Source organism: Lissotriton vulgaris, unplaced genomic scaffold, assembly GCF_964263255.1.
Source record: "Lissotriton vulgaris unplaced genomic scaffold, aLisVul1.2 SCAFFOLD_516, whole genome shotgun sequence".
Classification (NCBI taxonomy): Eukaryota; Metazoa; Chordata; class Amphibia; order Caudata; family Salamandridae; genus Lissotriton; species Lissotriton vulgaris.
The window spans coordinates 1,033,719-1,105,807 of NW_028249857.1; the positions used below are offsets into that span (position 1 = coordinate 1,033,719).

At 44.8% G+C, this 72,089-nt stretch overlaps 1 protein-coding gene across 1 annotated transcript; it reads left to right on the forward strand.

The window, feature by feature from the left end:
• The first annotated feature begins 14,898 nt into the window (after positions 1–14,898).
• Positions 14,899–60,081, forward strand: LOC147663472 (uncharacterized). Its single transcript, XM_086950424.1, has 4 exons — positions 14,899–15,211; positions 56,702–56,809; positions 58,032–58,157; positions 59,669–60,081. Exons 1-4 carry the CDS (start codon positions 14,899–14,901, stop codon positions 60,079–60,081), a joined length of 960 nt encoding a protein of 319 aa, XP_086806550.1.
• Positions 60,082–72,089: the final 12,008 nt, after the last annotated feature.

Here is a 72,089-nt window from a genome sequence, read left to right on the forward strand (position 1 = left end):
CACACCTCACTTGTAATAATAGAAGGAGCGGTTTTCTTTTGTTCGTTGTTTTAATTTTTGACAGAATGCCATGTCACACTTTCACTTTCATAGTAACGTGCGGACCACGCTTGGGGGGTCATTAGGATCGCGGACGGACTTGAGTCCGTCCGCGACCCCAGAGCATGAGGGAACGTCCGCATGTGCTGCGGCGTTCCCTCTGTGCAGATTAGGATGTGACCGCCAGGGTGGCGGTCACATCCTCTATTTTTAACATTGCTGCGGGTGGAGCTTCAAGCTGCACCCGCGGCAATGTTAAAAATGCAAGCACCGCATTTGCGTGCACAAAGCAGCAGGCACCGCGCGGTGCCTGCTGCATTGTGCACGCAAATGCAGGGGGGTACCATAGGTACCCCCATGTGCACCCCCACCCCCCACTACACCTAGGGGGCCCGGAATGGGCCCCTGCAGTGCAGTTACACATGCTTTTCCACGGCGGAAAAGCCGCCGCGGAAAAGCATGTTCCCAAGCGCATCCTAATCTGGCTGACGGTGTCTAAGAGACACCTTCACCATTTTAGGGCTTTTCCGCCGCGGTTGTAAGCCAGCCGCGGCGGAAAAGCTGCGGACCTAAACCAGGACCCACCAGCCATCCTAATTTGGCGGTGGGTTCTGGTGGGTCCACAGAGGATTTTCCGCATCCTCCGGGCCGGCGGTGGCTTCCGCCGGCCCGGAGGATGCGGAAAATCCTCCATCCTAATGACCCCCTTAATATGTAAAATGGTGGCAGTGCTTTCGTTTTCTTATGCGCTGCTGGCCAAAAAACAACTTTACAAATATTGATTTCTTACTTTATTGACAGCGTGCCATACCGCGCTTTCTCTTCCATAGTAGCGGACACGCTGTCCCTGGACTTATATCGCACCCCTCTCCCAGCCGCCACTACTTAGCAGCAGAAGCCAGGAGCAGCAGTGCCACCCAGTCACAAACACCATCTGGCAGGAAGAAGAGCGGGTGGCAACAGCAAGATAACTGGCATGGGATAATCTAAATGACCTTTAATTGCAGTGTATGCTCGTGAATCAGGTTTCTTCAGCTTACTGTAGATATGTTGGTTTTCACTCTAGTTCCACCACTCTTCCATAGGTTCATCCTGCCATTGAAACTGTTATTTCTTTTTGTTTTGTTTTGATGGCCCCATATTTTGAGGCACTAATAAAAGCCAGTGTCCAAAGAAGAATCCAGATTGGGCTTTATTTAAATACAACCACCGACACAAAGCAGGTCTCAGCTGCAGCACCTCCATAGTCAGAATGCTGCATGACAGATCATAAAGTAATGAGATTCTAATTACATTACCAAGACATGCAAGTGTATTATGAATTCTATGGTTAAGCATGCAAGTAAATTACAACACATCCCCTTTAAAAAAATCATGGCAATAACAGAACAGAAAACGTCTCAATGTAATGACCAAGACATAAGAAAAACAAAGAGCAAAAGATCAATGAGAAAATTCAACATAGCAGTATATATAAAAAAAATAAGAAAAATTGGAAGACACTAAATTCTAATATATAACACAATCCTTGAATTTCACAGGTACATGCCTGAGTCTAGTTGAACTATCATTGTTTGCACCTCTATCCATAGAAGCACAACTATGGTCACTAGGTGTACGATGAGTTGTCTCAACAAATTTAACCAACCTAGACATACTCCAGGGGGTAACTATTGTCCAAAGTTACAACAGTTTTCTTAATTGCAGTGATGAAAAAAGGGCCAAGAAAATTAGACAAACCTTAGTGACCATGCTTCGGTTTTCTTACCAAACACGATCACCCAGAATCCATTTCTTTTCCCTCACAGACATTTTGTCATCATACAGCAATTTGTATTTCTGCTGGTACTCAGCAAGTTTACTTCTCCTCAACTCTTCAGTCACAACATTGTACTTCCAAACAGGAAGCCATACTGGATTTAACTTAGAATTCGCTATCCTCCCTCTCAAAGCTTGAAAAGGCGATTTCTAAGAAATAGCATTAAGAAATGTGCAGAACCACCCTATCACCTCTCATCAGATTTCCCTGGCAAAAGGTTAGATCATCCCTTAAAGTCTAGAAAGGATTCAAAACAAAATCAAGATTTTTGTAATTTGGCCAACCCTTAGAAATAATCTGGCACATGCATCAACATAGGCTTTTGCGACTCCTTAATTGCGATTATTAAGGAATCACAAAAGTCTCTGCATGTAGGAATCGCTATAAAAATAGCAATTCCTACACATTCCTTAATTGCGACTCGCAAATTGCTAGTCGCAATTAAAGAATGCTGTTCCATTCATTCCTATGGGCCTTCAGTTCCCCTTTTTCAGACAAAAACGCTGGAGGTTGAGACATGCTGGTAGAATTGGCCATATCTGCGGCTTTTCACACAATAGTCTAAAATAGAAATACTTCAAAAGTAAAATTCTCACAGTAAATAAAACTGTCAAAAGTGTGATGACTGTGAAAATTGTAAGAATGGTGATTTTCCCCCGTAGACCGAATCGCGCTGTCTTCACAATGTAAAAAACAATGTTGCACTCCAATCCATCTCTTGTTATGAGATTTACCCGGTAAATCTGAGTACAGCCCAATCCAAAATGGCTGCCACATTACGCAACGTGACCCGTGCAGCAACGTGAGCGTCACCGTCAACGTCAAACTTCAGAATTCAGGCACTCGGGGTGGAACGTGGAAAGCAAGCAACATGCAGGGTGCGCAAAAGCACACAATGGCAAGGGTTTGAAAGTAAGCAAGTAACTGCTACTAACTTTCCCTTTATGTATAGGTCCAGATGAAAAAAAAACAAGGAAGTCCAGATTTAAAAGATGCGCCCCAGCAATGATTGTGGTGTTGGGGATCATGTAATCCGAATTACCATCAAAATCCAAATTCTTTATGTCCTTAAAATCCAAATCCTTATGTAGATTAAATCGTTTATCCAGTATTTGAAATGTGGGTTCACAGGGGAACCGGTGGTTGAAGCTTGTCACCAATCAAGAGCTCCTTGTCGCCAGTAATAAAAGCAAGTGTCCAAAGAAGAATACAGGTTCGGCTTTATTTAAATACAACCACCGACACTAAACAGGTCTCAGCTGCAGCACCTCCAAAGTCAGAATGCCGCATTACAGATCATGAAGTAATGAGATTCTAATTCCATTAAAAAGACATGCAAGTGTTCTATGAATTCTATGGTTAAGCATGCAAGTAAATTACAACTGGCACCGTCCTGTCGCTGCACTTCTGCATGTGTAAACTTAGTTCTTTACATTGTTTAAAGTTAACCATGCTTTCAGCCCCACACACACAGATGTGCAGTGCTATTCCCAACAAATTATCTGAAACTTAAATATGTTGGCATTTTCCCTCACCAGAATCATGGAAAAAAGTTACACATTGCAAAAACATCTGCTCAGCGCGGTTCCTTTATTGAAGGGAGAGGGGGTCTTGGGCAGTGGTGCACATGCTTGAAGTCTCTGTGTGCAACCACCTAGAAGGTGCAGGCTACACACTCATCTTCTAGTGCATGTGTAAACTTAGTGGGGCCTCTACCCCTTTTACATTGTTTAAAGTTGACCATGTTTTCAGTCACCCACATACAGACCTTCGGTGCTATTCATAATTTATCTCAAACATAAATATGTTGCTATTTTCCCTCACAGCAATCGTGCTAAAAGTTACACATCCGACTAAAATTCTGAGTTCAGAAACACATTCAGCGTTTCATTGCAAAAACGTTGCCTTTCCTGTGTTTCTCCACACACATGAACTTCTCCCACTGTCTATAGGAGGGCACGCATGACATGTTTCACGTTCTCACTTCTAAAGTGCTGCGTCTGTTTGTATAGCCCTACTCTTTTGAACATGACACACAGCATGAGGAGCACAGTGGAATCCAAACTGTAGTCCACAACGAACAGTTGTGCCACTGAACTTGTGTTCCTTCTGTTCAGGGGCTCGGCTACCAATAGTGCAGCAGGTGCAGTGGTACAGAGGCCCTGAGGTATGAGGCTGGCCCCAAATCATGACTGTCCTTTGTAGGAGAGTAGGGTCTGCTTCCTATGGTTACCCCCACTTTTTGCTGTGATTCTCTGGTTTTTTTACTTTAGTGTGGCTGTGGACCTTCTAATCAGGCCCCCAGCCCAGCTGTTCTCTCTCTAAATTGATACCATGTACTTTAAGTACTTACCAGATTGGTTACTGGGTCACCCTTGTATAGTGTACCATAGGTACCGAGGGCATTGGTGCACCCTAGGCCTACAAGGGGCTGCAGCATGGATTTTTGCCACCCCTGGATTGCCTTCCAAACTGACACCACAGGTCTGTTCGTACAGCCTGGGTAAGGTGGTGTAATCACCCCTTACTTAGATATAGCATACCTATATCTATGTACCTATATAGACACATTGGAACCTGTAAGCCACTCCTATGGCAGACCTCGACAATCCTGGAGGTAGAGTGCTGGGATTTTTGTGAGAGGTGCCCTAGCATGAGCTGAGCCCCTCTGCAGCTTTTGGAACCTTCTCCTTATAGCTGTTCAATGATATAGCCATACCATATACTCATCATACGTGCATTACAATCCTCGCAGTTAATGCTAACTTTGGTTTGGCTTTATCAAAACATGTTGTGTAAGGTGTCAAACAATTTGGACTACTAACCCCCCCCCCCCCACCAGTTCTGGTGGCAGGGGTAGCATTCCACCCTTCTAGAGGGAGAAGACATGTAGTTACTGGTTTACCCGGTTAACGTTAAACAGAGCCTCAGCATCACAAAATGGATGCTGCTGCCACGGACACGATTCTGCCCTTTTGCTGCTGGATGAAACTCCAGCAGGGGAGGCCTGGACAATAGGTTTCCTGTCCAGGGAGGTGCTGGCACCTCCCCAAACAGGCTCTTAGTATATTGGGGCAGGGAGTGCTGCATTCAGAGAATGCTTTCCAGACACTGCCTGGGGCACACAAGGTGCACCATGCATTTCCCACTTCAAACCAGTTGCTGGGGCACTTAGCCCCAGCTCTGGCACAAAACTGGACGAAGGGGAACGAGTGTAACCACCCCCTCCTCAGGTCCACCCATAGGAGAAACCTTAGAGTTAGTCCAACCCCTAAGCTTACTGTAAGTATAGAACCCCAGTCCATAGGACTTTAGATTACCCTGGAATTACCCTGGACGAAACTCTGCAACCTATATCCTGGACCTTCAACATTCTATTTCGACTGGAAGACGGAAGAAATCTACCTTGTGGTCAAGGAGTGCCCACCCTGTTCAAACAGGCACCAACAGCATCTTTCCCAGTCTGCATTTTTGAGGCTCCGCCGTATCCCGAAGAATCTGTGACACAGGACATAGATTTCCAGACATCGCTGACGTTGACCTGCGTTCCCAGCAAAGCTGAGACCTGTGGCGGACACGAGAGACGTGGGACCGGAACTCCTGGACATACTGCATTTTTCTACTTGCATCGACTTCCTGAGGTATCCTGAAGTTGTGCATTGGGGTGCTTGAAGCTCCATCCCCGAGCACCTTTTGCACCGAAGCTCAGAGGCCCACACTTTACAAGTGTAACATGGGCCCGCTTTGTGCATTTCAGCTCAATGCGTATTTTCAGTTCTTACTCCATTGGCTAGTGAGCCCCCAAGAAGACCAACCTTTGATTTAACCTGCTTTACTGATTGCTCCAGGCTTGCTCCAACTTCCCTGCAAAGGAGAAGTTCCACAGACCTTGCTGGTCTGCCCGAAGCCAATCGCGTCATCCTGCTTGGGTTGCGTTTGCCATGGATTGTTGAGTCCAATCCGGATACCGACACAGCAGTCAACTAGATCCGTTGTGGGACAGCTCAAATCCAGCTCCTGGACCTTGTGGCTGCAGAGACAAACTTCACATTTTTACCTGAAATCACCCGACATCTAGTGGCATCTTTCTATCGCCGCTCTGGTCACTGGCTAGTGGCACAGACTCTGTCTCCTCTGCTTAGAGGTTCTTCACATCTCCTATCCACCCTTGGATCCACCCGGACACTTTTTCTCTGGTCGCCTGCAGCACTTCTTCGCAGCTCTCCATTGGAATCGACGAAGAAACCCAGCACGAAAAGACACCTATGCACCCGGCTTTCATGGGTGAGGTAACACGATTACTCCAGTGCTCCCGTGGGTATTGACTCTCCAAGTGTCCTACTCTAAAAGGGTTCCATTGCAGTTCACCTCCTTGTACTCTTAATCTTCAAAATTATAACTTGTTTGTTTCCCATAGAAAGTCAACGGTAACCCGCGGCTGTGTTTAGACACTGCACGCGTTTCCCATGGGCCTCTGAAATCCTAACCTTTGGTTGTTCTGAGTAGCCCCAGCGATTCCACAGTCCCTAGGCCTCTTTCTAACTCTCATGTGGTTCTTATACCACTATTTTAGTATATGGTTTGTGAGGCCCCTAGGGCAAAAAGTATACTGTGCAACTTATCGTTAAGTTTCTTGTATTGTACTTTTAACTCTGACCTCATAAAGAGTGCAGAGGGGTTGTGTTTAGAATAAATACATATATATTTGATATATACCTTGTGTGGTGTGCTTTCATTTGGCACTCAAGAGATTATATATGGCAAAATAACTTGTTTAACTCATCTCCAAGTCTTAGCCTGAAGACTGCTCTCCACAGCTACCACTAGAATAGCTTTCTATTAGGTTGACTTTATAACCTACCAGCAATAAGGGTCGATTAGACTGGTGCAAGGTACCCACTAGAATAGTGGACATCATATACCAGGCTAACTTCTCACATTGGTGTGCAGCGGATGGGATAAGAGCTTGCTTTTGTTTTACCAAATAATCTTGAGAATGTAATTTCGAAAAATCACATTGAGGTTCCTGTAGGTACATATAAATCAAGACTTATAATACATAGGTTCTACTGAACCTAGCGGTTGTAGGTGGTAAGGGATTAGCACACCCTGCCTACAACTTCTAGAGAGGTTCCAGTAGGTAACAAGTAGTGTAGGTAGGTGCACACACCGCACCTCACTAGTCATGGCTTTAAGGGCAGGAGCTAGTGACTCTCTGCCAGATGTCAGCAAACAGCAGACATCTAAATATGACACATTCACTTTCCAAGAATTGAGAGGACTGTGTGCCATAAGAAAATTAAAGCAAGGACAGAGTCTAACCACCCAACACCTCATTAATTTCCTGGTGAAAGATGGCGTATCCAAAGCATCAGATCCAGATACACTAGGTAGTGGGGAGGCGGGCTACCCCTCATCTGAGGAGGATCCAAGTGGGTCACTCCACCAGGACTCTGAGGGTGAGGAGGGTGCACACCAGGAAGTGGTTGATAAACCAGACCTGGGAGACACAGGACTACCTGCAGATAGAGATGGCCATAGTGGGCCTTCCTACATTCCCCCAGGTAAGCCTACTGGTGTCCCTAGAAGACAGAGATTTCACTAGGGTGAATCTCACCATTGTAGTACATCAATAGGGTCCTCTGCCTCATCCCACAGGAGGAGAACATCCCCTGAGAAAAGAGAGCATGAAGCTAGAATGAGAGAAGTCAAGCTTAGGATCAAGAGGCAAGAAGTTGCCCTTGAGAAAGAGACCCTAGATCTTGAAAGAGACAGAAAATTAGCAGGGCTAGAGCCCTCTGGTGGTAGCAGAATCCTGAGTGGTAGGGATAGGTCTTATGACCATATAAACCTAAGCAAGATTGTCCCGCCCTATCAGAGTGGGGATGATACCTCTCAAACCCCCTAAACATGACATTGTGGACTATGTACTTGGCCTCCGCTCCCGGATGGCTGAGTATATGAAAAAGGCATCCAAAAACCTTGAGGCTAGTCAGGAATTGCAAAAGGCCTGGCATGACCAAAAGGCTGTACTGACTGTTTACCAGCCAGGACAGAAAGTGCAAGTGTTGGAGCCTTTGGCCCCAGCAGCTCTCCAAGACAAGTGGAGTAGACCCCGCACTATTGTTGAGCAGAAGGGAGAAGTCACCTATTTGGTTGATCTTGGAACTCCCAGGAGCCCCCACAGGGTGCTTCATGTCAACAGACTGAATCGAAATGTTTACAGGGCAGACATGGGCTTGCTCATGGCTACTGATGAAGCACAGGAAGAAGTGAACAACCCTCTCCCAGATCTGCTCTCTCAGACCCCTGAGGATGGTTCAGTTGATGGTGTAGCCTTGGCAGGCAGCCTCACTGACCAGCCGCAGAGTGACCGCAGACAAGTTTTGCAGGCATACAGACATATGTTTTCACTGGCTCCAAGTCAGACTACCTGGTGCACTCATGAGGTGGACAATGGGGACAGTCTGCCTGTTAAAAGTAAGATTTACAGGCAACCTGATCATGTCAGGGACTGTATCAGGACAGAAGTCCAGAAGATGTTGGAATTGGGAGTTATTGAACCCTCAGATGGCCCTTGGGCTAGTCCAGTAGTCCTTGTGCTAAAACCTCACACCCAAGATGGTAAGAGAGAGATGAGGTTTTGTCCAGACTACAGAGGTCTCAATGCTGTCACGAATACAGGTGCCCATCCAATACCTAGAGCAGATGAGCTCATAGATAAGTTGGCCTCTGCCAAATATCTGAGCACATTTGATCTGGCAGCTGGCTACTGGCAAATAAGGTTAGCTGAGGATGCCAAGCCAGAGACAGCATTTTCAACTCCTAGTGGGCATTATCAGCTTGTGGTGGTGCCCTTTGGTCTGAAAAAATGCACCTGCCACATTTCAAAGGTTGGTGAACAAATTCCTCTCAGGTCTGGCTGACTACTCTTCAGCTTATCTTGATGATATTGCTGTCTTTAGCTCCACCTGGAATGATCCCCCGATCCCCCTGAAAAATGTTTTGGAGGCCCTGCAAAAAGCAGGCCTAACTATCAAGGCTACTAAGCGGCAGATAGGGCAGAGTCAGGTTGTGTACCTGGGCCACTTTGTAGGTGGAGGCCAGGTTCAACCATTGCAGAGCAAAATCCAGACCATAATGGACTGGGTTGCTCCAACCACCCAGACTCAGATGAGAGCTTTCTTGGGCCTGACTAGGTACTATAGGAGATTTGTCAAGGGGTATGGTTCCATTGTGACACTCCTGAATGACTTAACTTCTAAAAAAATGCATAAGAAGGTTCAGTGGACAGTCAGCTGTCAAAAGGCATTTGATGACATGAAGCAGGCCATGTGCACTGCACCCATTCCGCAAAGTCCTAACTACTCCACTACTGCACTTATCTGTCATCTCCTGATCATTTTAAAACAGAGAGGCTACTAAGCCAGATGACATATTTAAAATGTAATACGTGAAGAAAATAGCTAGTGCCAGTACAGTCAGGTAAACGAATGATAAAAAAGGGTTAAGGTCGAAGTCCAACAAATGCAATTCAAAGTGTTTAAATTACTTCAGCTGCACAGATATCCCAAAAAAGACTCTATACTGGGCACAGATACTGGTGTTATATATTTGTTAACAGATAGTTTCGCCAAACCATCAACTCCTATATGTTCGTCCTCCAGACCCTCTCTGTTTCCTGTTATCAACCCGTGTGGAAAGTTTATCACCCGCATCTCGGACCACCCTCTTTATTTCTGGGGAGCCTTCTAGGCTGAGAACTGCTGATATCAGCTAAAAATAATGAACCTGATCCATGCCAGGCTTCTGCGTGCACCAACCGGACCTCACCATAAATCAAGGATTCGTGACAAAATGGGCACCTCATAAAGGAGGGGGTTCTTATCAAATCCACACCCAGCATCTGTGCATGTCTCTGCCACATCACTCTTGTTTATTTACAGCTTGTTTCTAAGGTAGGTTGGGAAAGATTTCTTTGCATACTCCAGGATGTTCCTCAGAAGGGTGTGACTGTGCTGTAGTTACCTTTGGATCCTACCTTCCGTGCCGCCACTGAAAACAAATACATTTATTCCGAAGTTTTTCAGAAGTTATGTTCCCTCTAATCACATTTATTCTGTTCATTTCTTTCCTCCTCTTTATACAGAGATCCTACATTGGACCTTTAGCTTTTCCCTCGCTTACTGACTCATTTTCCCAAATAGCAGACTGGACCCTATTGAATACCATCCTGCAGCCCTTGGCTGTTTTTAAGTGTTGTTTCCTCACATTCCTGTGCTTACACCAGAAGTCTATGCCGCGCTGACACACTGCTGAATCAAGTCTGGGGCAGACTCTTGGATCTCACACAACACCAAAACTCAGCACTAGTGTATTTAACTACAGCTGAAATGACTATGTCCTCCATGCAGTGTAGCTGCAGTAATTACTTTCGAAAGTGTCAATATGAGGTGGGAAAAGGCTACAGAACTCCTACAATAAGCCACAATACTGGTGTTTCTGTATGTTAGGATTGGAGTTATTGATTGAAGGGATGCTCAGCTCAGGCAACAACCACAATCCTTGTCAAAGTGAACTTCAAAAGTCATTAAATTAACCTGCACTTAACCCTTTGTTAGCTGGCATAATTTAGAGGCAATGAGTAAAGTCTTTATGCAGCACACAAACAGTAATGAAGTGAACACATAACACAAGAAAAGTCAGATACCAATGTAGAACAAGCATTTGCAATACAATAGGTTTTGCATTACTGAAAGTTTGAGCTTTTTGCATTGCATTAATATTTGCAATGCCAATAGCTCAAACTTTACATAATGTGAGACCTATTGTATTGCAAATGCTTGTTTCATTTTCCAGTACTATATTCATCATGTAAAATAGTACAATTATTAGTACATCAATTGTGTATTATAGATGTTCCTTCCATGGTAAATTTGTTATGTGGAATATTCCGACCCAGTTCCTTCTGGCCAAATTCGGGTAGCGCTCTTACTTGGTAAGACCTTCCATGTTAAATACATCAAGAATTTTGAATGAACCGAACCAACAATTTTATTGTAGCAAAGGTAATGTCAACTATGCGACGTTTGCATTTTTTGCTGAAAGAAACTTCTGGTAAGAATAGAAAAAATTAATGTGATGCTTAAATGTGAGAGGACAGTGATTTTTTTTAAAAAATAATTTTTATTGAAAGTTCATAGACAATGAATAAGCAATACATGGCACTTCCAGCAGCAGAGTTAACAACGTGCAAAGTGCAGTATATATACAAAAACAAAAAAGAGACACAGACCAAAACAACTGACACTAACTTCATTTAAATATAAAAACATATTCAGAATCGGACAGTTTAAAAACTATTCATAAAGTGCAATGTGCATGGTGTATTTATCTTAACAATCAATCAGACTATCAAAAGAGGAAGTAGTTAAAGTCAATATCCAACAAAAGCAGTTTAACATTCGAACACCCTCCAGTATTTGTCATATTTCCTAAGAGCCCCTGATCTCAGTGCATATTTTCTTTCCTTTCCGTGAATCCTGGATAGTTTTGCCTTCCATGATTGTAAGATTGGTACTGTCTCTGATTTCCAACACTGCAAAATAAGTGATTTAGCTACCAGTGATGCTATAAAGTGGAACTTATCATGGGAAGTAGGGCTCGGGGAGCAGCCAAGGACAGAGGTTAATTTTTCGAATGAAATGTTAACTTTAATCATGTTACTGAGATATTTTCCTATTTCCTTTCAAAACTCCTGTATTTTAGGACACTCCCAAACTATATGTTTCCAAGTACCCTTTTCTTCACAACGGAAACACTTATCGTCAACTTGGGGATATATACTATGGAGAAACGATGGAGTTCAGTAAATTAACCAGTTACTGTAAAATTGCATTCGTTTAAAATTAGCCCCTCGAAAAATGGATTTGTTTAATTTATTAATTTTGTCCCACTTCAATTTATTAATTTCAATGTCTTCCCTCTTTTTCCACCTTTCTCTGACCTTATTATACAATTCAATTGAATTGTAATCTTTTAGTTTTTCAATCCAAATGCTGATCTTCTTTTGCATTGGGCTATTTAACGCTGCCGATATATCGCTTTTGTGAAATAAATTACTTATATATAGCTCTCTAAACTCAGCATTGAGCGTAATAAAGGACAATTTCAATATAGTATTGGAATGGGGGATCTGTCTAGGGATTTCCTCCCAGGATTTCCATCTATTCCCTAAAAGGAAATCCTCGATTTTTACAAAGCCATTCTCCTTCCAAAGTCTCGCAGTATGTTTGTCCAGGTGACCCCCCTCTCCAATACTGAAGTTGATTAAATCAGTTGAACTACTTGTTCTAAAAATACCATAATATTTCAGGAGTTGGGTTTTCTGCTTAAATAGTCACTGTAGGGACTTATAGCGGACTTTCTTTGGGTATTTCGTAATTCTTACGGGATCAGTAATTTTGGATTCCAACAACATCTTCCTCATAAAAAAATTGTCTGCTTCGTGATCGTCTAAAAAAAAATCTAAAACTGTGATGTGCAAAAGTAGTGTAGTAGTATTCTCTAATATTTGGGAGGGACAGCCCTCCTTGTACAGATGTGAGATACAAAGTGCTGAGTGCTAGTCTCTGAATTTTTTTTTGCCCATAGAAAAGAGGAAATCATGGCATCCACTTTATTAAAAAGGGATACCTGGATTGAGCAAGGGGCTGCACTAAAAAGAAAGTTAAAAAGAGGTATAATAGACATACGAATTAAGGCAGCCCGTCCCATTATTGATAACGGCAGTAGGTTCCAACGATCTAATTGCGAACCAACCCTTTTTAACAGAGGAATATAATTTAATGAATATAAATCTTCCAAATTTTCAGAGATAAATATTCCCAGATATCTCTTTGGGCGGGTGTTATAAATCTGCCTAAATTCCGGCAATTAGTGTCTACAGTGCAGTTGGCTAAGATGATTTCCATTTATTAACATTTATCTTATAACCGCCTTACTTTTGAAAGTCAGTGAAACATTTTTTAAATTTCTACTTGACTTGTAGGCTTTGAATTTAAGAAAGGGCAATGTCATCGGCATATAATGTTATATTTGTCATTCCGGCTACAGGTACTGTGTCGGTCATTATCCCCCTAATTGCAATCGCCAAAGGTTCAATAAATAGGGCAAATAAAATTGGCGATAGGGGGCAACCTTGATCCGTGCCTCTGTTAACTTGACATGTCCCTACATTTATATTATTAATAATAATCTGTGCCCTAGAATTCTCATAAAGTTGTTTCGGAGGGAAATAAAACCAAACGGAAAATCAAACTGTGCAAAATCGCAAATAGACAGTCCCATGATACCAGATCAAAAGCCTTTTCAGCATCTAAAAGCCAAACTTGCGCTTCCACCTTATTAATCTTAAAATAATCCAGTGCCTCCTATAAAAATGTTGTATTCGTGTGGAGATGCCTTCCTGCCATGAAGCCACACTGATCGGGGCCTATAAGAGACCCTACTATTTTATTCAATGGTTCGCTAGAAGTTTCGTAAAGATTTTATAATTTGTGTTTAGGAGACTTATGGGCCTATATAAATTCGTATTTTCCTTGTCCTTTCCTTTTTTTAGGATGGTAACGACTACTGCCATGTGAAAAGAGTCCGGAGAAGATCCTCCTTGTAATAAACATTTTGCTAATTGCAAAAACTCTTTACGGAAAGTGCCATCACATTTTTTAAAAAGCTCCACAGGAAGGCCATCTTTGCCATTAGCCTTGCCTCTGGAAAGAGAGTGAATTACCTCATCGAGTTCTGCCTTTGTGAAGTCCACAATCAGCAGTTTTTTCTCCTCATGTCCCTAAAAGTGAGAGGACAGTGATAATGGAGGGCAGGGGCAAGTATGATCCTTGGCCCAAGTGCTGTGGTCACATAAACAGGCAATGTCTGGAAATATCCTTAGTACATTCTTTTTGGAAACAATTATTTGAAACAGAACATGTGTTGTTAAATACGTTTTTAACAGTGGTTCTTAACTCACTTTGGTTTCAAAATGTTGTAAATAGTCAGTATCATTCTTACCCAATAAAATGATAACCAATTTACAAGAAAGTGAAAGTTGAATGCAACATTTGGTCTATTTGGGACTCAAACTTGTGGTCTGCAGCTCACAGCAGATGCCAATGATTGCCCACATTTCACAGGCGTTAATCCCGTAAGAACAAAACAAACGGCAAACTCCTTCTGCAAACACATCTGTGCACACAATACCCTACAGAAATGCATAACAGGATCTAGACAGCACTATTCAGGACAGTTCTTTCATTAAACAATGCATACTCCATACTGACCCGGCAGCTGGTATACAATCAAATGAAAATGACGGAGAGTAAGTAAATGCAAAATCAGAGAATAGTGAGCCTCCAAGCGAGCACCTCTGAACCGTAAAGCGGGCCCGGATTCCAAAAACACTTCTGCACTATACTGGTGGTTTTAATGGGCTGTACAAATGCAGGTAGCATGACATATTGAAGAGCAGACTTTTCTATACCCTTACAATCATTATTTGCGAATCAGATAGTACCTCAATTTCCTTAGATAGCGACACGGAACCTATCGAGTCGGCGCAAGAGACAGTCCAAAAAATTACAAAAACAAGACTAAAAACTGCTGCCATAGAGATGAACAAAATTGCGGTGAATACCAAACCCAAATACAAGAATAAAGTTAAAAACAATTCTAGACGTAAGAACCTGGCTAGAGTATCTCGCAGAGCCCCTGCGAAATCAGTTGTAAAGAAACTTGACTGGGACAATACATTGGAGAGCTGTGCACCATCTATGGGGGGGCTTGAGAGCGCAGATACAGGTACTCACGAGGCTATTTCTCAGGGATCTGAGGGGGGTGCCTCCAACTTTGAAGTCTTATTCTCTACCTTAAAGCAAATACAAGGTGAGGCTCGCGCTGAGAGTCAAAGGGCAAGCAGGAGGGCCAGACATGCAAATAAAAAAATACAATCTTGTTTGCATAAAGTTAATAAAATGTATGAAGAAATGGTTGGGAGAGTATCTGAGGTGGAGGTCAAAACGGGAAAACTGGAGGATGATTTTATCAAAATGCAGGATGCTAGGAGAGACCAGGACAAGACAACGGCGGACATGCTTTGGAAACTAGAGGATTTTGAAAACAGACAAAGGCGTAATAATGTCAGACTACTTGGGATTCAGGAGGGAAAGGAGGGGGGCGACGCACGGGGGTTTGTTGTTAAGCTATTAAAAGGTGCCTTCCCAGAGCTGTCTTCATGGGATTGGGAACATGAGGTACAAAGAGCACATCGATTCCCGATGACGCGGAAGGAGACACAGGGTAAGCCCCGCGCGATATTATTTTATTTCGGGAATTTCCTATTGCGTGAAGAGATAATCAGCAAGGCAAAACCCCCAGGCCAAGCGCACCTATAAGGATGTTGAATTCTTTGCCCGCCCTGACTTCTGCCACACCACCGTGGAAAGACGGTGGCGGTTGAGGCAGCTTATCACCCCCTTCCAGAACAATTTGTTTGCTCATTTGATCACTCAGCTGCTTTGCTGCTTTGCTGCTTTGTGCTGCGCCCGATTTGTCCACTCATTTAATTACATAGAGCTCCTTACTTTAGCAGAGCAGAGTAGCGCTAGTCCATATCGGACTAATTAACATACTAGCAAAGCGCGCTGCAACGCTGAGCTTCACCTGAAGTGCCTCGCTTTAACTATTGTGTCTCCCTGTGCCCTAATAGTAACTTTTAGCGTGTGATTGCAAGTGTGTGCCCGGACTGCCATTTTGTTTACTACCTTGTTGTTGTTAGTCTCCCCTCCCCGGATATCCACCCCGCCTCCCAGCTGCTCCGCCCCCCCACAGTGCATCAGGCTCGGTCTGTCCACACGACCTCTGTGACCATTCTGACTCGTCAGAGACGGCTGCTCCTCATCACGCTGCCTCCCCGACCCCACTGCGGTATCGTTCATTCATCTGCTGTGCTTTGCCCAATTTGTTTGCTCATTTGATCACTCAGCTGCTTTGCTGCTTTGCTGCTTTGTGCTGCGCCCGATTTGTCCACTCATTTAATTACATAGCGCTCCTTACTTTAGCAGAGCAGAGTAGCGCTAGTCCATATCGGACTAATTAACATACTAGCACAGCGTGCTGCAACGCTGAGCTTCACCTGAAGTGCCTCGCTTTAACTATTGTGTCTCCCTGTGCCCTAATAGTAACTTTTAGCGTGTGATTGCAAGTGTGTGCCCCGACTGCCATTTTGTTTACTACCTTGTTGTTGTTAGTCTCCCCTCCCCGGATATCCACCCCGCCTCCCAGCTGCTCCGCCCCCCCCACAGTGCATCAGGCTCGGTCTGTCCACACGACCTCTGTGACCATTCTGACTCGTCAGAGACAGCTGCTCCTCATCACGCTGCCTCCCCGACCCCACTGCGGTATCGTTCATTCATCTGCTGTGCTTTGCCCAATTTGTTTGCTCATTTGATCACTCAGCTGCTTTGCTGCTTTGTGCTGCGCCCGATTTGTCCACTCATTAAATTACATAGCGCTCCTTACTTTAGCAGAGCAGAGTAGCGCTAGTCCATATCGGACTAATTAACATACTAGCACAGCGCGCTGCAACGCTGAGCTTCACCTGAAGTGCCTCGCTTTAACTATTGTGTCTCCCTGTGCCCTAATAGTAACTTTTAGCGTGTGATTGCAAGTGTGTGCCCCGACTGCCATTTTGTTTACTACCTTGTTGTTGTTAGTCTCCCCTCCCCGGATATCCACCCCGCCTCCCAGCTGCTCCGCCCCCCCACAGTGCATCAGGCTCGGTCTGTCCACACGACCTCTGTGACCATTCTGACTTGTCAGAGACGGCCGCTCCTCATCACGCTGCCTCCCCGACCCCACTGCGGTATCGTTCATTCATCTGCTGTGCTTTGCCCAATTTGTTTGCTCATTTGATCACTCAGCTGCTTTGCTGATTTGCTGCTTTGTGCTGCGCCCGATTTGTCCACTCATTTAATTACATAGCGCTCCTTACTTTAGCAGAGCAGAGTAGCGCTAGTCCATATCGGACTAATTAACACACTAGCACAGCGCGCTGCAACGCTGAGCTTCACCTGAAGTGCCTCGCTTTAACTATTGTGTCTCCCTGTGCCCTAATAGTAACTTTTAGCGTGTGATTGCAAGTGTGTGCCCGACTGCCATTTTGTTTACTACCTTGTTGTTGTTAGTCTCCCCTCCCCGGATATCCACCCCGCCTCCCAGCTGCTCCGCCCTCGCCCCTCCCCCCAACTCCTTTATATGACTGATGTACTACCGCGCAGCGTTCACGCGCAGCGATCGCGCCCAATCCGCGCCAAAGGTGCGCCAAAGGTAAGCCCGTCTACGCCCGTCCGCGCCTGGACCGCGCCCAGTGCCAGACCCCCTGGTTTCCGTAATGCCCAGCCCACTCGCATCACTTACGATGCCACCACCCTCCTAGCCCTTAACCCCGGCCGTTCCCTCAACTGTGTCCAAGCCGCTCCTGGACATACCGATGGACCCTTCTCTTGCAACTCCTGCAAGTTCGACGGCGCCAAAACGAACTCCTCATCCACCAACACCATACAGAGACCTGACACCAACCACCTAAAATGCATCCTGCTCAACACCCGCTCGATCCACAGACACGCCATCGACCTCTGGAATCTACTAGACACCATCTCACTGGACGTCGCCTTCCTAACAGAAACATGGATGAATGCCTCTTCAGCCCCAGACATCACCATTGCCATCCCGGAAGGATACAAGATCATCCATAAGGACCGCATCAAGCAAACAGGAGGAGGCATCGCTATCGTCCATAAGAATTCCATCCGCATCTCAACCAGCTCTGACGCCAACCTTGCCAGCGCCGAACACCTCCACTTCCAGATCCACACCGACCCCAAGACCACACTCAGAGGCACCCTCCTCTACCGGCCTCCAGGACCCCGTGCACAATTCAGTGACAACATCACTGACTTTATCACCCCACACGCCCTCCCCTCCGAGGAATACATCCTATTGGGAGACCTCAATTTTCACCTGGAAAAGAGCAATGACAGCAGCACCACCACCCTTCTGGACAATCTCTCCAACCTCGGACTCAAACAACTTGTCACTACACCCACCCACATTGCAGGTCACACACTCGACCCTATCTTCACCTCCAGCAAACATGTCTCATTCAGTCACACCACAGCTCTTCATTGGACGGACCACAGCTGCGTTCACTTTATCTACGATAAGACCACTATCCACAACCATCCTCAACCCACCCTGCGAAGAAACTGGAACAAAATCACCATCAACCAGATCTCCTCATCGCTTCTTCTAAACCCCCCCGCCCACTCCTCAAACCCCGACCAAGCAGCCATTAACCTCACCCAATGGCTATCCAACAGCGCCGACATCCTAGCACCGTTGAAAAAGCGTCAAATCAAACTTGGCAGCAAAAACGCCTCCTGGTTCAACGATGATCTTAAGAAATCGAAGAAACTCTGTCGCTCCCTCGAGAAGGCCTGGAAAAAAGACCCACACACCAGCACCAGGGACGCCTTCAAAAACGCCACCCGCATACACCACCAACTAATCCGGTCTGCCAAAAAAGCCACATTCAAAGACCGACTAGATAACAACGCCCACAACAGCAAGGAATTATTCAACATCGTCAAAGGATTTACCAACCCATCAGCCAACTCCAACGACATCACCCCCTCCCAAGCCCTCTGCGACTCCCTAGCTTCCTTCTTCCACAACAAAATCGCAGACATCCAAAACAGCTTCGACAACCGACCCGAAGTCCAACCCACCCAACCTTCTGCAGGACCTTCACCCCCCTTGAACATCCTTAACGACTGGAATCCAATCTCCACTGAGGACACCATCCGCCTGATGAACTCCATCCACTCAGGATCCCCAACTGACCCATGCCCTCACCACATCTTCAACAAAGCAGACTCCATCATAGCACCACACCTCCGAGATGTCATCAACTGCTCCCTCAACTCCGCCACCTTCCCGGAAAGCTGGAAACACGCAGAACTCAGCGCCCTTCTGAAAAAACCCACAGCTGACCCCACCGAACTCAAAAACTACCGCCCCATCTCGCTTCTTCCATTCCCGGCCAAAGTCATCGAGAAAGCTGTCAACAATCAGCTCGCCGCCTTCCTCGAAACCAACAAATCCCTCGACTCATCACAGTCCGGCTTCCGAGCCAAACACAGCACTGAGACCGCACTTATCGCAGCAACAGACGACATTCGAACTCTACTGGACAATGGAGACACAGTCGCCCTCATCCTCCTTGACCTCTCCGCTGCCTTCGACACAGTCTGTCATAGCACCCTTCTACAGCGCCTCAGAGACGTCGGAATCCAATGAAAAGCACTGGAATGGATCACCTCGTTCCTCACCGGAAGAACCCAGAGAGTCCGCCTCCCTCCATTCAAGTCAGAGGCCTCTAAAGTCATCTGCGGCGTACCACAAGGATCGTCACTCAGCCCCACCCTCTTCAACGTATACATGAGCCCCCTTGCGGCCATCGCTCGCCAACACAATCTCAACATCATCTCCTACGCTGACGACACTCAACTAATCCTCTCACTCACCAAAGACCCTAACACCGCCAAAACCAACTTACACGAAGGAATGAAAGAAGTAGCCGAGTGGATGAAGCACAGCCGTCTGAAACTGAACTCAGACAAAACAGAAGTCCTCATCTTAGGCACCTCCCCCTCCGCCTGGGATGACTCTTGGTGGCCAGAGGCCCTTGGAAAAGCACCCATCCCGACGGACCACGCACGAAACCTGGGCGTCATCCTGGACTCCTCACTCTCGATGACCAGACAAGTCAACGCCGTTTCATCATCTTGCTTCAACATTCTTCGCATGCTCAAAAAAACATTTCGCTGGATCCCCACCGAAACTAGAAAAACGGTCACCCACGCACTGGTCACGAGCTGCCTGGACTACGGAAACACCCTATACGCCGGTACCACTGCAAAACTCCAGAAAAAACTCCAACGCATCCAGAACGCTTCAGCCAGGCTCGTACTAGACATCCCGCGTAAAGAACACATCTCTGGGCACCTGAAAAACCTCCACTGGCTCCCCGTAAATAAGAGGATTACTTTCCGCCTCCTAACCCACGCACACAAAGCACTTTACGAACTTGGACCCGAATGCCTCAACACACGACTGTCCTTCTACACCCCCTCCCGTCAGCTACGATCCTCCAACCAAGCCCTTGCCACTGTACCTCGCATCAACAAAACCACCATGGGAGGTAGATCCTTCTCCTACCTGGCAGCTAAGACCTGGAACTCACTTCCCACTCACCTTCGCCTTACTCAGAACCACCTAGCATTCAGAAAGCAACTTAAAACCTGGATATTCGACAAGTAATTCCCCACCCTTCCTCAAGCGCCTATGGGTATGTAGCGCGCTATATAAATCTTGACTTGACTTGACTTGACTGGAGGCTTATCTCATGTTTCCAGCACGACTGAAGGTTGGTTTAAATGGAAACTTTAAAGTTTTTTCTCATAATCATGGCACAAGAGTACCTCAGCTTTTTGCGTGAAACTAGAGGTCAACATAAGTCTCACCATAAGGAACTTGTGGAGTATGACGCACAAACTGTTGCTATTAGAGACATTCCCCATAAAAAGTAAAAAAAGAGAGAGACTAAGAATATTATGGAATAGTAGAATACCATTGTATGTTTAATTTCTTGGCTCCTGAGTTAAGAGTGTATATTTTTATTTCTGGGTCTCGGAGATATGTAGGCCTGTATCGGTGTTCTGGCAGGTATCATTAGTTATAGACTGGTGGTCGGGGTTTAACACTATTTTGGGGAGAGCACCTTGAGCAGCATTTATCGTTTAAGAGAATCATGGGAGGGAGGGCGTGACATCCTGTAGGCTACGTCGGCCAGACATAGGTCCTTTGGACCTATTTGCCTGTAGGGGGGGTGGGTTTCTGTGGGAGGGTTGTCTGGGGTGGGGGAGGGAGGGAACAAGGGCAGGGCACAAGGGCATTGGAATCTGTTGGGATTATGAAGAACACAATTTGAAACGGATGCATGAGTATGGTTATTGTATTGAAGGGATTGTGAACACGAAAATGGGAATCTGTGTAATCTGTGTAATCTGTGTAACAGATGCAGCGAAGAATGAATCTGATAGCTTGATAAATAAAAGTGAGCAGGCAGCCGATAGTCTCTTAAAAATTAGATATGTCTCTTAGATTTGTAACGTGGAACGTATGTGGCCTAAACGATGTCCAAAAGAGACAAAAGATAGGAGTTCGATTGCGACAGATGAACGTAGATTATGTATTCCTGCAAGAGACACATATAATGAGCACCCAAGAGTTCTGTCTCAATCAGTTGGGGTTTCACTTAATAGTAAGATCCAAGCAAGGGACAAAAAACAGAGGGGTAGCTATTCTTTCAAGGAGTAAAAATGTGGTAATCGGGAAAAAATTAGAAGATCAATGGGGTAGGTGGGCTATGGTTGAGATCTTGATAGAAGGAGTATGGACAACACTAGTGGCGGTGTACGGTTCAACCCAGGATGATCCAGAAATCCTACAGCTCTTAGATTCTGAGTTAGCAGCCTGGCCCCCTCAGGTTATTATAGGAGGTGACTTGAACATTAATGGGGTGGAGGGACTGGGAGTAGGCTTGACTAGAAGCTATAAAGGTAGGAAGAAAAGAGTACATAAAGCTCTGGTTGATCTTTTAGAAAATAATACCTTGCGAGATGTCTGGGGCACAATTAGATCGGAGCAAACAGGCTTCACATATTACTCTGCACCACACCATATTTGTGTCAGATTAGATTACTTCTTGATATCTAATGATCTAATGACTAGAGTAAAAATTGATAGGCTCCCACAAATTTTTTGTGATCACAATCCCCTAATATTAACGATGAAGCTAGAAGGGAGAACAAGATTAAGTAGGGTTTGGACATTTGAAAGAGGGCTCCTCTTGGACAATGACTATATATCATATATGTCCAAATGCATCAGTGAGTTTTTTGAAAATAATAGAGGGAGTGCCCCGGTGGGAGTTATATGGGATGCTTTTAAGGCGGGTGCTCGTGGAGAGACATGCAGCTATAGTGCTTATAAACGGAAAGTAGAACGACTCCGGCATAGTGATATAGAGAGAGCCGTATCAGAGGCAGAGGAGCAGCTTAAAAAGTGTGTCATAAGGGGTGAACCAACTGAACAATATATTATAGACTTAATGAAAGTAAAAAGTGAAGCTGAAGAGGACCTGGCAAAAAAGGCAGCACAATACTATACTATTAGAAGGGAGAGGTGCTACGAGTTTAGCGAAAAAGTTGGACATGTTCTTGCCATGCGCACCAGACAGATAGCGGCAGACGGGACTGTCAGGGAGATCAGGGATGAAAATGGAAGATTACACTCAGACTCTGAGGAAATTAGGGCAGTGTTTAGGAAATTCTACCAGACACTATATGACGCCCAACACCCCAGTAGTGCTGAAGAGATAAGTGAATACCTTCAGAATATTCCAGTTGAGAGGATCTCTACTGAAGATGCAGAAGGGTTAGAGAAATTGCTGGACCATACTGAGATTAAAGAAGCTATGGGCAATCTCCCCTCAGGAAAGGCCACTGGCCCGGACCAGCTACCTTTAGAGTTTTACAAGACTTTTTGGGGAAGTTTAGGGCAGGATTTAAGCAAAACGATCCAAGCTGCCCAGATGGGTGGGTCTATCCCAAAATCTTGGGGGGGGTGCCGATATTGTCCTAATATTAAAAAAAGGGAAGCCGGCGACTGAGCCAGGGTCCTATCGACCAATTACGTTGATGAACGACACCCAAATATACTCGAAAGCTCTGGCAACGAGATTCGCTGGAGTAATAAGTGCCCATGTCAGCAGTAACCAACACAGCTTTATCCCCGGGAGAGGGACGACTCACCACACCAGGAAAGTCATAACCTTGTTTGATGCCACTGAGGTCACAGAAGATCCGATGGCAGTAATGTTGCTGGATGCTGAAAAAGTATTTGATCGGATCTCCTGGGACCATTTGTGGCATACCCTAATAAGAGCTGGGTTTAAGGGTGGTTTCGTGAAAGCTCTACAGACCCTGTATAAGGAACCGGTCGCAGCCCTAAGAGTTAATGGGGCATCACGGGACAATTTACGATCAAAAGAGGTACACGGCAGGGGTGCCCATGCTCCCCGCTGCTATTTTCCATGTATATGGATCCATTAATTCGTAGGATAGAGTCATGTCCAGAAATCATCCCGTTACATACATCATTGGGACCTTGTAAGATACTTGCCTACGCTGATGATGAGGCGGTGATAACACCAAACCCCACGGAAGCGACCGAGCTGGTAGAGGCAGAGGCTCGCAGATTTGGGCAAGTTTCGGGCTATGCCCTGAATGCTTCAAAGACTCAGATTATTAAAAACTCAGTGACCTTTTGTGACGATAATCGAGTGGTCCAGGCAGGGATGTATTTAGGAATCAATATTTCAGCGGACTTAAATACTTTGGTAGAAAAAAATATTGCCCCAATAATAGATAAAGTAAAGAAAGACTTGGACCGATATGAGAATCTCCACCTGTCGCTAGTAGGATGAGTTAATATTATTAAAATGTTGGTCTTGCCAAAAGTTTTGTATATTTTTAGGGCAATACCACTTTTTGTTGATAACAAATTGTTCAAAATTTGTGAACAGATGATTAATCGTTTTATTTGGGCTAAAGGTAAGACACGGAGGGCATTGAGGTATATGTCGCTCCCGCGGGAAAGAGGGGGATGGTCACTACCGGATTTAAAGTTGTATTGTTGGGCTGCAGCACTGCAAGGCATGGTGGGATTGATTGGAGGGGCTGAGGTGGATGGTTGGGACAAGATTGGCTCGCTCGCTATCTATGGTTTGGTTTTGGGTATAAACGCTGAAAATGTATTTCTGAGATTCACGGAGGAAAGTTACTTCAAAAGAACACGATTCAAGACAGTAATGACTGCCTATAATATATGGAAAGGATTTTCCAAATAGGTTGGAATTGGGAAGTACAATGCATGCACTAGATTTAAAAACAACCCTTCTCTATCTAGTGCGGTTTTCTCAGGAGCTGTTTTTCAAGAATGGGAGAGGCGGGGGATAAGAAAGATCGGAGATATGTTTGGCAGTTACGGTATATTACAATTTACGGAACTGCAAAATAGACATACTTTGAACACAAAACATTTCTTCAAATACCTCCAAATAAGAAGTTGTATACTGAATAAAAAAGGGGGATCATTGGGCTTTGAAAGAACTATAATGATGGACCTTATAGAAGATGGCTCTGATTGTACTATAAAGAGGTTCTATTTAGAAATGACAAAACTAAAGAAAGATGATCTGGAGAAATGGATAGATAAATGGTCTGTAGATTTTGATATAGCTAGGGATATCTTTACTGAGTCACTAGAAATGGGAAGCAAAATGTTGTGTTCATCATCTCTTCAGGCCCAACATTATAAGATTTTATATCATTTATATTACACACCTGGGAAAATTGCTCAATGGGGGGGGGGGATATCCGGAACTACTTGTTTTAAGTGTGGCAGCACAGAGGCGGACCTGATACATATCTTTTCGGTCTGTCCACACCTAGATAAGTTGAAACAGGACATTGGGAATTTTTTTCAGAATGCACTATTAACAACAATAGAGCTAACCCCAGCTGTCATGTTATTGGGGGTCAGTCTTGATGGACACTCAAATTGTAAAAACTTTATATTTGTAGCAATGGCGATTCTTAGATTGTTAGTGGCCTCGGCTTGGGTTGACCCAAATCCTCCTTCATACTATCAATGGCTGGGTAAAGTATTATCAGTACAAACATTGGAAACTGCTATTTACGCTAGGAAGGGAAAAAGGGTAAGAAATTGGGTATGCAAATCTGGGGTCCTTTTATTCGGTGGAAGTTAGGAACCGAATGTTGAAAGATGAAGAATTTGTTTTACTGAATATTTGAGTATCTGAATATGAATGTATGATTTTGTGTTCTATGGCTTTGTATTTTGTATATGTGAATTTGTGTTCTATGATTGTGTATTTTATTGTGCCCTGCTCATGTCACAAAGAAAAAAGGGGAAAAAATTCTTTCAATATAAATATTTAAAAAAAAACAATCATTATTTGCTTTCTACAAACTTTACAGTGGTGAAGTCTATTAAACTTTCATCCTGCATGCTTAAGATGTTCTTTAGAGGTTATACCTGTATTTTAGAAAACAAAATGTATTCTGGATGTACAGTGAGATATACTTCCAAAATAAATAAAATCAGCAAAAATATATGACGCACATTAATATAAAAAAACACAATTGAGGCCATATTAGCAAGAATCTTGTTAAAATTATCGCTTTTTAAGCGGCAGGAAACTGCCACTAAAACGGTGATAATATGCCTGCTAATGTGCGCTATAGAATTCCAATAGAAGCCCAGGTGAGATGTACAGGACATCTAACTTGGGCTTCTATTGGAATTCTATAACGCATATTAGCAAGCACATTATTGCCGTTTTAGCTGCAGTTTTAAAACAGGGATCATTTTAATGAGCTTAAGCCTTGGCAAACGCAACCCACGCAGAATGTTGAGATTGGCTTTGGTGCATACCAGCAAGGTCTGTGGATATGGCTAATATGGCCCAAAGTGCGTCAACTGGCATATGCGTAGTTCTTTTAATGTGTTCTGTGGAGCCTACTGCAAACCGTGCTACTTACTGTCAGTGTTGAATTGTGGTTTTCCTGATTTTATATTCACTGGGGCTTTTGAGCACCGACAGGTAGGATTTGAAGGACTACCAACATGAAAACGATACCAGAAATGATTTCTTGAACTTCGCTGAACTGTACAAACAGCAATGCACCCCAACAGCCTGCTAAGACTAACAGTGAAGTAGCAAGGGAGCCATTGGCCTTCGCACAACCAAAGAAACTGTGACTGTTTATCGACAATATGGTAGAAAAAGGTGTGAGAAGTTAGCCTGGTGTATGATGTTCACTATTCTAGTGGGCACCTTGCACCTGTCTAATCCTTATTGATGGCAGGTTATAAAGTCAACCTTATAGAAAGCTATCCTAGTGGTAGCTGTGGAGAGCAGCCTTCAGGCTAAGACTTGGAGATGAGTTAAAGCAAGTTGTTTTACCATTTATAATCTCTTAAGTACCAAATGAAAGCACACCACAAAAGGTATATATCAAATATATATGTATTTATTCTAAACACAACCCATCTGCACTCTTTATGAGGTCAGAGGTAAAAGTACAATACAAGAAACTTAATTGGCTTATGAGAAGTTGCATAGTATACATTTTGCCCTGGGGGCCTCACAAACCATATACTAAAATAGTGGTATAAGAACCATGTGAGAGTTAGAAAGCAGGCCTGGGTCTGTGGAATCGCTGGGGCTACTCAGAACAACCAAAGGTTAGGCTTTAGGAGTCCCACGGGAGACGCGTGCAGTGTCTAAACACAGCCGCGGGTTACCATTGACTTTCTATGGGAAACGAACAAGTTATAATTTTGAAGATTAAGAGTACAAGGAGGTGAACTGCAATGGAACCCTTTTAGAGTAGGACACTTGGAGAGTCAATTCCCACGGGAGCACTGGAGTACTCATGTTATCTCACCCACGGAAGCCGGTGCCTAGGTGTCTTTTCGTGTCGGGTTTCGTGATTGATTCCAATGGAGAACTGCGAAGAAGTGCTGCAGGCGACCAGAGGAAAAGTGTTCGGGTGGATTCAAGGGTGGATCAGAGATGTGAAGAACCTGAAATCAGAGGAGACAGAGTCTGGGCCACTAGCCAGTGACCATGGCGGCGATAGAAAGATGTATAACAACGAAAGAGTGAATTTAGTGCAACCTCAAAATGGTTGACCAAGACAGCAAGAAGACAAAAAACAGTGTTTGTTAAAGGAACCCTCACTCACCGACCTGGTCAGTGAGGTGCTTCATCATAGGGTTCCACCAGAGAGGCCGAGTGCCTCCCTGGTGTGCTTCAACGTATGGTTTACAGTAGAGCAGGATGTTCAAAGGCGTATGTGCATGAGTGATAAGAGTGAAAAGGTGAGATTAAACGGTGATTGGTGCTAGCCTGTCAACTAATTTATTAAAGACTGTCCAAAAACTATTAAAAGGGTGAGATGAATGTGGGCTATTTCTGTAAAGTAACTAGTAACATCCGGTTTAGGTGGTTAAGAAACGGTCACCTTTTAATCTCACCTTTTCACTCTTATCACTCATGCACATACGCCTTTGAACATCCTGCTGCACTGTAAACCAGACGTTGAAGCACACCAGGGAGGCACTCGGCCTCTCTGGTGGAACCCTATGATGAAGCATGTCACTGACCAGGTCGGTGAGTGGGGGTTCTTTTTACAAACACTGTTTTTTGTCTTTTTGCTGTCTTGGTCAACCATTTTGAGGTTGCACTAATAGTCACTCTCTCGTTGTTATACATTGATTGACAGGGGGTTTAAGAGTGCTTTGCTCCCTCCCTCTCTTGTTGTTATTTATATGGCGATAGAAAGATGCCACAAGATGTCGGGTGATTTCAGGTAAAAAGGTGAAGATTGTCTCTTCAGCCACGAGGTCCAGGAGGCGTTGATGACAACCAGGAGCTGGATTTGAGCTGCCCCACGACAGATCTAGTTGACTGCAGTGAAGGTATCCGGATTGGACTCAACAAGCCTTGGTAAACGCAACCCACGCAGAATGTTGAGATTGGCTTTGGTGCATACCAGAAAGGTCTGTGGAACTTCTCCTTTGCAGGGAAGTTGGAGCAAACCTGGAGCATCCAGGAAAGCAGGTTAAATCAAAGGTTGGTCTTCGTGGGGGCTCACTAGCCAACAGACTAAGAACCGCGAAGACACATCGAGCTGAAATGCACAAAGCGGGGCCACAGGACACTCGTGGAGTGTGGGCCTCTGAGCTTCGGCGCAACAGGTGCTCGGGGCCAGGGCTTAAAGCACCCCAATGCAAAACTTCGGGATACCTCGGGATACAGGTAGCAAAATGCAGGATGTCCAGGAGTTCCGATCCCACGTCTCTCGTGTTCGCCACAGGTCTCAGCTTTGCTGGGTTTGCATGTCAGCGTCAGAGATGTCTGGAAGTCTATGTCCTATGTCGCAGATTCTTCGGGATCCGACGGGAGCCTCAAAAATGCAGACCGGCAAAGATGCTGTTGGTGCCTGTTTGAACAGGGTGGTCACTCCTTGACCTAGGGACGGGGGGTCTATACTAATAGTAAGTTTAGGGGTTGGACTAACTCTAAGGTCCCCCCCTATGGGTGGTCCTGGGGAGGGGGTGGTTAACCCCCTCTCCTTTGTCCAGTTTTGCGCCAGAGCTGGGGCTGAGTACCCCAGCAACCGGTTTGAACTGGGAAATGCATGGGGCACCTTGTGTGCCCCAGGCAGTGTCTGGAAAGCATTCACTGAATGAGGCCCTCCCTGCCCCAATACACTAAGAGCATGTCTGGAGAGGTGCCAGCACCTCCCTGGACAGGAAACCTATTGTCAGGCCTCCCCTGCTGGAGTTTTGTCCAGCAACAGGAGGGCAGACTCGTGTCTGTGGCAGCAGCTTCCATTTTGTGATGCTGAGGCTCTGTTTAACTTTAACCAGGTAAGCCAGTAACTACATGTATTCTCCCTCTAGAAGGGTGGAATGCTACCCCCTCTCCCATAACTGGGGGGGGAGGTAGTATTCCAAAGGGTTTGACACCTTACACGACATGTTTTGATAAAGCCAAACCAAAGTTAGCATTAACCGCATCGATTATAATGCACTTAAGAGTATATGGTATGGCTATATCATAGAACAGCTATAAGGAACTAGTTCTGAAAGCTACAGGGGGGCTCAGCTCCTGCTAGGGCACCCTCTCATGTAAAACCAAGCACTCTACCTCCAGGATTGTCGAGGTCTGTCATAGGAGTGGCTTATATGTTCATATGTGTCTATATAGGTATATAGATAGAGGTATACTATATCTAAGTAAGGGGTGATTACACCACCTTACCCAGGCTGTAAAAACAGACCTGTGGTGTTCAATTTGGAAGGCAATCCAGGGGTGGCACAATACATGCTGCAGCCCCTGGTAGGCCTAGGGTGCACCTATGCCCTGGGTACCTATGGTACACTATATAGGAGCTCACAAGGGTGACCCAGTAACCAATCTGGTATGTACCTAAGGTACATGGTATCAATTTAGAGAGAGCACAGCTGGGCCGGGGATTGATAAGCGGGTCCACAGCCACACTGAAGTCGAAAAACTAGAGAATCACAGCAAAAATTGGGGGTAACCATAGGAAGGAGACCCTACTCTCCTCCACCAAACGCAGGGACATTAAACTTACCTTGACCAGTTGAGTCTTAATGTTCTAAGTGGAAATATATGGAGAGTCCATCTGCATTGGCATGGTTACTTCCAGGTCTATGTTCCACTGTATAGTCCATCCCCTGTAGGGAAATGGACCACCTGAGCAGTTTGGGATTTTCACCCTTCATCTGTTTTAGCCACAAGAGGGGCTTATTGTCTGTCTGAACTGTGAAGTGAGTACCAAACAAGAGTGGCCTCAGCTTCTTCAGGGCCCAAACCACAGCAAAGGTCTCCCTCTAAATAGATGACCAATGTTTCTCTCTAGGGGTCAGCCTTCTGCTAAGAAAAGCTACCGGCTGGTCCTGACCTTCTTCATTCAATTGTGATAGCACACCCCCTACCACCAACTCAGAATCATCTGTTTGAACAATTAATTCTTTGGAGTACTTAGGACTTTGCAGTGCAGTGCACACGGCCTGCTTCAGTTCATCAAATGCCTTTTGACAGCTGACTGTCCACTGAACTTTCTTAGGCATTTTCTTAGAAGTTAAGTCATTCAGGGGTGTCACAATGGAACCGTACCCCTTGATAAATCTCCTATAGTGCCCAGTCAGGCCCAAGAAAGCTCTGACCTGAGTCTAGGTGGTTGGAGCAACCCAGTCCATTATGGTCTGGATTTTGCTCTGCAATGATTGAACCAGGCCTCCACCTACAAGGTGGCCCAGGTACACACCCTGACTCTGCCCTATCTGGCACTTAGTAGCCTTGATAATTAGGTCTGCTTTTTGCAGGGCCTCCAAAACATTTTTCAGGTGGATCAGGTGATCTTCCCAGGTGGATCTAAAGACAGCAATATCACCAAGATAAGCTGCACAGTAGTCATCCAGGCCTGAGAGGACTTTGTTCACCAACCTTTGAAAAGTAGCAGGTGCATTTTCAGACCAAATGGCAACACCGCAAACTGATAATGCCCACTAGGAGTTGAAAATGCTGTCTTTGGCTTGGCATCCTCAGCTCACCTGATTTGCCAGTAGCCAGCTGTCAGATCAAATGTGCTCAGATATTTTACAGGGGGCAACTTATCTATGAGCTCATCTGCTCTAGGTATTGGATGGGCATCTGTCTTAGTGACAGCATTGAGACATCTGTAGTCTCCACAAAACATCATCTCTCTCTCTTACCATCTAGGGTGTGAGGTTTTGGCACAAGGACTACTGGACTAGCCCAAGGGCTATTTGTGGGTTCAATAATTCCCAATTCCAATATCTTCTGTACTTCTGTCCCGATACAGTCCCTGACATGATCAGGTTGCCTGTAAATCTTACTTTTAACAGGCAGACTGTCCCCATTGTCCACCTCATGAGTGCACCAGGTAGTCTGACTTGGAAGGAGTGAAAACATATGTCTGTATGCCTGCAGGACTTTTCTGCAGTCACTCTGCTGCTGGTCAGTGAGGCTGCCTGCCAATACTACACCATCAACTGAACCATCATCAGGGGTCTGAGAGAGCAGGGCTGGGAGAGGGTCACTCTCTTCTTCCTGTCCGTCATCAGTAGCCATGAGCAAGCCCATGTCTGCCCAGTCAACATATGGTTTCAGCCTGTTGACATGAAGCACCCTGTGGGGGCTCCTGGGAGTTCCAAGATCAACCAAATAGGTGACTTCTCCCTTCTGCTCAACCACAGTGTGGGGTTCACTCCACTTGTCTTGGAAAGCTGCTGGGGCCACTGGCTCCAACACCCACACTTTCTGTCCTGGCCGGTAAACAGTCAGTATAGCCTTTTGGTGATCCCTCCATTGTCATTAAACCTTGTGACAAAGGTGGGGGTATTACTTTATTTGACAGAGCCACTTATGATGAAAAAATGTCTGAGATGCTGTCAGTAACAGACCTGTACAGACCAGCACAACGGAAGGAATTGGAGAGGCTAAACAAACATATTCAAGAAATAACTCAAGTAGCATTCACAGAAGGTTACATCTGTGAGGATGAATATGTCTTTTTAAATAAATCCTCTCCCATAACCTCCGCCCTTTACGGCCTTCCAAAAACTCATAAGTCTGAAACAAATCCACCTATGCGACCCATAATATCTACTATTGGGTCTTGTACGGAACCACTATCAAAATATGTTGATAGATTTTTATGCCCTCTAACTCATAAGTATGCCTCTTATATCTGTGACACCGGGGATATAATTAAGAAGATAGAGGGCCTGCCATTCAATCCGGACACAGACATCCTTGTGACGCTCGACATTGAGGCGTTATACACCAATTTCCCTCAGTGTCGAGCGTTACAGGCGGTCTCAGATCTTTTGCAGAGATATCCGTCAGACTGCCCTGATATTTTCATTTTACAATGTCTGGAGGTCGTTCTTTTGAATAACTTTTTTGAGTGTAATGGCCGTCTTTTCAAGCAAATTAAAGGGACTTTCATGGGGGCCTCTTGTGCCCCCAGTGTGGTGAACACCTTCATGGGAGAGTGGGAGCTCAGGAATATCTATAATGAATTGGCCCCATTTTTTGAAAATGTTTCAGTTTGGAAACGTTTCATAGATAATATTTTTTTTATTTGGAGTGGTCCAGAAGAACTTTTGCAGGCATTTATCCTTTGGCTGAATGCCAGTGATACCAATTTGAAGTTCACGATGAATTACAACCACCATAAAGTGGACTTTTTAGACATCAGCATTGTAGGCATTGATGGTTATCTAACAGTTAGTCTCTTCAGAAAAAGTACAGCCAAAAATACTATTCTCAAATTTAATAGCTATCATCCTAATTGCCAAAAAGAATCTATCCCCTTTGGGGAATTTTTGCGCATTCGTCGCAACTGTACAGACATGAGTTCCTTCCATATAAATGGAGATGCTCTTCAATAAAGGCTGCTTCAAAGAGGCTATCCCCATCGCCTTGTACGGCATGCCTATAAGAGAGCCAAATACTACGATAGAACTGCACTTCTCCAGGGTACTAAACGGCCAAAACAAAACGGGATAACTTGTGTGATCAATCACTCTACCCTGAACTTTAAAATCAGGAACATTATCAATAAAAACTGGAGAATTCTAAACTCTGATGACAATGCTCCCTCTTTGCCACTACCTTTGCTAGCCTACAGAAGGAATACAAACTTGAGGGACATGTTGGTACACACCAGGCAAATAAAAAGTTCCCTTCCAGATAACCTACGTTCCATCACGTTCCAGCAGTCTTGGGTAACCACAGATGTGGCTCGTGCCATCCATGTGATTCAGCGATCACATCTGAAGTTATTAAATATAATGACAGGGAAATTAAACTGCGACATTTGACCAACTGTCGTAGCAGTAACATCATCTATATCCTATTTTGTAGCTGTGGTCTAGCCTATGTGGGAGAAACAGGTCGCGAATTTCGCGTCCGTTTCAGTGAACACATGTCCGCCATCAGGACCAAAAAACTGCTGGCTCCCCTAGTCCAACATTGTCTAGATAAAAATCATAATGAGCAGGAAATCAAATGGTCTATACTGGAGAAGGTAATACCGAGAATGGGTCAACCAAATGAAATTACTCGTAAGAAACAAGAAACCTTTTGGATATACCATTTAGATAGTGTCAAACGAGGACTAAATGAGGAAATATTCTGGTACATTACAAAGTAAAGATAAGTGCAGTTTTTTCAGCTAGTACTTGTATTCCAGCCCGAATAAACATTTCTGTGATCACCAGTTATAACTCTGGCATTTTCCTCTTGTCAATATATTCCTTTATACATTTTTCTCCTTTCGTTTTACAGACTGCCCTATTTGTTTCACAGCTCTCAATTTATCCAGATACTCATGTACAATAAATATTGTATCTGGGATATGCGTGCAATATACTGTCATAGTTATATAGAGATATTGTTCCATTATATTTGACTAGCTTAATCTTATTCTCTGATGTGGTCCGGACCACGGATTTTTCTAAATTCTGTATTTTAGTACGTGTACATCATTGATTGACTTCTTGTTCTGTAGATTTCAGTCTTTCCTTTTCCGTTAGCTATCTTCTATGTCACAAAAATACATCAGGCAACTGGCCATTGATTAGTAGTCCATTTTCGATGTCAATTATTGGATGGCGCTCCAACTCTCGTTGGTAACGCAGAGGATATCGCGTGATTTTGTATCCGGGAAGAAGGGTTATATACCGGATATCAGATGGAGAACGCCGTATGCCGCCGACTTTGAAGTAGAGGAGAGGAAACTCTGCGACGAGTTACACTCGGGTAGGTTATCATGCGTAATGAAATACTCTGAAGAATGAGACCGCGACCGTTATGCCGGCTGTGCTTAGATCGGGGAGACATTCCCGTTTGTTTGTTTTGAATGTTATTGAGCACGCCGAGCGTCCATGTACATTTTGTGCCATGGTTAACCTGCCGTCATATCATTGTATTAGAGCTTCTGCATGATTTCATGCTCACGTTTTTGCACCTCCATTGAGATATATATTCATACCTCTATGTTTTAGATGGCTGTAAGTAAGCGAGCGGCGTCAAAAGTCTTGTACAATACTCTCCGTGTAAGCGCTTCTCCGGAACTGATTAATGTAAGATATACCTTTGTTCTGCCTAGTACATGTTTATGTAACCAGGCATGCCATAATTTTTTAATCATGGTTCAAACAATTTGCATTGGTGACCTTACATTTCTTCCCACAGAACTAATTTCGTTATCACAGGAACCTATTTTTCAACCTAATCCGGATCAAAGAAAGTGTGGTCACTACCAACGATCTAGGAGGTGCGTTTCAAATCATATGCACCCTAATTTTATAAGACCAGTATTGTGCTTGTGGACAATATATATATATACTTATAACATCAGCGAATCTTCTTTTTAGTTAGCCTGGTTCATGGAAGAACAGAAAACTGCTACCATGAAGACCTGAGTAGTCGCTAGTATCGTACCATTCATTGCACTAGGAATTGGTAAGACCTCTTTCTGGCGCACAATATTGTTTCTAGTCAAATCATTAGAAATATGTAGAGTAAGGGTTTTTTATGTTTCTCATGTAGGTGCTTTCTTTACATATATCCGGTTCCCTAATTGGACATTCTTTATGAAAATAGGACCAAAGACATAGGAACTAACTGCTTTTACCGTAAGTAGATCCATGTCCCTGGTGAAATGTGATATGTTCTGGTATGTGTTATCCAATATGAAATGAATTTCGTGACATAATAGGATCTTGGTTTACCATCAAATCATTTTTTGTGATTATTAAATTACACTTTGACTAGGATGTGGCTCTAGAATGTTAAAATGTAAGGTGTAAGCTAGTGCTTTGTACCTTTTTTTGCAACTGGTGGTCATGTGAAAAGCTGCTGTGATTAAGTCTGGGAAGTTTTAAATTACACTGGTGGTATATATTTCTTTTGTTTAAGGTTTTTTTGCTTAAAATTTATTGTGTCTGTTTTTGGTGACAGATTTTTTTTTCTTCTTTATATATATCTTGTAGGTCCCCTGATATCTTTTTGAAGTGATTCATAAAAAGAAAAAAAGGTCCTGAGGAAGGCGGCATCAAGCTGCCGAAACGCACGTCGACCTGGTGCAGGGGTCTCGATTTACTTTTGAGACCCTAGTATTGGCATTTAGACCTTGCCAACTGAAACTCAGTTTTCCCTTTTTTCCTTTGATGGTGTGGTTTGACTGTAGTATGTGTGTGAGAGTGTTAGCATTTTTGAGTTGCGTGTCTGATATCAGGTGGTGTTCTTTTAATAATTTTTGTCTCATAAACATGTACATATTTATAAATTAACTTTGTGATAATTACTTGTATGTGTTTAAAAAAAGAAAAAAATGTTCACTTTAAAAAAATGTATTCATGATGAACTGTCTTTTCTACAAACTTAAATGAGAAATTAAATGATATGAAATAAGAATAAAAGAAATGATGAAATAAAAATTGCTGAGAATAATTTTGTCACCAAATTCAAATGAATAAGAGATATACCGATATTTGAAATCTATGGCCATTGAAGGAACAATCTTCTTACAGTGATGTCTATTCTCTCCCCTCTGTTCCTTGGTCACATTTAATCTTTTTGAGGGGGTTCCATCTTACATGCTGCTAGCCTTTTGGTGATGCCAAGCCTTTTGCAATTCCTAACTAGCCTCAAGGTTTTTGGATGCCTTTTTCATGTACTCAGCCATCCAGGAGCGGAGACCAAGTACATAGTCCACAATGTCATGTTTAGGGGGTTTGAGAGGAAACTCCCATCCCTCCTTCACTAGACAAAATGGACCTCTGACAGGGTGACACCTGTGGATTTTTCCAAAAATAATCGCAAATGTTGGGAAGGGTTGGGTCGGGACATGCTCCTCTGCACGCACGCCTGATTCTACTGAGAGGTTAACTGACAGGTTTTCAAGGCGCAAATGTACACCAAGGCAAGACAAAGAGTTGAAAGCCTGTTTAATCATTTCATGCCGCCTCCACAGTTCACACAAAGAAGTGTGTGACGGCCAAAATGAAGATCAGGTTCAAAACTGTGACTCACTAGTAGAATGAAAGGCTGAATTAGCACAGCGGATGTTCAAAGATTACTCGAGTAGGCTGCATGTGGCGCATAACACCCATTAGGCTCACCGGGCTTCAGCCCCCCCCCCCGAGTCGTTTGTGTCAGCTCGGGCTGAGACAGCTTCGTGGGCTGGCGATGTCGAATTGCAGCTGCACCCAAGTACTTTACAGGTCTTTAAAAGACCGTGTACTTGTAAATGAGGCCTTTGTTGTGTTTTCATCCCTTTTTACAGCCGCTCTGGTTACGGCTGGAACTATTAGCCCCCCCCCCAAATCTTTTTCAAACCAAAGCCCCCCCCCCCCCCCCACCCCCCGAAATTTGGCTCTAGTTTCCCGCCTGATCCACATGGCATAGAATCCTTCCTAGGAAACATCTTCAGACCCTCCTGTTAATGGCTGCAACAAGGGAGAGGATGTGTCCTAACGGCTAGAGTAGCCGAGAATCCTGTGACAGAGAGCAAGGAGAATTGTAGTCGTTTGTTTAGCTGCTTAACTTCGTTGGTCAGCGCGCTCTGCACAGAAGTAGGTTTTCCTTCAATCTGGAATAGTCATCGCCTGTCAGAAGTAGGAGCGGCTCACCGAGGCAAGAAAAGCCCGCCTTTTACGAAGCAGGTATCTGCTTCTAATTTCCAGAAATCACGTACTTGGGCAACGTCTCGGTTGCTAGAACATGGCATCCGTACCATCGACATCAGGAAAGAAATTAGATTCCAGTTCCTTGTTGTAGCTGGTCGTCGGAGTATGCTATGCACTTTATCAATCAATGTTTGTAAGATGTGCGAGATCTAAGCATAATTCATAAGTTTAATTCCATCATCAGTGTCTTTAAAAATTGTATTTTTTTTACTTCTTTCTGTGATTTTTGGCAAATCACCTAATCTCCCGGTGCCTAAAATGAATGTAACGCAACTGGTGCTCGTGTAAAGCGCTCAGACACCTTCGAGTTGAGTTTGCTCTATATAAAAAATAAATACATTCAAATGTGGGGTTGTGTGTGGGTTGGATTGTGTGTGTGTGGGGGGGTTGTGTGTATGTGGGGTTGTGCATTTTGTGTGTGTGTGTGGGGTTGTGTGTGTGGGGGGTTGTGTGTGTGGGGTTATGTGTGTGTGGGGTTGTGTGTGTGGGGGGTTGTGTGTGTGTGGGGTTGTATGTGTGGGGGTGTGTTGGGTTGTGTGGGGTTGTGTGTGTGTGGAGTTGTGTGTGTGGGGTTGTGTGTGTGTGGGTGTGTGTAGGGTTGTGTGTTACACAGTTAGGGGCCTATTAACATGTCCCTTGTGCCACCGGTGCATCAATTTAACCATGCAAACCACCCCCCTTAGGTGGTTCGGGCACGCTCGGTGGGCTCGCTCGCATTACCGTGTCCCTGAATTTTTTTCGCAAAAAGGTGTGTGACCAACATGAAAAGTTTGGAAAGCTGTGAACTAAGGTATCTGGATCTGATGCTATGGCTAAGTCATCTTCCACCAGGATATCTATGAGGTGTTGGGTGGTTGAACTCTGTCCTTGCTTTAATTTTCTTTTTGTACACTGTCCTCTCAATTCTTGGAAAGTGAATGTGTCATATTTAGATGTGTGCTGTTTGCTGACATCTGGCAGAGAGTCACTAGCTCCTGCCCTTAAAGCCATGACTAGTGAGGTGTGGTTGTGCACCTACCTACACTACTTGTTACCTACTAGAAACTCTGTAGAAGTTGTAGGCAGGGTGTGTTAAGCCCTAACCACCTACAACTGCTAAGTTCAGTAGAACTTATGTATTATAAGTCTTGATTTCTATGTACTTACAAGTACCTTAATGTGATTTTTCAAATTATATTCTCAAGATTATTTGGTAAAACAAGTGCAAGCTCTTATCCCATCCGCTGCACACCAATGGGAGAAGTTAACCTGGTATATGATGTCCACTATTCTAGTGGGCACCGTGCACCAGTCTAATCAAAACTTATTGCTGGTAGGTTATAAAGACAACCTAATAGAAGAAAGCTATCCTAGTGGTAGCTGTGTAGAGCAGCCTTCAGACTAAGACTTGGAGACGAGTTAAGCAAGTTGTTTTACCATTTATAATCTCTTGAGTACCAAATGCAAGCACACCACACATGGTTTATATCAAATATATATATATGTATTTATTATAAACACAACCTCTCTGCACTCTTTATGAGGTCAGAGGTAAAAGTACAATACAAGAAACTTAACGATAAGTTGCACAGTACACATTTTGCCCTAGGGTCCTCACAAACCATATACTAAAATAGTGGTATAAGTAGTACGTGAGAGTTAGAAAGAAGGCCTAGCATAACAATTGGGAAAACTAGAAGAAATAGAGAAACTGCCACATCTGTAACAGCGCACTTTTTGATTGTCACTACGATTCCTCTCACGATCAAAGGAATGTTGTTGGCGTAAATCACGTTTGTTCTGTGGTTCAACATCTCTGCTCAAGGTGGTGTGAGATTGGGTGTTCTTCAAAACATTCTTATTCTTTGTACTTAAAGACACTTCGGCAAAGTTGTCAGAAAACTAATTTTCTATGTCACAATCCGACATGGTGTGTACAGCATCTTGACTTTTCTTTGTGCCTTCATTATGAAGTTGGTTACTATCCTCACGATTTTTCCTTAACTCTTTCACCCAAGAGGAAGTACTTCCAACACCTTCTGCAATCGCAATGGCCTCAGACAACGTGGGTTTTTTGGATAAGAGTTTTTCTTGCACCCTTGAGCTGTTGGTGCACCTTACTAGCTGATCTCTCACAAGAGAATTTGACAGTTTACCAAATTCACATGTATGTGCCAAAATGTTTAAAGAAGCAACGTAGGTTCCCACATGTTCAGTAGAACCTTGGATTCTTGTGAAAAACCTATGACGCTCCAAAACCACATTGATTTGAGGTCCAAAATATCATTCTTACATAGTCATGGACATTTCATATACATCTGTAGGCTCGCCATCACCATTACCAATAGTTATGAGGTCCATGCTGTCATAAATATCTCTGCCTTCCACACCAAAATTATGTAGTAATATGGCCTGCTTCCTGAAGGCTGAACATTTTTCTCCCGCAATTGCCACTATATACGAATCAAATAAATTCCTCCACCTCTTCCAGGGAAGGATAGGTTCTCCTTTTTCAGACAAAAACACTGGAGGTTGAGACATGCTGGTAGAATTGGCCATATCTGATGCTTTTCACACAATAGTCTAAAATAGAAATACTTAGTTTCAAAAAAAAAATTCTCACCGTAAATAAAACTGTCAAAAGTGTGATGTCTGTGAAAATTGTAAGAATGGTGATCTTTCCCCCATAGACCGAATCGCGCTGTCTTCACGATGTAAAAAACAATGTTGCACTCCAATCCACCTCTTGTTATGAGATTTACCCGGTAAATCTGAGTACAGCCCAATCCAAAATGGCCACCATGTTACGCAACGTGACGCAACGTGACGCATGCAGCAACGTGAACATCAGCGTCAATGTCAAACTTCAGAATTCAGACACTCCGGGTGGAATGAAAGGACATCGCATGAAACGCGGAAAGCGAGCATCATGCAGGGTGTGCAAAAGCACACAAAGGGAGGGGTTTGAAAGTAAGCAAGTAACTGCCACTTACTTTTTCTTCATGTATAGGTCCAGATGAAAATAAAACAAGGCAGTCCAGATTTAATAGATACTCTCCAGCGATGATTGTGGTGCTGGGGATCATGTAATCCAAATTACTATTACAATCCAAATTCTTTATGTCCTTAAAATCCAAATCCTTATGTAGAATAAATCGTTTATCCAGTATTTGAAATGTGGGTTCACAGGGGAACCGGTGGTTGAAGCTTGTCACCAATCAAGAGCTCCTTGTCGCCAGTAATAAAAGAAAGTGTCCAAAGAAGATTCCAGGTTCGGCTTTATTTAACCCCTTCGAGGCTAATGACGAGCTGGCCTCGTCATGGCGCTTACCTGCCGTGCGCGGATGACAAGGCCAGCTCGTCATGAAACAATGAAAAAGAATAAAACCCAGCGCAGGACGGGAAAACGCCTAGCAGCCATGGGGTTAAATACAACGAACAACACTAAACAGGTCTCAGCTGCAGCACCTCCAAAGTCAGAATGCCGGATTACAGATCATGGAGTAATGAGATTCTAATTCCATTACCAAGAAATGCAAGTGTTCTATGAATTCTATGGTTAAGCATGCAAGTAAATGACAACAGGCACCTTTCTGTCTCTGCACGTGTAAAGTTAGGGGCATATTATCAAGAACGGCGATAAAATTATCACTGCTTTAGCGGCAGGAAACTGCCACTAAAGCAGCGATAATAGGCTTGATAATATGCCCTTGTGAATTCCCATAGCAGCCCAGGTTAACACCAGAACCTGGGCTGCTATGGGAATTCACAAGCGCATATTATCAAGCCCATTATTGGCGCTTTAGCGGCAGTTTCCTGCCACTAAAGCGGCGATCATTTTTAACGCCGTTCTTGATAATATGCCCCATAGTTCTGTACATTGTTTAAACTTAACCATGCTTTCAGCCCCACACATACAGATTTGCAGTGCTATTAGCAACACATTATCAGAAACATAAATAGGTTCGCATTTTCCCTCCCCAGAATCATGGAAAAAAGTTACACATTGCAAAAACATCTGCTCAGCGCGGTTCCTTTATTGATGGGAGAGGGGGTTTTGGGCTGTGGTGGGCATGCTTGAAGTCTCTGTGTGCAACCACCTTGAAGGTGCAGGCTACACACTCATCTTCTGGTGCATGTGTAAACTTAGTGGGGCCGCTACCCCTTTTACATTGTTTAAAGTTGACCATGTTTTCAGTCCCCCACATACAGATCTTCGGTGCTATTCATAATTTATCTCAAATATAAATATGTTGCTATTTTCCCTCGCAGCAATTGTGCTAAAAGTTACACATTCGACTAAAATTCTGAGTTCAGAAACAAATTCTGCATTTCATTGCAAAAAAATTGCCTTTCCTGTGTTTCTTAACACACGTGAACTTCTCCCACTGTCTGTGGGAGGGCATGCATGACATGTTTCATGTTCTCACTTCTGAAGTGCTGCGTCTGTTTGTATAGCCCTACTCTTTTGTACATGACACACAGCATGAGGAGCACAGTGGAATCCAAACTGTAGTCCACAACAAACAGGTGTGCCACTGAACTTGTGTTCCTTCTGTTCAGGGACTCGGCTACCAATAGTGCAGCAGGCGCAGTGGTACCGAGGCCCCGAGGTATGAGGCTGGCCACAAATCATGACTGCCTTTTGTAGGAGAGTAGAGTCTGCTTCCTATGGTTACCCCCACTTTTTGCTGTGATTCTCTGGTTTTTAGACTTTAGTGTGGCTGTGGACCTGCTAATCAGGCCCCCAGCTCAGCTGTTCTCTCTCTAAATTGATACCATGTACTTTAGGTACTTGCCAGATTGGTTACTGGGTCACCCTTGTATAGTGTACCATAGGTACCCAGGGCATAGGTGCACCCTAGGCCTACCAGGGGCTGCAGCATGTATTGTGCCACCCCTGGATTGCCTTCCAAACTGACACCACAGGTCTGTTCTTACAGGCTGGGTAAGGTGGTGTAATCACCCCTTACTTAGATATGGTAAACCTATATCTATATACCTGTATGGACACGTATGAACCTATAAGCCACTCCTATGGCAGACCTCGACAATCCTGGAGGTAGAGTGCTTGGTTTTATGTGAGAGGGTGCCCTAGCTTGAGCTGAGCCACTCTGCAGCTTTCAGAACCATCTCCTTCCTTATAGCTGTTCTATGATATAGCCATACCATATACTCTTCTTACGTGCATTATAATCCTTGCGGGTAATGCTAACTTTGGTTTGGCTTTATCAAACATGTTGTGTAAGGTGTCAAGCATTTTGGAATACTACCCCCCCCCCGCCAGTGCTGGTGGCGGGGATAGCATTCCACCCTTCTAGAGGGAGAAGTTATGTAGTTACTGGTTCACCGGTTAACGTTAAACAGAGCCTCAGCATCACAAAATGGATGCTGCTGCCACAGGCACAAGTCTGCCCTCCTGCTGCTGGATGAAACTCCGGCAGGGGAGGCCTGGACAATAGGTTTCTTGTCCATAGGTGCTGGCACCTCCCCAAACAGGCTCTTAGTGTACTGGGGCAGGGAGAGCTGCATTCAGTGAATGCTTTCCAGACACTGCCTGGGGCACACAAGGTGCTCAATGCATTTCCCAGTTCAAACTGGTTGCTGGGGCACTCAGCCCCAGCTCTGGCAAAAAACTTAATGAAGGGGAACGGGTGTAACCACCACCTACCCAGGTCCACCCATAGGAGGGACCTTAGAGTTAGTCCAACCCCTAAACTTACTATAAGTATAGAACCTCAGTCCCTAGGGCTTTAGATTACCCTGGCCGAAAATCTGCAACATATATCATGGACCTTCGACATTCCATTTCGACTGGAAGACGGAAGAAATCTCCCTTGTGGTCAAGGAGTGACCACCCTGTTCAAACAGGCACCAACAGCATCTTTGCCAGTCTGCATTTTTGAGGCTCCCTCTGGATCCCAGAAGAATCTCTGATACAAGACATAGATTTCCAGACATCTCTGACACTGACCTGCGTTCCCAGCAAAGCTGAGACCTGTGATGGACACGAGAGACGTGGGACCGGAACTCCTGGACATCCTGCATTTTGCTACCTGCATCAACTTCCCAAGGTATCCTGAAGTTGTGCATTGGGATGCTTGAAGCTCCAGCCCCAAGCACCTTTTGCACCGAAGCTCAGAGGCCCACACTACATGAGTGTCCCAAGGGCCTGCTTTGTGCATTTCAGCTCAACATGTCTTTGCAGTTCATAGTCTGTTGGCTAGTGAGCCCCCAAGAAGACCAACCTTTGATTTAACCTGCTTTACTGGTTGCTTCAGGCTTGCTCCAACTTCCCTGCAAAGGAGAAGTTCTACAGACCTTGCTGGTCTGCATCGAAGCTAATCTTGACATCCTGTGTGGGTTGCGTTTCCCGCGGCTTGTTGAGTGCAATCCGGATACCAACACAGCAGTCAACTAGATCCGTCATGTGACAGCTCGAATCCAGCTCCTGGATGTGGTTGACGCCTCCTGGACCTTGTGGCTGAAGAGACAAACTTCACCTTTTTAACTGGAATCATCCGACATCTGGTGGCATCTTCCTATCACCGCCCTGGTCACTGACTAGTGGTTCAGACTCTGTCTCCTCTGCCTTGAGGTTCTTCACATCTCCGATCCACCCTTGGATCCACTTTTCCTCTGGTCGCATGCAGCACTTCTTCGCAGCTCTCCATTGGAATCGACGAAGAAACCCGACACGAAAAGACACCTATGCACCCGGCTTCCGTGGGTGAGGTAACACGAGTACTCCCTTGCTCCCGTGGGTATTGACTCTCCAAGTATCCTAGTCTAAAAGGGTTCCATCGCAGTTATCCTCCTTGTACCCATAATCTTTAAAATTGTAACTTGTTTGTTTCCCATAGAAAGTCAATGGTAACCAGCGGCTGTGTTTAGACACTGCAAGCATCTCCCGTGGGCCTCCTACATCCTAACCTTTGGTTGTTTGAGTAGCCCCAGTGATTCCACAGGCCCCAGGCCTGCTTTCTAACTCTCACATGGTTCTTATACCACTATTTTAGTATGTGGTTTGTGAGGCCCCAGGGCAAAACGTATACTGTGCAACTTTGCCAACTTAGTTTCTTCTATTGTACTTTTACCTCTGACCTCAAAAAGAGTACAGAGGGGTTGTGTTTAGAATAAATACATATATATTTGATATATACCTTGAGTGGTGTGCTTTCATTTGGTACTCAACAAATTATAAATGGTAAAACAACTTGCTTAACTCGTCTCCAAATCTTAGCCTGAAGGCTGCTCTCCACAGCTCCCACTAGGATAGCTTCTATAAGGTTTACTTTATAACCTACCATCAATAGGGATTAGACTGATGCAAGGTGCCAACTAGAATAGTGAACATCATATACCAGGCTAACTTCTCACACCTTTTTTTACCATATTGTCGGTAAACAGTCATAGTTTCTTTGGTTTCTCGAAGGCCAATAGCTCCCTTGCTACTTCACTGTTAGTTTTAACAGGCTGTTGGGGTGCATTGCTGTTTGTACAGTTCAGCGAAGTTCAAGAAATCATTTCTGGTATTGTTTTCATGTTGGTAGTCCTTCAAATCCTACCTGTCTGTGCTCAAAAGACCAGTGAATATAAAATCAGGACAACCACAATTCACCACTGACAGTAAGTAGCATGGTTTGCAGCAGGCTCCACAGAACACATTAAAAGAATTACGCATATGCCAGTTGACGCACTTTGGGCCATATCAGCAAGAAGCTCATTAAAATTATTCCCGTTTTAGTGGCAGGTAACTGTGGGCTTCTATTGGAATTCTATAACGCATATTAGCAGGCCCATTATCGCCGTTTTAGCTGCAGATTCCTGCCGCTACACCGGCGATAATTTTAACGAGCTTCTTGCTAATATGGCCTCAAGTGTGTTGTTTGATATTAATGTGTGTCATATATTTTTGCTGATTTTATTTATTTTGGAAGTATATCTCACTGTACATCCAGAATACGTTTTGTTGTCTAAAATGCAGGGATGACTTTAAAAGAACATCCAAAGCATGCAGGATGAAAGTTTAATAGACGTCACCACTGTAAAGTTTGTAGAAACTAAATAATGCTTGTAAGGGTATAGAGACGTCTGCTCTTCAATATGTCATGCTACCTGCATTTGTACAGCCCATTAAAACTACCTGTATAGTGCAGAAGTGTTTTTGGAATACGGGCACGCTTTACGGTTTACGGTTTACGCTTTACGGTTCTGAGGTGCTCTCTTGGAGGCTCAGTATTCCCTGGATCTTGCATTTACTTGCTCTCCGTCGATTTCATTAGATTGTATAACAGCTGCCAGGTCAGTATGGAGTATGCATTGTTTAATGAAAGAACTGTCCTGAATAGTACTGTCTAGATCCTGGAATGCATTTCTGTAGGGTATGGTGTGCACAGATGTGTTTGTAGAAGGAGTTTGTCGTTTGTTTTGTTCTTACAGGGTGAACGCCTGTGAAATGTGGGTAATCAATGGCATCTGCTGTGAGCTGCAGACCACGAGTTTGAGTCCCAACTAGACCAAATGTTGCATTCATCTTTCACTTTCTGGTAAATTGGTTATCATTTTATTGGGCAAGAATGATACTGACTATTAATAACATTTTGAAACCAAAGTGAGTTATGAACCACTGTTAAAAACGTATTTACCAACACATGTTATGTCTCAAATAATTGTTTCCAGAAAGAACGCACTAAGGATATTTCCAGACATTGCCTGTTTATGGGACCACAGCACTTGGGCCAAGGATCATACTTACTCCTGCCCTCCATCATCACTCTCCTCTCACTTTTAAGCATCACATTAATTTGTTCTATTCTTACCAGAAGAGTTTCTGTCAGCAACAAATGCAAATGTGGCATAGTTGACATTACCTTTGCTACATTAAAAAAATGTTGGTTCCGGTTCATTCAAAATTCTTGATGTATTTAACTTGGAAGGTGTTACCAAGTAAGAGAGTTACCCCAATTAGGCCAGAAGGGACTGGGTAGGAATATTCCACACAACAAATAGCCCATGGAAGGAACATCTATAATACACAATTGATGTATTAATAATTTTAAAAAATGTCAATGATGAATATAGTACTGGAAAAGGAAACAAGCATTTGCAATGCAATAGGTCTCACATTATGGAAAGTTTGAGCTATTGGCATTGCAAATAATAATGCAATGCAAAAAGCTCAAACTTTCAGTAATGCGAAACCTATTGTATTGCAAATGCTTGTTCTACATTGGTATCTGACTTTTCTTGTGTTATGTGTTCACTTTATGACTGTTTGTGTGCTGCATAAAGACGTTCCTTATTACCTTTAAATTATGCCATAATGCTTTTGTGCATAGCTAACAAAGGGTTAAGTACAGGTTAATTTCATGACTTTTGAAGTTCACTTTGACAAGGATTGTAGTTTTTGCCTGAGCTGACCTTCCCTTCAACCAATAACTCAATTTCTTACATACAGCAACATCGGTATTGTGTTTTATTGTAGGAGTTCTGTAGCATTTTCCCACCTCATATTGACACTTTCGAAAGTAATTACTGCAGCTACACTGCATGGAGGACATAGTCGTTTCGGCTGTAGTTAAATCCACTAGTGCTGAGTTTTGGTGTTGTGTGAGATCCAAGAGTCTGCCCCAGACTTGATTCAGCGGTGTACAGAAGCGGCATAGACTTCTGGTGTAAGCACAGGAATGTGAGGAAACAACACTTAAACCAGCCAAGGGCTGCGGAATGGTATGCAATAGGGTCCTGTCTGCTATTTGGGAAAATGAGTCAGTAAGCGAGGGAAAAGCTAGAGGCCCAATGTAGGATCTGTGTATAAAGAGCAGGAAAGAAATGAGCAGAAGGGATGTGATTAGCGGGAAGTTAACTTCCGAGAAACTTCATAATAAATGTATTTGTTTTCAGTGGCGACACTAAAGGTAGGGATCGAAAGGCAACTACAGCACAGTCACACCCTTCGGAGGAACATCCTGGAGTATGCAAAGAAATCTTTCCCTACCTACCTTACAAACAAGCTGTAAATAAACAGGAGCGGTGTGGCAGAGACATGCACAGATGCTGGGCGTGGATTTGATAAGAGCCCCTTGCTTTATGAGGTGCCCATTTTGTCACGAATCCTCGATTTATGGTGAGGTCCGGTTGGTGCACGCAGAAGCCTGGCACGGGTTAGGTTCATTATATTCAGCTGGTATCAGCAGTTTTCAGCCTAGAACGCTCCCCAGAAATAAAGAGGGTGGGCTGAGATGCGGGTGATAAACTTACCACACGGGTCGATAACAGGAAACAGAGAGGGTCTCGAGGAGTTGGTGGTTTGGCGAAACTATCTGTTAACAAATATATAACACCAGTATCTGTGTCCTGTATAGAGTTTTTTTTGGGACATCTGTGCAGCTGAAGTAATGTAAACACTTTGAATTGCATTTGTTGGACTTCGACCTTAACCCTTTTTTATCATTCGTTTACCTGACTGTACTGGCACTAGCTATTTTCTTCAAGTATTACATTTTAAATATGCCATCTGGCTTAGTAGCCTCTCTGTTTTACAATGATCAGGAGATGGCAGATAAGTGCAGTAAGGTCTCTGAGGAGGGGGATGCTCGCAGTCCACTTTAACTGCTGCTGCATCAACCAGTGACGCCAATCCCTAAGCAATGCCCCCTACCAGTTCCACCACAACTGGCATTACCGTTCCCTCTCCTTATGGGTTACCACCACAAACACTGCTGTTCTTATTGACAGATGTTTTGCAGTTCCGGTGCAGCCCTGCCTGTACTCCGGAAACAGATATCATCATGAGAATGTCAATGTTCACTTTTGACCCTGGCAACCATGATCACCTAGCCTATTGCATTTGGCTAGGCATCAATTTACAGATTGTTTGAACATCAAAGGCAGTTGCAAAACATATCTGCTGGGAATAGATGAGAAAGAAATAGTATGCTGGCAACTAGCATCACATAGTGGTGTCTATAACCATCAGTGATGGCGAGATAGAATGAGAGGTGGAGACAGAGGACTGAGGAAATAGAGGTTGAAGACTGTTGGACCTGGCCCTTTCTGCAAGGTCATCCCCAAACTTTTTGCCTTCCTCTGCCCATTTTTTTTACCTCGTTTTTGCAGGCTTTAGAATTCTAGGCATTTTACCACTGCTAACCAGTGCCAAAGTGCGTATGCTCTGTACTGTGAACATGCTAACATTGGCTTATCCCCAACTGGCATATTAAATTTACTCGGACGTCCCTAATAAAGTGCATTATATGTGCCCAGGACCTGTAAATTGAATGCTACTAGTAGGACTGCGGTACAAAAGGGGGTGGTGATGGACGGAGCATCTGAATCAATCAAACACTCACACCCAGTCAAAAGATCTGGGTTTAATCCATCACCGTTCTTTAGCCCACTCTGCCACCCCAGTTCAGACATGGCTATATGCAAATCAGTCTGACCCTGTGCCTCATGGGAACAGTCCATCCCGAACTGCCAAGCCATGACTTCCCTGGACCGGAAACAAGCTTCCGAGGACCGGTTTCTGGCATTCCAGCCGTCTTCAGCCCGGCTTGCTTGAATCCAGTGGCAAAGTGAGTGTAACGCTTTTGACCGCCATAAGTGTGGCAGGGTATGCTCAGACGCGAGTCCCTTGCTCACTTTGCCACTGGATTCAAGCAAGCGGGCTGAAGACGGCTGGAATGCCAGAAACCGGTCTTCGGAAGCTTGTTTCAGGGAAGACATGACTTGGCAGTTCAGGCTGAACTGTTCCCATGAGGCACAGGGTCAGACTGATTTGCATATAGCCATGTCTGAACTGGGGTGGCAGAGTGGGCTAAAGAACGGTGATGGATTAAAAAAAATTGATACTTGTATAGCCCACTACTCACCCGCAAGGGTCTCAAGGCGCTTGTACGAATACCGCTGTGGAACCCATCCTGGCTTTCACTGTGAGGCGTCCACTCCTGGGCACCCCCAAGGTGGAGGCCAGGCATCCTTAGCGTTGTGGGGGCCGTTGTGGAGATTAAGCAAGCTATTGCCCAGAGTTGCAGTAACATGGTCCAGGCCTGCCATTGCAAGACCTGTGTGAGTAGTTTTAAACTGTCATTTCGACCTGGAAAGCCTACTTACCAGGCCGAAATGTTACTTTTTGTTTCATATAATTCACTCCTAGGGTAGGCCGTAGGCAGCCCCATAGGCAGGGTGCAGTGTATTTAAAAGGTAGGACATGTACTTTTGAGTTTTGCAAGTCCTGGTGGTGAAATCAATCAATCAGGCTTTTGCCTCCTGTTTGTCGTTTGGATCTCTGCAGGATTGGATCTCTGTTGTCTCCAGTGCGTCCCAAGTAGAAGCTGAAAGTTGATGCACTTGGTGGCTTCATGGATGCTCCGTACGTCCAGGGTTGGTCTCCATTTTTGAGGCGAGAGAAGCAGCTTTGACAGGCGTGAGGGGGGACCATGCCTCGGACAAAACAGATACACCCCAAAAACCTCAGAGGTGTTGCCTGCCTCATCCTAAGGACCTTCAAGCTGGATCTACTTTGTTTCTGAATAATCGTTAACTTCTTGCACAAGAAATGAGGGCTGTTTGCAATCAAGTGGGGAGATATAGGTATTGCAGGTCCCTAGTGGTTGGCATTGTTCTTTTTTCATTCCCATTGGCTACCTTTCGCTAAGCCTTATAGGACTTGTAGTTTTATTAAGTTCTTGACTGCTGCTGTTAATAAATTGCAAGATCAGAATCAATCAATCAATCAGGGGATTGTAAAGCATGGTACTCACCCATGAGGGTCGCAGGGCGCTGGAGGGGCGGTGGTAAGCAGCTCCGTTCGTCGAAGAGCCAGGGCTTGAGGGTCTTCCTGATGATGTTCAGAGAGAGGGCGTGTTAGATGTCTATAGGGAGCTCGTTCCATGTCTTTGCCGCGATGTAGGAGAAGGCTCTAGTTCTGGCTCTGCAAATGCACAGGATTTCGGGGAGGGCAAGGTCAACAGATCGGAGGTTTCCCTTGGGTACGTGAAAGGAGATTCTCTCGTTGAGGTATTGGGGTCTGGTGTTGTGGAGGCATTTGTTGGCATGGGTGAGTATCTTGAAAGTCACCTCCTTCTCAATGGGGAGCCAGTGGAGGTTCGGCAGGTGTTTTGTGATGTGTTTGTGTTGAGGGACGCTAAGGACAAGTCCGGCTGCGGTGTTCTGTATGTTCGAACGTTTGCGGAGCAGAGACTTGTTGATTCCGGTGTAGAGGACGTTTCCATAGACCAGTCTGTTGGTCATGAGTGCCTGGGTGACGGTCTTCCTTGATTCGAGGGGGGGTCCATTTGAAGGTCTTTCGGAGGATGCGGAGTGTGTTGAAGCAGCAGCAGCCGACGGAGTTGACCTGTCTGTTAATGGAGAGGGAGGAGTTGAATACAATGTCAATGTTTCTGGCGTAGTCCGTGGGGGTGGGCGGCTGCTGAGGGCATTGGGCCACCAAGTGTTATCCCATGCAGAGGGGTGGGTCCAAAGATGAGGACCTCTGGCTTCTCACAGTTGAGCTTCAGGCAGCTGTTTCCCATCCAGGATGCAATGTCCTTCATTCCTTTCTGGAAGTTGAGGCTGGTGGTGCAGGGGTCCTTGGTGAAGGAGAGGATGAGCTAGTTCTCATAGGCACATGATATTATGCTGAGTCCGTGCGGTCTGATGATGTCACTGAGGGGTGCCATTTAGATGTAGAAGAGCGTGGGGTTGAGCTATGATCCTTATGGTACTCCGAAGTTGATTTCTGTGGGTTCGGAGAGGAAAGGTGGCAGTCTTATTCTTTGGGTTCTACCGGTAAGGAAGGAGCAGATCCAGTCAATGACGGTTTCCTGTATGACAGCATTGTGGAGTCTGGTGGTGAGTGTAGGCTGGGAGACGGTGTTGAACGCTGCAGAGAGTTCGAGTAGGATCAGGGTCGTGGTGTGTTCTTGGTCGAGAAGGGTGTGGATGTCGTCTGTTGCGGTGAGTAGGGCGGTCTCGTGGTTGGGTGTCTCTTACATTTGTTTTTCACAACTGCAGGCCTATCTCTCACATAGAATAACCAGGGATTAAAACAATCTTTAACTGTATTTTCCCATTGGGAGGAGATAAAAAATGTAAAGTTTGGTGTCGTGGACTCACACTTTATAAACACATCTTTCAGTAAAGTTGCTTTTTAAAAATTGCAGGTCTGAAGATGCCACTTTTAGAAAGTTGGTGTTTTCTTACTTTAACCATTCTGAGCCTCTACCAGTTTCTGAATACACACCTGGCTTGGGTGACAGCTGGGCTTTGTGCATTCACTCAAAACAGTCACACACAAGGGGAGCTGAAGTGTGACATTTGTATCCTGATGGCCCATCACCAGGGGGATGGGCCTTCTTGAGGTAGATTGGGAGGGCAGAGCTGTCGCCTGCATCTGAATAGGGATGTGCCTGTCCCCACACAAAGAGCTGCATACCCCCCTTAAGTGAGTCTAGAGCCAGGGCAGGAAAGGCAGGAAACTTGTGATCTTCAAAGTCCTCTTTGATGTCTCTCCCACTTCAAAGGTACATTTGGGTATAGGTACTGGGTCCTTGGCACCATCAAATCAGAACTCTACTGGAACAAAGGACATTCTTCCTGGAAGAAGATCTGCTGTGCTGTAGGAGGGAATAGCACCTTGCTACTTGCTCTGCCATGTTGGCCCGCTGAGTGCTGTGTTACAGGAAGGACTGCTTCTTTGAAACATTTACTGCTGTATTGGCCTGCTGCTTCTTGCCTGGTAGTGAAGGGGACTGAACCTGCTCTCTACATCATTGAGTTCAAGATTCTCCAAGGGCTTGTTGGCTTGCTTCCTGTTTTTAGAAGTATCAGGAACGCAAAAGACTTCTTGCAACTCTGCTGGTGCTGCGCGACTCTGCAATCTGTGATACCTATCCTTGCCTGAGGTGCACCCTCTAGTCCCGGCCCTCAGAAGTGGGCTCTGCAGCTGATATCTGCAAAAATGAAGCATTGCCTCAACTACTCGAGAATTTCTGCCACATAGCCGCTTCGATGCTGATGCGGAGGCTGCTCAATGACGAAGAATCTACAGCCTATGTGGCTCCACGATGCTTGTTACAGCTTGACGGCAATGTATTGCATTTACCTCGATGGAGCTCAACGACAATGCGTTATCCGGTTTGCGTGGCTCGACAACAACACAGTAAGCTCCTGACATCAACAAAAGCTCCACCCACGGTATATCTTCAGGAGGATCTGTCTGGGTCAAGTAGCCACCCTGCCGTCAATCGCGGTTAGCCTGCACTTTGGATTTGCACCATTCCCTCGCGTCATCAAGTAACCTTTTGACCGCTAGTGACTTCTAAGTATTGTTTTTACATTTAGGAGTTGATTCTGATCTCGGTCAGACGGCTCACAGAAAGCTGCCCGTAGCCTTACCTCACAACCGAATCGTTCCAGGAGCCGGGCCATCCGGGCTAGGAAGTATGATACGGAAAAGTGCCAAATTCCTGACCGACACGTACTCCATTAAGCATGGGCGGATTTCGCGGCTCCACGATCTGCGAATTTGCTGGTTTGCGGATTTGCGGATTCGCGGATCCGCAAAATCCGCGAATTTGTGGATTTGCGGATTTTGCTGATTTTTTTAATGGGGGGGTCTTCTGTGCGAGTTCAAGTGCCTCTTGTGTGTATAAATGGTCAGAGACCGATCAGAGCAGCAGATGAAGAGAAAGAAGCTCCTGGTCACAGGAACAGCACGAGGATTGCGCTTGTGAAAGTCAAGGATACAAAGGCCTCTATCCAGCATCACAGCTGATTTTCGATTGTAGATTTGGGAAGAAGGCACCCCTGGCCAGCCTCGATGACGCTCACGATTGTTTTTGAGCTGATGAATGAGTCACTGAATTTGAGCTTCAACTAGTTCCAGCGACCATGTGTGTGTTACTATGCAATCGCCCCGAAGGGCGCAGGGGTCCCTTGAGTGAGCTGTCCATCATAGTGGGTAAATGGCGGGAAGACGGTGCACACCGCGAGTGTGTGAGCGGGGCCAAACGGGCGGGGTCTCCATGCAAGTTCACATGCCTCTTGTGTGTATAAAAGGTCAGAGACCGATCAGAGCAGCAGATCAAGAGAAAGAAGCTCATGGTCACAGGAACAGCACGAGGATTGCACTCGTGAAAGTCAAGGATGCAAAGGCCTCTATCCAGCATCACAGCTGATTTTCGACGGTAGATTTGGGAAGAAGGCACACCTGCCGAGCCTCGACGACGCTCACAATTGTTTTTGGGCTGATGAATGAGTCACTGAATTTGAGCTTCAACTAGTTCCAGCGACCATGTGTGTGTTACTATGCAATCGCACCGATGTACGCAGGGGTCCCTTGAGTGAGCTGTCCATCCATCATCTTGTAACTATTTTAGGATATCGCCAGCAAGCTGCCAGCGCCATCCTAAAATAGTTACTAAATTAGCTTCACGAATAGATAAAATAAAGCAGGTGCTCGAGCACCTGCTTTATTTTATCTATTAGTGCTTCCTGTGCTTCCTGTTTAAGCTAGCTTAGTAACTATTTTAGGATGGCGCAGGCAGCTTGCCGGTGCCATCCTAAAATAGTTACAACAACAACTTCAAGCTTGAAGGCTTGAACTTTTGCCCCCCGAATCCGCCGCTCGCAGATTCGCGGATTTTCGGTAAATTCGCGGGAGTTCGTGGATTGCGGATTTACCGAAAATCCGCGAAATTCGCGAGCGGAACGGATTTTGAGCTCACGCTTAGACTCCATCCACAATTTCCGTACGAGCCGGATCTGTAAACGCCCAATTTGAGTCGCACGGTACCATTATCACTGCAATTTCCGTCCGGTCAAGTACAATGCGTACTTCCTACGCGCAGGATGGATTGCCACTTGCAGCATGTCACAGCATCCGGGAAAGCAGCATATCAGGTACAATTCGCGTCGGAACACACTCAATAGCTATGAGACAGACTAGCTAGCAACGGGTAAGAGACGGAGCAACAAGCATCGTGTACAAGACGAACACATCATGAATCCCATCGCGCAGGTCATACCAGTACTGTACATCTTGCCCGGATCAGGAATAGACGCGGACGGCGCAAATGGTAAGTCAGACACCCACCACACAAAGAAACGACACGTACCCGCCAAATGTCACACACATCCAGGGGGTCCATATCCTGTCCACTAGCAACAGGCCACTATAGGGGTCGCACGGCTATCACTACTGCCACTCCCACCCATATGTTGAAGGTTGCCTATCACTGCTGCCAACCCCACTCATAGGGGCTATGTTGCCTATCACTACTGCCACCCCACCCATATGTGGTATGTTGCCTATCACTACTGCCACCCCCAAACATGTGTGGTATGTTGCCTATCACTACTGCCACCCCCTGTCCTATGGGCTATGTTGCCTATCACTACTGCTACCCCCACCCATATGTTGAATGTTGCCTATCACTTCTGCCACCCCCACCCATATGTGGGATGTTGCCTATCACTACAGCCACCCCCACCCATTTGTGGTATGTTGCCTATCACTACTGCCACCCCCACTCATATGTGGCATGTTGCCTAGCACTACTGCCACCCCCACTCATAGGGGTTTTGTTGCCTATCACAGCTGCCACCCCCACTCATAGGGGCTATGTTGCCTATCACTACTGTCACCCCACCCATATGTGGTATGTTGCCTATCACTACTGCCACCCCGTCCATATGTTGAATATTGCCTATCACTACTGCCACCCCACCCATATGTGGTATGTTGCCTATCACTACTGCCACCCCCACCTATATGTGGTATGTTGCCTATCAACACTGCCACCGCCACCCATATGTGGTATGTTGCCTCTCACTACTGCAACCCCCACCCATACGTTGAATGTTGCCTATCACTACTGCCACCCCCATCCATATGTTGAATGTTGCCTATCACTACTGCCACCCCCACCCATATGTGGTATGTTGCCTATCACTACTGCCACCCCCACCTATATGTGGTATGTTGCCTATCAACACTGCCACCGCCACCCATATGTGGTATGTTGCCTATCACTACTGCCACCCACACTCATAGGGGCTATGTTGCCTATCACAACTGCCACCCCCACTCATAGGGGCTATGTTGCCTATCACTACTGCCACCCCTACCCATATGTGGTATGTTGCCTATGACTACTGCCACCCCCACTCAAAGGGGCTATATTGCCTATCACAACTGTCACCCCACTCATAGGGGTTATGTTGCCTTTCACTACTGCCACCCCCACCCATATGTTGAATGTGGCCTATCACTACTGCCACCCCCACACATACGTTGAATGTTCCCTATCACTCCTGCCACCCCCACTCATAGGGGGCTGTGTGACTATCCATATCAACACCTCACCCATAGGATAGGTGATGAGCCACACATCCATCATACATCAACCTCAGGTATGTCAGCAAATTACACCCCCCCCTAATATCATGACAACAGTGTGTACTCTTTGACAAATGCCCCAACAGTGAATATGAGTTAGAACATACAATGTAACTACCATCACACGTGTGACCAATAACTGAGTGGGGGCTACACAAGTCAAGCATCACATTAGCACTGTGTCAATGTTCTCTAACTCCCATCACTGTGTAGATCAAATGTAAATTGTGTGGTTCCAAACTGCCGCAAAAGTTGAGCATTGTGGTAATGGGTCTAACCCCCATCATCATAGTGACCAAAAGGTAAGTGTCATCATGGCAAAAGCAGCAAATGCCAAACAGCATGTATGATCCCTGGTCTCAACACATGAAACACTTCTGTGACAAAGTAGTGGTTGTGTCACATACCCACAGAGATGTGGTGAGGCAAACAGTGCTGTGAAAATAAAACATACTCTCGGCAATGTGCAGACAAGCACCACTCATGGGGGCTGTCATTGCATACAGTGTACAATGACACAAACGCAGAAGTGACCATCAAAATGCATACTCATGTCTCGAAAATAGACACAAAGCAATACATCTTGCGTAAACTGTAGGTATCAGGTCACAAATACCCCATTCCATGGCAGCTATGGGACCTAACAACTAGGATCACTGTGCAGAATGATGAGATAGAGATATGACTCACAGGGACAGCAGGGAAAATCACCCAAACAACATCCAAACGATTGCCCATTACAGCAATACCAATGCACTGGTGCCGATGTACAAACACAAACAGGCAACCTCACACTGCACATCTCACACAACATGTGTTTGTGTGTGTCTCGGTATCCATAGGCAACTACACAACACATGAGGGGAGCTGAACCACAATGAAACAGATGGGGACACAGTGCCATACAAAAGTGAGCCATTAATTGGGCACCCCTTAGTGGGCAATCAGGTATTGTAAGATGAGAAGGATCCCAACAGACACATGTGACACAAGCTTGAATGAACAGTAACTAAAACAGCAGGAGACAGACCCAAAACAGCACTAACCCCAGGGACCATAAATTGAGGTGGCACAAGCGGCGCATTGCTGGAGTTGCATTGCAAGCAAGACGCAGCTCCAGCAATGCTCTGGTGTGTCCTATCTTCCCAATGCTGCGTCAAGCCGTATGTCTGCTTCAAGCAGGCGCAGGGTTTTGACGCAGCATTGGCCTAAAAGTGACTGAGTGAAATCTTGTAGATTTCACTCAGCCACTTTTAGGAGGCGTTCCTGCGCAGGAACCCCCTCCCTTGCGCCAGAATGCCCCCTGAGGGCGCAGGGCTTTACAATGTGATGCATCTCCTAGATGCATCACGTTGTTAATATACCCCATACCATGGTGCCTCTTTTGCGCTGCCGCTGCGTCACAAATGTCACGCAACGACGGAGCAAAAGAGCTGCAAGGGGCTTGTAAATCTGCCCCTAGAGACTCAAGTCCCATCCTTCCTTTGTTCTCCTGCCACTAAGAAGAGATAGTGGTGGTGGATTGATAGTTTGAGTATATTATGACTGGTTCTTTAGTAGGAAACTTTTTATTTTTCCCACTGGTCTGCAATCACGATGGACTGTGTGTGTCACTTCTCGTGCTGCGGAGTGCTGCCTGCCAGTCCTAGTCGAACCTTTTTGTAGTTGGTTTAGTGAGTTACATAACTTTCCAAGTAGACGGTACGCAAATCCAGCAATACTAATATCCTAGTAGACCACATCAGATAGGTCAATACATTTTGTTCAATTGTTGTCTATTTCCCCAAAATAATTTATTGTTTTTTTGAAATGTTTGATTTGGTTGACAACAATCATCCATGTTTGTGTCTTTCTTTCATGTTGTACATCAGCATCCCCCAGGGAAAAGGGGACACAGGAGGAGGTAGCGGCACCGGCGGAGAAGGGACAAGATAAGGAAGGCCCAGATCGGTCTGCCGAGGGCTCCTCTGCTGGCCCCAGTAAGTTTTCCTGTTAATATTAATAATTATACTTCCCTATCTGTTACAGCACCTATTTTTTCCTAACGTTCCTCATTCGATTTTTTCTAAATCGTCTTTGATCTTCTTGTAGACTGTTTCTAAATTTTTATCCTACCTCTACTATGACTCCCTGTGGTACTACTAGATTATTGTTAGTCTGTCTGTGTAGCTAACTAAGCTTGCACAGTTGGCAGAAGGTGTTAAACAAAACTCCCAATCTATTCAACAAAAGCTCCATGCACTGAGTGCAGTCCTCTGGGTTGTCCATAATGTCTTTTGAAGTCTTCTAAATGTTTATGCTTTGACAATTCCCAACAATAAAATGTCAATGGCCACCAAGAAAGAATAAGATACTAGTTTACTTTTTGATTGGATAGGAGGACAATCCATACTACTACTGTTGCAGGGACTATTCTGGACAAACAGAACTATGGACACGAAATAGTACATTGTGTATCAATTATAATAGGCGCAGTTAGACTTTCCACATACCTCAATAATAACAGAATTTGAAACCCCAATCTCCTTACTGACTAGCTAGTATGTCAGAGTCATTTAGCTCCCGAATTCATCGATGATTGATCCCCAATGATTATAGAACCCAGGACATAAGACTACGGAGTCAGAGTCCCGACCTCTCAGAGCCACGGACTCAGGCTTGCAAATTGCAAACCCTTTCGCTCACTCACTCATGACCAAAAACCACAGAGTCAATGTAAGTTTTAAAGCTTTATTATAAGTAAAAACATTTATTAAAATCAAGTTCATCATACAACATAAACAGTGGATTAAAAATTGAAAAGTGCTTAGTGATTTCACACATTAATTGTGGTCTAGCCCTCACCTGGTTGGAACTTCAAGTCTTCTTTGTGGTGCTGAATCGTTGCTGATTCCGTCCAAGTGATGATGATCTGATCTTGCTCTTGTTCTTAGAAGGGAAGCTTCTGTCTGTTATGAGAAAAATGGTGCGTGTTAAAAAGCAAGCATTCATCAGTTGTGCCAAAAAGTGTAGCAAGACATGTTACGGCTAAGCATAACTAAAAAACACCCTTCCCTGAAAAAAGGGCAATTTGTAGTTTAGACTAGAGAGTCACAAATTATTAAATTTGTTTGTGTAGTCATAGTAAATTTTTTTCATTCCTAGACAAAATACTAGGGAGTGGTGTATATGGCATCTAAGAATCTAAAATGTATTTTCTAGGCGGAACATCGGCACAGCCATTCACCGGTTCCGGGGCCAGCGCAGAGGTGGGTACTCCTGGGGCGGAGGCGGTGCAACAGCCAGCGGGAACTGCTGTGGGGGATGCCACGGGAGTGGCGGGTAGTGGTAAGCTATTATATTCCTTATGTATTGAGATTGCAGACTGCAGAGTGTGCTCTCTGCACGGTTGTATATGTTGTACAGTACAAGTATACTTTACTGTTAAGAAGACTTACAAATTTAGAACTAAGTTTTTATCAACCAGGTAGTAGCCTCCTCTAAATTGACTTCAACTCAGCTGTGAAAGTTTTATCGAGAAGCCAAGTCAGATCAGAGATAAACTTGATGGATGTGATGAACGAAAAGGGAAAGAAGGGTGTTAGTAAGTGTGGAAGGACGAGCGAGTTCAAAGTAATGATAGCTGTCAAAGAATGATACGTGTTTTTGAATGCTGCCCGAGGTGGCTGGGAATATGATGCATGGCCGGTTGAAGGATGAAGCAAGGATGGGTGGAAGGAGAAAGGGAAGAGGACTGCCTGGGTGAGTAAAACAGAAACTGTATGTGTGCGCAATATATCCTTTGGTTCAAATTCACATGCAAGTCAAACACGGATGCATGGCTTGCGGTTTCCAAAATAAAATGAAAAAGTTATTTTTCCGTGAGAAAAACTTAGGTTTGTCCAGTTGAGACATTAAGAAGAATGATTGACATTTACTTTGAATGGATGGATGCCTGGATCATGGTACTATCTGACTCATAGATAGCATATGTGTATGTAGACAGAGTAGAGGGTCACTGGATAAAGTAAGTGTTACTTTGAAGAGCATGTAACACCGCACCCTCACATCTGTTCCAGTTTAGCAAAGGCAAGGAAAAGAAGTTGTAATTTTTCTGAATACTACCATGAACAGTAGCAGTAGTTTGTATTGCAAGCACAGCATATATCCGACGATTATGGGGGCCACTCACTACCTCTGTTAATAATTTTAGTACAACTCTGTCATTCATGTGTGGCCTATCAGTGTTCACTCAATAAAAAGCAAAGTACCTAAAGTCATCCCATATGTAAGCAAATATCCTGTGAAGGGATGGATAATCATATTATTTATCTTCTTCCTTTTCCTTTTCTAGTAGTCATTGGCACTGTAGGGTGAAAGTTAAATTAATTAAGCAGTAACCCTTGTAACAGAGTATTCTCAGTGCCACCCGTAATAGAAAAGTAAGAGCTTCACCACCTGCATGTACTGGACTGGTACAGTAACGCAAGTCTGTGTAATCATGGCTTGCGTCTGTTTTTCTCGGGTGCAAGTTGACTACGCTGGCATTATGCCGGCTTCCAGAAGTTTACGTACCAATTTCGCTAAACAAGAGAGAAGAATAAGAATAAGCCTGGTGTACTGTCATAGTCGGCTCTAATGTAGTGAGTCCATATAGTGCTCATAGAATTGATTCCTGAAACTCCCACTAATGTTAGAGCAGAGGCTGACGAAGTGGGAGGTTAGATACATACAGGCCACAAATGTTATGTACTGTGCTTGAAAGTTGCTAGTTCTACTGTGACACAACTTTCTGCTGAATTATTTTGTGTTAATCTTAAAGAACATTGGTTACAGTATGTCTTTCTTTCTTCATATAGATACTCCTTCCAAACTTACATGGAAGGAGCTGGCTAGATGGGCCCGGCAAAGGAAGCTGGAGGCGATTGTCGCCGAATATCGGTGGCTGGTGGCCCAGGAGGAGGAGGACACGCAGTCGCAGTCCACCACAACACCCACCGCGACAGCTGGCTCCTCCTCTGCGCTCCCTGGGTCAGCCAGTCAGTGCAAGTCTCCAGCAGTACGGAGCCGTGGTACCGCAGCCACCCGCCACCGCCAAGTAGCCAAAAAATCAGCTGCCCCCCACAGCAGGTACAAGGCCCGCATCCACCACCTAAGCCTCAGGGTGTCCAATCTTGAGCAGGAGATGGAGAGAATGAAGAGCTTGCTCAAGAAGAACCTCCGCGGGGAGCAACGGACCCACCTGGCCAAAGGAAACCGCCAGCAGCACTAGAGGAGGAGAGACTGTTCCTTGCCCCTTTTTTAAAGACTTTTGGGGGGGTGGGAATTGGGAGTTGAGTTTTTTCTTGGACTTTGGGGACTTTTTCACTGACATTCTTTGCGGTTAGGGAGGGGGGTGGGTCAGGTCTTGCGGGTTTGTTTATTTTTATTATGGATTGAAATAATTATTTACTTTCAAGTTAAACATTGCTGACGAGTGTTTACTGTTTTGCCGGGGAGGCGGGGGGCGGGGGGGTTAACTGTTCATTTGTTTTCCGGAAACATAACTGGCTGCTTGATTCAAATTGTCTAAGTAATCGCCAAATGTTTACAAAAGTAAGTGCCACTCACAGAGTTAGTGAATTCAATTGTCCTTCTACTTTAGTAGTACTACCGTCAGTCTCTCCTCTCTCCTCCTCCTCCATTATTCTTCCTCCCCCCCAAACGCTTATCTTACCTGTGATTCATGTTTGAGAATAGGCCTAGGGCTAGGCACAGGGCTGGCTGTAAGCATGGGCGAATTTTGCGAATTCGCAATTCGCGAATTTGCGGATTTGCGAATTGGCAATCAGCAAAATTCGCGAATTTGTGGATTTTTTTGTTTTTGCATGTTCGCGGGTGTTCGCGAGGCGCTTTGCAATTTCGCAGGGGGGAGTTTGCCTGCTTAATCACTGCCACCCTCTCGTTTTTTATGCCCATCTGCCCTCTATACCACTCGTTTCTGTGCCCTTCTGCCCTCTGCCCCACTCATTTTTTGTCCCCTTCTGCCCTCTGTCCCACTTTTGTGCCCTTCTGCCCTCAGCCCCACTTAGAATGGCGCCGGCAAGCTGCCAGCGCCATTCTAAAATAGCTAGAAATAGCTTCAACAGGAAGCACTAATAGATAAAGTAAAGCAGGTGCTCCAGTTGAAGGTCAAATTAAGTTACACAATCATTAATCACCCCAAGTTTGGGGTGATTAATGATTGTGTAACTGAATTTGAGCAGCACCTGCTTTACTTTATCTATTAGAGCTTCCTGTTGAAGCTGACTTTTGTAACTATTTTAGAATGGCTCTAGCAGCTTGCAAGCGCCATTCTAAAAGAGTTACAAAAGTCAGCTTGAACTTTTGACCCAATCCGTTCCGCTCGCGGATTTTGCAGGAAATTCGCGAATCTCGCGGATTGCGAATTTACCAAAAATCCGCGAAATCCGCGAGCGGAACGGATTTTCCGCCCATGCTTAGCTGGCTGCATGGCAACTGGCTATGAAGGTTAGCAATCTTGCGTGGATGAAATGGTATCGTTGTGGTGGTAGTAGTGGTGGTACACAGTGGCAGTAGCAGCATATGAAAAAAAAAAGAAAATGAAACCTTGAGTGGCCTGAGTGGATCATTACAACAGTACGATAGATAGCATAGTACACAAGAACAGTGCCATAATTTAGCCTAACAAATGCTAATGTTTCCAAAGTATACTAGTTGCTTGGAGCTTGGCTTTGGCTACTACAAGAAATAGTGCTGAAGGTGAAGGACACAGCAGTGTAATCATTTGCCATGTGTAGGAAGAGGATGTTCTTGATGATCAACACAGTTGGTGGCGCCCATGAAAATCAAATTTGATTTTCAAATAGTCCTGGGTCTGTGTAAAGCTGAGTAAGAATATCTCCTCGGATTCCTTCACCAGCCTTGAAATTGATTTTCTGTTGCTTTGACCTTATCCTTCCCAGCAAGTGTGTGGAATTATTATTGTAATTTACTCACAACTCAATGAAAACCACACAGCCCGGGAAAAGAGGGTTAGGGTTTGAAACTTGGATGAGAATGGGGTTTGTGGGGAAAGTTTGTAGAGAGAGGAAAAAAACAGAGCATGGCAAACAACAAATGAAGATAAACAAATCTTTGGATACAAAGCTATCCATAAATCTGTTAAGGGACATAAAGGAAGTGCATGCACTACTGCATGCATGAAGTTGCTAAATGGATAGGTTACTGTAAAGTAAGTAGTACTTTCTACAATGTACTAACTATGAAGACACAATGTGACAGTACAGGGCTGCAGTAATTATGCAATTTCACTTGCCTATCTGCCCTCAGAGAGAAGAACCACTTAGTACATTAAATTAGTTTAAAAAATAGCAAAGAAAAAAGTATACAATGGCTGGAGGGATGAATTGAAGCAGAGAGCAAACAAATGCACAGAGTCACACTCACAGAAGTTCACAGCAATAACATTACTTAAAAGATAAGTAGAAATGAAGATGGATACTGTAACTGTATGTTGTTGTAGTTGTCCTGTTGAATTTGGGAAGTTTCATGCATCCAGCCATTCCTCTTTTTCGCGATACTCCTCCATTCCATCTGACGCTCCGCCGATCAATGTTGGGGACCAGAAGACACCTTGTCCACTGCCTGCCTGGCGGATGCTGAATTGCGAGTCGCTAAGCCTGAGGTCTTCCTTTTTGCCATTGCACAGGGTAAAAGCCAGCCTGTAATTGTTGATGGAAAAACAGGAAGTGATATTAAAACACCACGGAGAAAAAAATATACGATACGCTGTGTAGTGCAAAAATAACACTTTCAGTTTCAGAGTCGACAGTATTACAAAGCATACAAGCATCATTTCGAAAGTGCGTACTCTGAGTCTCCTATTCAAAGATAAATAAGTGTGGGCGAAATTTGCGGATCTTTCTCCTCAAGCTAGGTGTAAAGTGTAAACTGCGATTTTAGAACCCTAATCCTAAACCTAGGCCCTAACCCCCCTTTATGAACATGGATTTTCTCCAAACCACTTGTGCCCGATAATAGACCTTCCCAGCAATGCCCCCAGACCCGTCAACCCACCCGCAAAAAAGTAGAACACCCCCAAACAGGCAAAAAGCAAAAATGCAAAAACTCACACTTAGAAAATGTAGGGCCTACTTTCAAATCAGTCCAAAATAAGCATGGGCGGAAAATCCGTTCCGCTCGCGGATTTTCGGTAAATTCGCAAATCCGCGAACGCTCGCGAATTTACCGAAAATCCGCAAATTCGCACGCAGCAGATTTCTTTTTCTTGGTGATACAATTTTGTGGCTTGTGGCGTTCACTTACCATCATTCAGCGTTTGCCGAGTTGTTTTTCTCGATATTTTGCGAGTGCTGCGCCATTTTAGATCTTGCTGCGGGATCCCGCGGGAGTTTGGCGGCGCATCGTGAGAGTTCGCAATTGCGACGGGCAGCAACAATCTCGCACTCGCGAAATTACAATATTTGCAATTCTGCACAAGAAATCCACTAGCAAGCAGCATAGACCTTCTGAAAATGATGACTTTTATCAGAATAACTCCTCAGGTTGACATTTGCCTGCACTTTTTTGGATTTGAGGCCTTTTGACTTTCTTTGGATCACTTTTGGATTAGAAATCAACTTTCACAAGTAAGTTTGTTTGGGGCATTACAGTTGCTGTTCTGCAGAAAAAATGAGTTTTGCAAAACTGAAAGCGCTCAGCATGAGCAAAAGTTCACTCATCATTAGTAACCATTCCCTGTAGTACTTCCTGAGGGGCCCCTCCAGAGTTCAGTTGCCTATGTTTGTTTGGGGCATTACAGTTGCTGTTCTGCAGAAAAACGAGTTTTGCTAAACTGAAAGCACTCAGCAGGTGCAAAAGTTCAAACTCATCATTAGTAATAGTAACCATTCCCTGTAGTGCTTCCTGACTGGGGCCCCTCCAGAGTTCAGTTGCTAGTTGCAACAATTCTATGACCCTGCTCTGACCCTCACAGCAGGCTCATAGAATAGCTACAAGTAGGCCACAAAGGTCCTGGGAAAAAAAATTGCACTGCAACAGAAAGCAAATTACAGATAAGGAAGCAGGTGCCAGACTGGAATTTTAAAACAGTGACACATTAATAAATCAACCCCAAATTAATTCATGTCAGTTGAAGCAGGGCAGGTGTGCTTGCTTTTCCCCCCCATAATCTACAGTGATGATGAACCAGAGGGTGGCATTGATGTATCAGAGGGTGGCATGGGTGAAACAGAGGGTGGCAGTGGTGAAACAGAGGGTGCTGGGAACCTGTGATGATGAACCAGACGTAGAAACAACATAGTCGCGACCGTTGCGAGCCAACAAGTAAGTTCGCAATTGCGAACTGGAACAAAACCCTCGCGAACTGGCAGAAACCCTTGCGGACACAAAAAAAAAAAATTCACAAGAATTCGCGGATTTTGCGGATCGCGAGTATGCATATATGCAAATTTGCGAACGCCAGATTCGCAAAATTCGCCCATGCTTAGTCCAAACGCGCTCTGCAGCTAGGCCCTACCTCCCCTTTTCCACCATGGATTTTCTTAAAAACATATGCAATCTAAATTAGACTGTGCCAGCAGTGCCCCCAGACCCCAAAACCAACCCCAGAAACCTAGAACCCTGTTGGGATCTATGCTTCTTGGAATTGTGGGGATGTTGCTAGGAGGTTAGAATGTTATGATGTGAATAGCAGACGGTACAGAGGAAGCTGTGGAAGGAGCTGGAGGTCTCTTCACTTCTGACTAATATAGACTTACTTCAACTATATAACCTGGATTGAAGATATCTTCTTTACAAACCCCCCCCAAACAGCCCCCCAAAAACAGGCAAGTGAGCAAAAACGGAAACACTTTTTGACCATGGATTTTCTCCAAACCACTTGGTATGTTGCCTATCACTACCGCCACCCCCAATCATGGGGGCTATGTTGCCTATCACAACTGCCACCCCCACTCATAGGGGCTATGTTGCCTATCACTACTGCCACCCCGTCCATATGTTGAATATTGCCTATCACTACTGCCACCCCACCCATATGTGGTATGTTGCCTATCACTACTGCCACCCCCACCTATATGTGGTATGTTGCCTATCAACACTGCCACCGCCACCCATATGTGGTATGTTGCCTATCACTACTGCAACCCCCACCCATACGTTGAATGTTGCCTATCACTACTGCCACCCCCATCCATATGTTGAATGTTGCCTATCACAACTGCCACCCCCACCCATATGTGGTATGTTGCCTATCACTACTGCCACCCCCACCTATATGTGGTATGTTGCCTATCAACACTGCCACCGCCACCCATATGTGGTATGTTGCCTATCACTACTGCCACCCACACTCATAGGGGCTATGTTGCCTATCACAACTGCCACCCCCACTCATAGGGGCTATGTTGCCTATCACTACTGCCACCCCTACCCATATGTGGTATGTTGCCTATGACTACTGCCACCCCCACTCAAAGGGGCTATATTGCCTATCACAACTGCCACCCCACTCATAGGGGTTATGTTGCCTTTCACTACTGCCACCCCCACCCATATGTTGAATGTGGCCTATCACTACTGCCACCCCCACACATACGTTGAATGTTCCCTATCACTCCTGCCACCCCCACTCATAGGGGGCTGTGTGACTATCAATATCAATACCTCACCCATAGGATAGGTGATGAGCCACACATCCATCGTACATCAACCTCAGGTATGTCAGCAAATTACACCCCTCCCTCCTAATATCATGACAACAGTGTGTACTCTTTGACAAATGCCCCAACAGTGAATCTGAGTTAGAACATACAATGTAACTACCATCACACGTGTGACCAATAACTGAGTGGGGGCTACACAAGTCAAGCATCACAATAGCACTGTGTCAATGTTCTCTAACTCCCATCACTGTGTAGATCAAATGTAAATTGTGTGGTTCCAAACTGCAGCAAAAGTTGAGCATTGTGGTAATGGGTCTAACCCCCATCATCATAGTGACCAAAAGGTAAGTGTCATCATGGTAAAAGCAGCAAATGCCAAACAGCATGTATGATTCCTGGTCTCAACACATGAAACACTTTTGTGACAAAGTAGTGGTTGTGTCACATACCCACAGAGATGTGGTGAGGCAAACAGTGCTGTGAAAATAAAACATACTCTCGGCAATGTGCAGACAAGCACCACTCATGGGGGCTGTCATTGCATACAGTGTACAATGACACAAACGCAGAAGTGACCATCATAATGCATACTCATATCTCGAAAATAGACACAAAGCAATACATCTTGTGTAAACTGTAGGTATCAGGTCACAAAATCCCATTCCATGGCAGCTATGGGACCTAACAACTAGGATCACTGTGCAGAATGATGAGATAGAGATATGACTCACAGGGACAGCAGGGAAAATCACCCAAACAACATCCAAACGATTGCCCATTACAGCAATACCAATGCACTGGTGCAGATGTACAAACACAAACAGGCAACCTCACACTGCACATCTCACACAACATGTGTTTGTGTGTGTCTCGGTATCCATAGGCAACTACACAACACATGAGGGGAGCTGAACCACAATGACACAGATGTGGACACAGTGCCATACAAAAGTGAGCCATTAATTGGGCACCCCTTAGTGGGCAATCAGGTATTGTAAGATGAGAAGGATCCCAACAGACACATGTGACACAAGCTTGAATGAACAGTAACTAAAACAGCAGGAGACAGACCCAAAACAGCACTAACCCAGGGACCATAAATTGAGATGACACAAGCGGCGCATTGCTGGAGTTGCATTGCAAGCACGACGCAGCTCCAGCAATGCTCTGGTGTGCCCTATCTCCCCAATGCTGCGTCAAGCCGTATGTCTGCTTCAAGCAGGCGCAGGGTTTTGACGCAGCATTGGCCTAAAAGTGACTGAGTGAAATCTTGTAGATTTCACTCAGCCACTTTTAGGAGGCGTTCCTGCGCAGGAACCACCTCCCTTGCGCCAGAACGCCACCTGAGGGCGCAGGGCTTTACAATGTGATGCATCTCCTAGATGCATCACGTTGTTAATATACCCCATACCATGGTGCCTCTTTTGCGCTGCCGCTGCGTCACAAATGTCACGCAACGACGGAGCAAAAGAACTGCAAGGGGCTTGTAAATCTGCCCCTAGAGACTCAAGTCCCATCCTTCCTTTGTTCTCCTGCCACTAAGAAGAGATAGTGGTGGTGGATTGATAGTTTGAGTATATTATGACTGGTTCTTTAGTAGGAAACTTTTTATTTTTCTCACTGGTCTGCAATCACTATGGACTGTGTGTGTCACTTCTCGTGCTGCGGAGTGCTGCCTGCCAGTCCTAGTCGAACCTTTTTGTAGTTGGTTTAGTGAGTTACATAACTTTCCAAGTAGACGGTACGCAAATCCAGCAATACTAATATCCTAGCAGACCACATCAGATAGGTCAATACATTTTGTGCAATTGTTGTCTATTTCCCCGAAATAATTTATTGTTTTTTTGAAATGTTTGATTTGATTGACAACAATCATCCATGTTTATGTCTTTTTTTCATGTTGTACATCAGCATCCCCCAGGGAAAAGGGGACACAGGAGGAGGTAGCGGCGCCGGCGGAGAAGGGACAAGATAAGGAAGGCCCGGATCGGTCTGGCGAGGGCTCCTCTGCTGGCCCCAGTAAGTTTTCCTGTTAATATTAATAATTATACTTCCCTATCTGTTACATCACCTATTTTTTCCTAACGTTCCTCATTCGATTTTTTCTAAATCGTCTTTGATCTTCTTGTAGACTGTTTCTAAATTTTTATCCTACCTCTACTATGACTCCCTGTGGTACTACTAGATTATTGTTAGTCTGTCTGTGTAGCTAACTAAGCTTGCACAGTTGGCAGAAGGTGTTAAACAAAACTCCCATTCTATTCAGCAATAGCTCTATGCACTGAGTGCAGTCCTCTGGGTTGTCCATAATGTCTTTTGAAGTCTTCTAAATGTTTATGCTTTGACAATTCCCAACAATAAAATGTCAATGGCCACCAAGAAAGAATAAGATACTAGTTTACTTTTTGATTGGATAGGAGGACAATCCATACTACTACTGTTGCAGGGACTATTCTGGACAAACAGAACTATGGACACGAAATAGTACATTGTGTATCAATTATAATAGGTGCAGTTAGACTTTCCACATACCTCAATAATAACAGAATTCGAACCCCCAATCTCCTTACTGACTAGCTAGTATGTCAGAGTCATTTAGCTCCCGAATTCATCGATGATTGATCCCCAATGATTATAGAACCCAGGACATAAGACTACGGAGTCAGAGTCCCGACCTCTCAGAGCCACGGACTCAGGCTTGCAAATTGCAAACCCTTTCGCTCACTCACTCATGACCAAAAACCACAGAGTCAATGTAAGTTTTAAAGCTTTATTATGAGTAAAAACATTTATTAAAATCAAGTTCATCATACAACATAAACAGTGGATTAAAAATTGAAAAGTGCTTAGTGATTTCACACATTAATTGTGGTCTAGCCCTCACCTGGTTGGAACTTCAAGTCTTCTTTGTGGTGCTGAATCGTTGCTGATTCCGTCCAAGTGATGATGATCTGATCTTGCTCTTGTTCTTAGAAGGGAAGCTTCTGTCTGTTATGAGAAAAATGGTGCGTGTTAAAAAGCAAGCATTCATCAGTTGTGCCAAAAAGTGTAGCAAGACATGTTACGGCTAAGCATAACTAAAAAACACCCTTCCCTGAAAAAAGGGCAATTTGTAGTTTAGACTAGAGAGTCACAAATTATTAAATTTGTTTGTGTAGTCATAGTAAATTTTTTTCATTCCTAGACAAAATACTACGGAGTGGTGTATATGGCATCTAAGAATCTAAAGTGTATTTTCTAGGCGGAACATCGGCACAGCCATTCACCGGTGCCGGGGCCAGCGCAGAGGTGGGTACTCCTGGGGCGGAGGCGGTGCAACAGCCAGCGGGAACTGCTGTGGGGGATGCCACGGGAGTGGCGGGTAGTGGTAAGCTATTATATTCCTTATGTATTGAGATTGCAGACTGCAGAGTGTGCTCTCTGCACGGTTGTATATGTTGTACAGTACAAGTATACTTTACTGTTAAGAAGACTTACAAATTTAGAAATATGTTTTTATCAACCAGGTAGTAGCCTCCTCTAAATTGACTTCAACTCAGCTGTGAAAGTTTTATCGAGAAGCCAAGTCAGATCAGAGATAAACTTGATGGATGTGATGAACGAAAAGGGAAAGAAGGGTGTTAGTAAGTGTGGAAGGACGAGCGAGTTCAAAGTAATGATAGCTGTCAAAGAATGATACGTGTTTTTGAATGCTGCCCGAGGTGGCTGGGAATATGATGCATGGCCGGTTGAAGGATGAAGCAAGGATGGGTGGAAGGAGAAAGGGAAGAGGACTGCCTGGGTGAGTGAAACAGAAACTGTATGTGTGCGCAATATATCCTTTGGTTCAAATTCACATGCAAGTCAAACACGGATGCATGGCTTGCGGTTTCCAAAATAAAATGAAAAAGTTATTTTTCCGTGAGAAAAACTTAGGTTTGTCCAGTTGAGACATTAAGAAGAATGATTGACATTTACTTTGAATGGATGGATGCCTGGATCATGGTACTATCTGACTCATAGATAGCATATGTGTATGTAGACAGAGTAGAGGGTCACTGGATAAAGTAAGTGTTACTTTGAAGAGCATGTAACACCGCACCCTCACATCTGTTCCAGTGTAGCAAAGGCAAGGAAAAGAAGTTGTAATTTTTCTGAATACTACCATGAACAGTAGCAGTAGTTTGTATTGCAAGCACAGCATATATCCGACGATTATGGGGGCCACTCACTACCTCTGTTAATAATTTTAGTACAACTCTGTCATTCATGTGTGGCCTATCAGTGTTCACTCAATAAAAAGCAAAGTACCTAAAGTCATCCCATATGTAAGCAAATATCCTGTGAAGGGATGGATAATCATATTATTTATCTTCTTCCTTTTCCTTTTCTAGTAGTCATTGGCACTGTAGGGTGAAAGTTAAATTAATTAAGCAGTAACCCTTGTAACAGAGTATTCTCAGTGCCACCCGTAATAGAAAAGTAAGAGCTTAACCACCTGCATGTACTGGACTGGTACAGTAACGCAAGTCTGTGTAATCATGGCTTGCGTCTGTTTTTCTCGGGTGCAAGTTGACTGCGCTGGCATTATGCCGGCTTCCAGAAGTTTACGTACCAATTTCGCTAAACAAGAGAGAAGAATAAGAATAAGCCTGGTGTACTGTCATAGTCGGCTCTAATGTAGTGAGTTCATATAGTGCTCATAGAATTGATTCCTGAAACTCCCACTAATGTTAGAGCAGAGGCTGACAAAGTGGGAGGTTAGATACATACAGGCCACAAATGTTATGTACTGGGCTTGAAAGTTGCTAGTTCTACTGTGACACAACTTTCTGCTGAATTATTTTGTGTTAATCTTAAAGAACATTGGTTACAGTATGTCTTTCTTTCTTCATATAGATACTCCTTCCAAACTTACATGGAAGGAGCTGGCTAGATGGGCCCGGCAAAGGAAGCTGGAGGCGATTGTCGCCGAATATCGGTGGCTGGTGGCCCAGGAGGAGGAGGACACGCAGTCGCAGTCCACCACAACACCCACCGCGACAGCTGGCTCCTCCTCTGCGCTCCCTGGGTCAGCCAGTCAGTGCAAGTCTCCAGCAGTACGGAGCCGTGGTATCGCAGCCACCCGCCACCGCCAAGTAGCCAAAAAATCAGCTGCCCCCCACAGCAGGTACAAGGCCCGCATCCACCACCTAAGCCTCAGGGTGTCCAATCTTGAGCAGGAGATGGAGAGAATGAAGAGCTTGCTCAAGAAGAACCTCCGCGGGGAGCAACGGACCCACCTGGCCAAAGGAAACCGCCAGCAGCACTAGAGGAGGAGAGATTGTTCCTTGCCCCTTTTTTAAAGACTTTTGGGGGGTTGGGAATTGGGAGTTGAGTTTTTTCTTGGACTTTGGGGACTTTTTCACTGACATTCTTTGCGGTTAGGGAGGGGGGTGGGTCAGGTCTTGCGGGATAGTTTATTTTTGTTATGGATTGAAATAATTATTTACTTTCAAGTTAAACATTGCTGACGAGTGTTTACTGTTTTGCCGGGGAGGCGGGGGTGTGGGGGGTTAACTGTTCATTTGTTTTCCGGAAACATAACTGGCTGCTTGATTCAAATTGTCTAAGTAATCGCCAAATGTTTACAAAAGTAAGTGCCACTCACAGAGTTAGTGAATTCAATTGTCCTACTACTTTAGTAGTACTACCGCCAGTCCCTCCTCTCTCCTCCTCCTCCATTATTCTTCCTCCCCCCAAACGCTTATCTTACCTGTGATTCATGTTTGAGAATAGGCCTAGGGCTAGGCACAGGGCTGGCTGTAAGCATGGGCGAAGTTTGCGAATTCGCAATTCGCGAATTTGCGGATTTGCGAATTGGCAATCATCAAAATTCGCGAATTTGTGGATTTTTTTGTTTTTGCATGTTCGCGGGTGTTCGCGAGGCGCTTTGCAATTTCGCAGGGGGGAGTTTGCCTGCTTAATCACTGCCACCCTCTCGTTTTTTATGCCCATCTGCCCTCTATACCACTCGTTTCTGTGCCCTTCTGCCCTCTGCCCCACTCATTTTTTGTCCCCTTCTGCCCTCTGGCCCACTTTTGTGCCCTTCTGCCTTCAGCCCCACTTAGAATCGCGCCGGCAAGCTGCCAGCGCCATTCTAAAATAGCTAGAAATAGCTTCAACAGGAAGCACTAATAGATAAAGTAAAGCAGGTGCTCCAGTTGAAGGTCAAATTAAGTTACACAATCATTAATCACCCCAAGTTTGGGGTGATTAATGATTGTGTAACTGAATTTGAGCAGCACCTGCTTTACTTTATCTATTAGAGCTTCCTGTTGAAGCTGACTTTTGTAATTATTTTAGAATGGCTCTAGCAGCTTGCAAGCGCCATTCTAAAAGAGTTACAAAAGTCAGCTTGAACTTTTGACCCAATCCGTTCCGCTCGCGGATTTTGCAGGAAATTTGCGAATCTCGCGGATTGCGAATTTACCGAAAATCCGCGCAATCCGCGAGCGGAACGGATTTTCCGCCAATACTTAGCTGGCTGCATGGCAACTGGCTATGAAGGTTAGCAATCTTGCGTGGATGAAATGGTATCGTTGTGGTGTTAGTAGTGGTGGTACACAGTGGC

Coding starts and splice junctions, on each gene's coding strand:
- LOC147663472 (XM_086950424.1), top strand. CDS start 14,899: ATGGTTGGGAGAGTATCTGAGGTGGAGGTCAAAACGGGAAAACTGGAG. Junction 56,810..58,031: donor GGGCTCCTCTGCTGGCCCCA/GTAAGTTTTCCT, acceptor TGTATTTTCTAG/GCGGAACATCGGCACAGCCA. Junction 58,158..59,668: donor CACGGGAGTGGCGGGTAGTG/GTAAGCTATTAT, acceptor TTCTTCATATAG/ATACTCCTTCCAAACTTACA.